Source organism: Hippopotamus amphibius, chromosome X (genome assembly GCF_030028045.1).
Source record: "Hippopotamus amphibius kiboko isolate mHipAmp2 chromosome X, mHipAmp2.hap2, whole genome shotgun sequence".
Lineage (NCBI taxonomy): Eukaryota > Metazoa > Chordata > Mammalia > Artiodactyla > Hippopotamidae > Hippopotamus > Hippopotamus amphibius.
The window spans coordinates 44,983,238-45,055,326 of NC_080203.1; the positions used below are offsets into that span (position 1 = coordinate 44,983,238).

The window sequence follows — 72,089 nt, forward strand, 5'->3', positions numbered from 1 at the left end:
TAACTTATGGCTGTGTGATCTGGACTAATTGCTTAATGCCTGTGTGCCTCAATGTGAGTATCTATAAAATGGGAATAATGATAGTACCTACATCTGCGGTGAAGATAAATGAGAAAATGCGAGTAAAGAGTTTGAGTGTCATCATCTTTGTAGTTACTGCAGGGTCCAGAGACCATTCATGATTTCCAACTAATGAATGCTTATTGAATTGAACTGAATTCTGCTCAGAGTTCCTCAAACAGTGGAGGGATTAAAAAAATAATGCTTTGGAGTGAGAGGGTTGTGTTAAAACTCTAGTCCAGCCCCTTCTTAGCTCCATCTGTGACCCCACTCCTCTCATCCCAGCACCCCTCTTGTCTTTTCTGCTCTGTAATACCACTTTAATAGCTATACCTACTCAGGTAGGTGCCTATGCTCCTTTATCTCTGGGCAGGAAAAGCCCCTCTGAGATTGCTAGCCATCCCCACTCTCCACATCTCCCCCTTACCATGCATGTGCCATTGGTCAGTGGCAGCCATTTTGTCTCACTTTCCTCCCAGTCCCCTGCCCTGACATGACTTCCGGTGCTCTTCCTCAAACATGGTTGCTAAGTTGTTAGAAATCATTGCTCTGACCAGCAAGTGCCTAGGTGATGTATTTTGTTATAGATGGTTTATCCATATTCCAGGCTTTGTAGCAACGTCAACCCAAATGCACAAACTCAGGTGTAAAACCTCAGTCCCAGTCGCCCTCCAGTCATCTCTATGACCTTAAATCAATGATTATCAGTGTGATATGGGGAAGACAAGAGTCAGAGTCATTTGGAAGAAACTGTTAAAATATAGATTCCCAGGTCCCACCTAGATCTGCTGGATCAGAATCCCTAGGCATGGAACCTGGGGATTTCACTCTTTTTTTAAGCAACTCTCAATTGCAAATCCACATGAGGATGGAAAGAAGGGTATTGAGAACATGGAGGATTGTATAGAAAAAGAGGGTGGTAGTGTCAAAGAAAAACTGCTCATCTCACTCTTTGTCACTTATTACTCTTCTGTTCCCCTCACCCATGAAGGGCAGACCCTAAGCTGGGGCAGAACTGTTGCTGGTTGTTCTGACTCTGCATCTAAAACTTACTGGGAAACCTGGTCTCATGTCCATGTTGTATATACACTTAGGACAATTTGACTAATCAGGGTATAGAAGTATGCTAAAAGGAATTAATGGTATGGCATGTTCCCCTTCCTAGGGTTATAAGCTTTTTAACAGGATTCTAGGAAATAAATCTTAAATGCAGGAATGACCTATGACAGAATTTCAACCCTGCAGCAGACTGGTGGAAAGGAGAGGGAGCTACTGAGAGGTGGAGACCCAGAGAGAGAAAATTAAGGAGAATTGCAGCAATTCTGCTGATATATTGTATTGGCAATTAACCCATAAAGGGACTCATTTTCTATGTTGCTCCCTGGAAACAACCCTCTTAGGGAATCACTGGGTGCTGCTGGGTAGCATTCTTGTTTAGCCTGAAACCGTGGCCTAAAGAGCATCTCATTCCTAGGAAGTGGGTGCCCCTGTAAAGTGCGCTGTGCGTATGATGGTACCTCCAGAAGTCCAGCTGGACCTTGGCAAGACCACAAGCCTTGGTTAGCAAATCCAATGGAAGTCGCTGGTGGCTGGCCAGATCTATTTGGTGGCCTTAGTGGTTCTCCCTTCTCTCATCTCTGTGGGTATTTTTAGGTCTAGTGTGATCAATTACAGCATTTGTATTGCAATGAATTTTTTAAATTCACATTTTAACTAGAAAAGCAATGGTAATAGGCTGCCATCCTTATGTGTTCAACAGGAATCTACAAAGCGCCTATCTGGTATGCAGTACTGTGATCTGTTCTATCTCTTTGCCCTAGCAGGTCCCTTTGCCAAGAATGCACGACTGCCTCCTAATCTTGTCTTTTAAGACAAAGCTTAAATTTCTCCTCCTCAGTCTTCCCAAGTCTTAAGTGACCCACTTGCCAGTAACTCTCCATCACATTACCTGATTTTATCTTCTTCATAGTGCTTTTGTGTACCTGAAATTATTATTTCCTTTTCCCTTCTCTCCCTCCTTCTTTTTCTCTCTCTCTCCCTTTCTCTCCCTCCCTCCCTTTCTCCTTTTCTCTCTCTCTCTTCCTCTCTCTTCCCTCACCACCCCCTAGAATGTAAGCTCCAGGAAAGAAAGCAGGTCTTGTCTGTCTCTCAGTTCAATATCCCCAGTGAGTAGGCACTCAAAAAATAATTGAGTACATGAGTGAGACACTTGGAAGATAAGAATCTTCAGCCAAGTCTTAAAGGGCATGACCATGGATCAGAAGGGAAACCAGCTTTCCAGGTGAGGAGACTAGGATAGAAGGATCAATGACCTGAGTTTGCTGGGGGTCAGAGGGGGATTAGAGGGGAGCAGCCAGCTCATGGCCCAGAGACCAGGTTAGGAAGCATTGAGTGCTGTCATTGGAGGAATGGGAGGGTATGGAGGGAACAGGAAGAGCAGGTAGGATGCAAAGCCACAGATGCTGGGGTGAGGATGTACATGATTTAAAGAGCAGTGAGAAAAAAAATCATTTGGTTATTTGAGTAGAAAGAAGTAATGAAAACAGAATTTAACAGAGTTTATCCTAAAAGAACAAACTAGAGCAAAATCCAGTCATGTTCTACAAGTGCACTTGTTCATCAAGTAAATCCTTGTGGGAAGAACAGCCTAGAATACCTCTCTCATGCTTCTCTTTTCCTTTCCATAAAACAGGAACTTAAGCAATATCATCAACAATAATGATACAATAACAATTCTATTGTCAGGCGCTAATCCATACAACAGTCTTATTAGATAAGTGCTACTATCATTAGCCTATTTTAGAGATCAAGAAATTGAGGTTTGGAAAGATTACATAATTAGCCCAAATTCAAACCTAGACCTGGTTCAGAGTTCTATTAACCACCATCTGTAATATGGAGGTTTCAAAGATAAAAATCCCATTTGTAAACTTACTGTGAAAAGATACCACCTTAAAAGAGGCAAAATAAGTTAGAATAGGAACTTTCTGGGCACCAAACCCTGAAACGAAAATGCTGTATTTGTACTCTGCTCTGACAGGAAGCAAATCTAAATGTATTGTGAAGTACGGTGTGTTCTAAATGTTTTATGAGGTACATCATAAATGTATTGTGATAGTGTTAAGAGCGAGGTCTTTAAGAATTTGAGAAACCTGAATCTGAATCACAGCTCAACTACTTCCTGGGGGTATGATCTTAAACAGGTTACTGAACTACTCTGAGCCTCAGCTGCCTCATCTATAAAATGAGGTTGATACTAGTACTGAGATCATAAAGATATAGTGACGATTAAGTAGACTAACACAGGTAACCTGTCACTGTAGAGGACAGAAGCACCGGCTTTAGAATCAAGGTTCAAACCTAGTCCAACAAGCTAGTAGCTGTGTGACCTTAGGTTGGATACTTTACCTTTGTGAGTACTGGTTTTCATATGTGTAAAATGGGAAAGATAATATCTGCAACTCATTCTATCAACAAATATGTATTAAATGCTTGTGGTACCAGGCACTCCACTCAGTTTGAGGGTAAAAAGATGAATAATCTTTATTTTTAAGGAACCTACAATTTTGTATTATGAGACACAACAAACATAAGAATAATGTATTATTATAAGGATTATGATACAGTAAGGGACCAAAGAAAGGAGTCTACAACTGTATGTGGAAGACTTAGGAAAGGCTTCACAGAGGAGGTGAGGAAGTTGTGAGAGCCAAATTATATATATTCTAGATTGTCAAATGAACACTGAGTGAAAGTAGGCTAGAATTGGAAAATGAGAAATAGAGATTTAATTTTTTATTGTAAAGTATAACACATACAGAAAAGTGTATAGGAAGTAAATGTACAGCTCCATGTATTGTCACAAAGTCACTACAAATGTGTAACCACCACCCAGGTTAAGAAATAGCACCTCACCCCACCCAGATGCACCCCCATGCCCTCTCTATATTACTACTTATTTCTTCTCCTCCAAAGGTCACCATCACTCTCACTTTCAACAGTGTCTGGATTGTTTTGTTCCATATTGTAACTGTAAGATTCACCCATACATTATATAGTATGCTACTGTCTAAAGATAGTACATTTAAATTTTTTCTACTCTCTTGTTAATAGAGATTTAGACTGCTTTCAATTAGGGTTGTTGCAAATAATGTGGCTCTGAATATTCTTGGTGCACATAGGCATGCATACCTGTTGTATATATACCTAGGGATAAAGTTGCTGTGTCAAAGGGCATGCATATGTTCAAACTTAGTAGATAATGCCAAGCTCTTTTCTAAAGTGGTTGCAACAAAATACACTTTCACAAGCAGTGTCTGGGAGTTCCTATTTCTCCATATCCTTCTCCAACACTTGGTATTGTCAGTCTTTTTAATTTCAGATATTTGGAGGAGTATGTAGTGGTTTCTCATTGTTTTAATTTGTATTTTCCTAATTAAAAATGAGGTTGAGCACCATTTCATAAGTTCATTGGCCATTTGGAGATGTTTTGTGAAGTACCTAATCAAGTCTCTTGCCCAGTTTCTAGTCTTTTTCCTGAATTGTCAATCTTGCCTTTTATCTTCTTTACTGTATTAGAGGTAGTCATTTTAAAGTCTGTGTCTGATAACTCCATTATATGGAGTACTTGGGAGCTTGTTTCTATTGTCTGTTGCTTTTCTTGGTTTTTGTTCACAATATTTTGTTCTCTTTTATACATAGTTATTTTTGAATGAGTGATGAACACCATATATGAACAATTGCAAAAGATAATTTGAGGCCTAGAATGAAATTGCCTTACCCAGAGAGCTTTCTTGCAAGTGGCTAGAGTCCCGAGCAATCTGGTATTATCTTAATCCAATTTCAAGGACTGAGACTATTGGAAGCTGGACTTTCGTTCCTGCAAGGGTTGGTCTATTTCTAGTTTCCCATTATTCCTAGTATGTAGGCTTTTGAAGTCCAACTAAAAGCTTTGGGCAGAGTTGCCAGGCCCTCCTCTCCTTGGTGAGCTCTGGACTGCAGCTTTTGTATCTCCTTGCCTCTCGAAGCTGTCAAAGTACTGCTTGGCTTCTCAGTCATTGAATAGGGTCTTCTGGAATCAACAGAGGCCTTATAGGAAAAGTTGCCCCAAATGTCAGACTCATCTCTCTGGCTTCTTGGCCCTCTGGATCTTGGCCTCCAAAATTCTTCATTACTTTGAAGCAATATGTGTGTGTGTGTGTGTGTGTGTGTGTGTGTATATGCATGCACGCACACACATGTACTTTTCACGGTTTCTCTTAATGGGAGGGGCGTCCATATTCCTAGTCCATCATTACCACAGTGGAAATCCTGCTTGAAACATTTATTTTAAAATATTACCTCACATAATCCTCACAATAACCCAAATTATTCTTTTAGCATCACATAGCTAAAAAGTGGGAGAGATAGCAATGGTAGCCTAGTCTCTCTGATTCCAAAGTATAAGTAATAGAACAAAGGGCAATGTGGCAGCTTGCACGGTACATGATTAGAGCTGGCTAATTAGTTTCATTCCATCTCTAACATTTAATGCTAATTCAAGTCTTATAGGAAAAGGAAAAGTCTCTCTGAGTTATACATTTAAGAAAGAAATATATCAAGATAAGAATGCCATATATATATATATCTCAGAAAAAAATAAGTTGAGGCAAGTGACTTCTACAAAATGAAGAATACATTTGTCCCCCCTTTCCATCCTCATTACCATTGCCTTAGTTGAGACTCTAATCATCTCTCATCTGGATCTCTCTCTGCAAGTTCTATTCTGCAAAAGAAGATAAGGATGATCAGACTTCCTATGGCATTAATAGGGTCACCAGCCTGCTTAAAAGCCTTCAAACTAGCTCTGGTAGTTCCCTTGATGCAACATCTCCCTACAACTACCCCTCATTTCCCTGCTCCCTTTCACAGTAAAGTGCTTCAAAACGGTTGTCTCTATACTGGCTGTCTTCATTTTACTTCATTCTTACTTCCCATTTTTTTCTTCTTATACCCATTTCATTCTAGCATCTTTTCTTGAACATTAAAAAAAACACTGCTTATGTTTTAGGTCGCCAATGACCTCCATGTTGCCAAATGCAATGGACAGTTTTCCTACCTCATCTTAGTCTCAGTAGCATTCCACACAGTTGTCAACAGCCTGTTTCCAGAAACAGTACACTAGCTCCTCTTCTGACTTTTCTTCTCCCCAGCAGCTAAATGTTGGTGTCTCAAGTCTTGGTCATAAGAAACACACCTCTCTATATATTCTCTTGTTAAATGAGTCGATCTAGGCCTAGCCTGAAATACTATCTGCTATCTCCCAAATTTACATCATCAATCAGACCATTTCTGAACTTTAGCCTCATTTATTTAACATTTTATTTGGTATTTCCACTTGGATACCTCAGATTCAACATGTCAAAACAAAATGTTGATTCTCACACTACTCAATCCCTCTCCCAGTTTTCCTCATCTCAGAAAATGTCATCTTTCCCTTTCTGCCACTATCATCCTAGTCCAAACTACCATCATTTCTTGCCTAGACTATACCAGTTGCTTCCTGACAGATATCCCTCCTTTTATCTTTGCCTTCCTATAATACAGTCTCCAGAGAGCAGCCAAAATAAACCTTTAAAAGCCTGAATCAGAACATAGAACTGCCCTTCTAAAATCCCCAATCCCTGCTTCTTCTATACATCCAAAGTGGTTATACGTAGTATGAAGAATAGAAACTATAAGCAGCCCTAGAATCATATGTATTTGTGCATATGTCTAACTCTTCCTAAAAGAAAACTAACATATAACTTCATAGGCTCCATAGTGCCTTTCATATTACCAAATACATACTAAGTCAGGGGTCTGCAAACTTTTTCTGTAAAGGGTGAGTTTTTAGATTTTGTAAGCAAGATAGCCTCTATCGTTTGACTACTTATCTCAGCCATTGTAACATGATAGCAGCCATGGACAAGAAATAAACTATTGGCTATGTTCCAATAAAACTTTATTTACAAACCAGGTAGCAGGCTGGCTTTGGCCCACGGGCCGTATTTTGCTGAGCCCTGTACTGTGTCCTGAGTCTCATGTTGACAACATCAAAGAAAAATGAATACTGTGGTAGCCATGAAGGTGCACCATTCAGAGACAGTCAGCTTCCAAGAATGCAATTATCCAACAGCTTCTATCTGCAGGTTCCTTTAGACCATGCTGTTTTTAAGCTGGGGCCATGTGCTTCTCGGGCAGCTCTCAGCCTATGACTGAGCATGGTAGTGGTACAAAAGTTTACCATTTCTGGCCAGCACAGGACAATCTTTGCACATGAGTAATCTTTGCAGAGTGCCCCATTCAGCTGGTTGAGATTTTTTAGAGCTGTGCTGCAATCTGAGGCTTTTCCTCCTCAATTCTCCTTTCTTCCCTCTCTGTTTTTACAGGTGTCAGACCTGCATCACAGTCTAAAGGCAAGTAATGTGATGGCAGCTTAGACCTCAGTGGTAGCGATGCTAGTGGTGAGAAGTGGTCAGATTCTGGACAGATTTTGCCAATAGAGACAACAGGGTTTGCTGATAACGTTTAGATTATGAATTAAAGAAAGGATTCAAGGATGATGTTAAAGATGATTCTATATAATGCAGCTTTGTTTTCTAGTTCATTCATTTCTGCTATTTTTATTATTACTTGCCTTCTATTCTCTTTAGTTTTATTTGGTTGTTCTGTCTCTGAATTCTTAACTTGAATACTTAATGAATTAATTTTAAGCCTTTCTTCTTTTTTAATATAAGCATTTAAGGCTGTAAATTTCTCATGAATAATATTTAGCTGCATACCATGAGTTTTGATGCATAGTATTCTGTTCCATTCAGTTGTAAGTATCCTTTAATTTCAGAATTTCTTCATGGACACATGAGTTGCTTAGAAGTGCATTTTCCAAGTTCCAAAAATATGAGTTTTTCCTAATCATCTTTTTTAAAATTTCTAATTTATATGCACTGAGGTCAGAGGAAGTAGTCTGAAGAAGATCTCTTTAAAAATTTGTTCAAATGAGTTGTAAGGCCTGAGATGTAGTGAAATTTCATAAAAATGCTGTGTCAGCTTGCTGAAAATTCTGTAATAATTTGGCATAGTGTTCTATATATTCCATTAGGTTAAGCTTGGTAATTGTGTTGTTCAAATCTGTATCCTTATTGAATTTTTATCTGCCTGGCATAAAAAATACAGAGAGAAAATTGTTCAAAACTCCCACTATGATGTGGATTTGTATCTCCTTGTAGTTCTTTAAATTTTGCCTTATATATTTTGAATCTATGTTATTAGGCATATTCAAGTTTAGAATTTCTGAATTCTTATGGTGACTTGAAACTTTCATCACTTTGTAACCATCTTTTATTTTGTTTGATTATAAATACAGCTATACCACCTTTCTTTTGATAGTATTTGCCTGATATATCTCTCCCCACTATCTGACCTTCAACCTTTATGGGTCCTCATGTCATAGACATGTCTCTTGTAAAGAACACTTGGCTTTTTTAAAATGAAAACCTAGTCATGTAATCATTTGACTTTTAGCATTAGTTTTAATTTGTTATGATTTTTTAAAATATAGCTGAATTTCTTTCAGCCATTTTGTACTTTCCATTTGTACTACTTTCTCTACGTTTTTTTTCTTGCCTTCTCAACTAACGTTTCTTTTTTCTTACTCCATTCTTTTTTCCCTTACAGATTTGTAAGTTATAGCCTCTGTTTTTATTTTTAGTTGTTATTCTTAAAATTCAAATTTAATTTATAGTCTATACAATGTCCTTGGAATATTTTGACTCTTATAATCTCCTGCTGAGTTAAATGCTAATTTTAAAACATTTTATTGAAATATACCTACAGAACATTGCACATTAGTGTACAGCTCACTGAATTTCTACAAACTGAACAGATTATTTAACTAACCAGAAGCTGTATCCAGAAATAGAACATTACCAGTACTCCGGAAGGCCCCCTCAGATACCATTCTAGTCATTACAGGCACCCCAGACCCACAAAGGCAGCCACTATCCTGGTTCTAGCAAAATAGATTAGTTTCACTTATATTTTTTATACCATACATATAGTATGTACTCCTTTGTATTTGGTTTATTTTGCTCAACATCATGTTTGTGAGATTCACTCATATTGTTGGGTGTAGTTATAGATCATTTATGATCAAGAGTGCATAGTATTTCATTGGGTAAATATACCCCCATTTATTTATTCATTCATCTGTTGGTCATTTGGGTGGTTTCCAGTTTGGGGATTGCTATAAATATTCCAGTATGTCTTTTTAGCAAACACATACCTTTCTATACGATATATATCTAAGAATGGAATTGCTGAGGATTAAGGTATGTATATGTTCAGCTGTAGTAAGATACTGCCAAATAATTTTACAAAGTTCTAGTTCCTCCACCCCCTCATCCGCACTTGGATATGTACTATTTTTAATCTGTTTCAGTTTTTGCTATTTTTAACCTTACAAAGTAGATATTATTATTTTATACTGTTAATATTTTAGATTTACCAATATGTTTTCCTTTTGGAGCCTCACCACTCCTTTTTTCCACTTTTTATTTTTTTAGTATAATTGACACACAGTGAAATGCACAGATGTTAAGTGTAATCATCCTTCCTTCTTGAATATCACACCTCTTTCTGGGATTATTTTTTTCTTTTTCCTGAAGCACATCATTTAGAAACTTATTTAGAGAGTCTGTTGATGGTAATCTCTGCTTTTGATTTCTAAAATGCCTTTATATTGCCCTCATACTTTTAAACTTTTAATTATTAAAGTATTCAAACATATTTAAAAACTGAGAGAAGAATATAATTAACTTCCTTGTACCTCCTGTCCAGCTCAACAATTATCCAATCATGCCAACTTTCTTTCATCTTTACCCCACATAATTTACCCCCACCTGGATTATTTTGAAGGAAATTCCAGGCATCTTATGAATTCATCCGTAAACATGTCAATATAAATCTCTAGAATATAATAAACTCTTTAAAATTAAAGATAACTACAATATCATTATCACACTAGGAAAAATTAATGATTATTCTTTAATATTTGAGATCATTGAATATCCAGTCAGTGTTACAGGTTCATGTTTCTCATGTCTCTTTTAATTGATAGGATTCCCCCTCCATCTTCTTGTTTTCCTTGAAATTTTCTGTTCAGGCAATTGGGTTGTTTGTTCTGTTGTGTTTCCCAGAGTATGGATTTTGCAAGTTGTATCCTTTTGGTTTCATCTGAGTTCATTCGAACTCAAACCAACTAGCTATGTACAATCCTGAACCAAAGAACACACATATAAACCAGGCCATCAGAATTTACACTTCTTCTAGAGGTATGCAAACAAGGATGGCATCATCTCCATCCAACGTGAAGTGCTAGGCACCCTCCATGTTTACTTACTATTCCTTTATAGTGTTTTACATGTATACCAAATGGTGACTTAAAACAACTAACAAAATTTAACAAAAAGATTAGATATCAGATAGAACTTTGCAGATAATTTACAATTACTAGACAATTTAATTCAAAAAGTAAGGAAGGGCTTCCTAGGTGGCGCAGTGGTTAAGAATCGGCCTGCCAATGCAGAGGTCACGGGTTCGATCCCAGCTCCAGGAAGATCCCACATGCCGTGAAGCAACTAAGCCCGTGTGCCAAAAAATAAATAAATAAATAAGGAAAACATCAACTACTTTAAGAAATGTATGTGCTAACATGGGGAAAGGTAGATGGAGAATTTGAAATTTTTAACTTAAAAACATATTTCTTTCAAAAATCAAGGAAAATGAGAACCTACTGTACAGCACAGGAAACTCTACTCTGTGCTCTGTGGTGACCTAAATGGGAAAGAAATCCAAAAAAGAGGGAATATATGTGTACGTATGGCTGATTCACTTTGCTGTACAGCAGAAACTGACACAGCAGTGTAAAGCAACTCTACTCCAATTTAAAAAAGTAAAATAAAAATATACAGTTGAGTAAAGACAAAAACAAATCAAGGAAAAGCTAGGTGTCAAACTCCTCTGCTAAAAATGATGGTATTTTAAATTATATAATAAAGTATTTACTTAATCTGAATTCTTTAGGGGAGGTCTTAAATGGTCATACTCTCAATGGAAATAAATCTTTTAATAGCTGTCTTATTTAGGTATAGTCCTCTGATGACAAGGCAATTTTCTGATTGCACATCACATTTTTATTGTACTGTGATCACAGATGAGTCACTAAGTAAAATGATTAATCACAAATCAATGTTGCTAGGCTCACTGAGTGACTATTCTTCCCTTGAAAGGCAGTTATGAACTCTAAATCTATAAGCTAATGAGTTTATTCTAGCTATAAACAGACACAAGAATCAGAGTATTCAGGAAATTTGTATGCAATAAACCTAAAATGATGACTACCTTAAAATAAATTTTGGCATAATTCTATCATACAGGGTATTGTGCAAATATATAAAATGAAATCAAATATATACAGATAAATTTTGGATAGTGGAATACTAAGAGAACTATGTTAATGCAATAAAATTTTAAAATAAGAGAATTTTAATACATCACCATGACATTAAAGAATCATAAATTATCTTCATTTCATCAGCCTATAAATGGCTGTACTTAATGTTGCAATGACCAGAACTTGTAACCTTAATAAGTAGCATTGTCATGGCCTAAGTCATGTTGAAAGGAACAGGGCTTTACAAAGAGACAAACAGTATTCATGCTTTCAATAAATATCCTCTTTCAAAAACAGGAGAAAATGAAGAACAACATTGTTTAGATTTTGTAAGTAACTCTATTTGATTTGAAATCTCCATTAATCACAGATTAACAAAGCTATTATTAATATTAAATTAGCAAAGTTCTTTGCACATGTGCAAGGAACCATGGGGATGTAAAAATGAAAATGAAGACTAGTGGGGAAGTCAAACCCTGCTAATTGTAAGGAAGAACGGCAAACAGGCTAAAGCTCCTTTAGATTACTTCCTTTCTAATTTCTTGGCATTAAAAAATAGCTTTCCTTTAATGAAATGCATCTTGGTTCCATCTTTTGTGAAACGCTGAAAACCAAAGCAAAATCATGTAAGCCATGTGAGGGCAGAGACTGTGTCTGCTTATTTACCACTTATCCCCTAGTGTTTAACACAGTGCCTAGCATATAGTAGGCATCTTATTGCTAAATACATAGATGAGGAAGCAGCAGCTCAGTTTTCCTTTGCAGAATAACAAGGATGCAACAGAGGTCATTTCATTGTATATTTAGTAAATAATGTATTAGTTATCTATTGTTGCATAATAAATTACCCCAAAATTTAGCAGCTTAAAACAACACACATTTATTATCTTACAGTTTCTGTGGGTCAGGAATCTGGACATGACTTAGGTGGGTGCTTGAGCTTAGGATCTCTCACAAGGCTGTAGTCATCTCAAGGCTCCGCTGGGAAGGATCTGCTTCCTAGCTCACGATTGTTGGCAGGATTCAGTTCCTCGTGGGCTGAACAGGTCTTGGTAGAATTACCAAGGCCTCAGTCCCTTGGTTCCTTGTCATGAAGGCCTCTTTGCTGAGCATGTCACAGCATGGCAGCTTGCTTCATCAGAGTGAGCAACCAAGAGGACAAGAGAGAGTACAAGCATGACGGAAGTCACAGTCTTTTGTAACGTAATCACAGAAGTGACATCCCATCCCTTTCACTGTATTCTGTCAGAAGCAAGTCACTAGGTCCAGCCCACATCTAAGGGAAGGGGATTACACAAAAGAGTGAATCACCATGATCTTTGGGGGCCACATCAGAAGGTGAATACTACAAATGCTGAGTAGAGTGCTTGATTTGAGTGTGGGGTAAATGAAGAAATGCTTAGACGATGAAGTAGTTTGGAATGAGGCCAACCGGGGAGGCTCTTGAGATGTCCTAAGTTGTCTGAACTTGGTTCTGATGCTTGCTACTCAAAATGTAGTTCATAGATGAGCAGCATTCATATCACCTAAATACTTGCTAGAAAGACAGAATCTTGGGCTCCTACCACAGACCCACTGAATCAGAGTCTGCCATTTTAACAAGATCCTATGTACATTAAAGTTTTTAAAATGCCGCTCTTGTTGCTGAGGAGAAAACAGCTTTTGTGAAAAGACTGAACACGGAGGGAAGAGGAGGAGAAATAAATCAAAGATGACTACATTTTTTTAAAATACAAGATCAGATTTGGTCTGATCATGGCATTAGATTTACAGAAGAATATGGTTGACCCTCAATATCAGTGGTTCCCATACTTAATTCTGCATTAGAATCACCTGAGGAGCTTTTAAAAAGCTCCTTGGAGAAATGCTGATTCTACAGCTGGAACATCATGTAGTGCCAAAAATAAAGTGCTCAAAATACAGAGCGATAGGGGTAGGTCAAAAAGACACTGGAGCCAACCTTTAAGAGTTCCCAATATCCAAAACTGGAAAAATTTGAGCAACAAAATAAATTACATAGTATTAGGTTATAACCCAAAGTATAAAATAAATATCCATGAATCCATACTGACATAAATGATTGAATAAATAAATAAATGGAGAGGCAAATCTCCAGGAGGTACAAATTTCCCCTCTCCCACTGAGTATGGGCTGGACTGAGAGACTTGCTTCCAAAGAACAGACTCTGAAAAGGGAAAAATAGTAGCTTTGCAATGGCTAATGCTAGCCAGGTGATCAAAGTCAGCATGACTAGTGTTAAAGTCATGTTGATAGTATGTACCCTTCAGGATGATGTGATGAGAATGGTACCTCACCTCTGTGGTAATCTTCCCCTAATCTCAAAAGCCCAGTTTAACCATGAGAAAAACTTCAGATAAACCCAAACTGAGGATGACATTCCACAAAATACCTGACCAATTCACTTCATATTTGTCAAAATCATGAAAAACAAGTGAAGACAGAAACTGTCATGGACTGGGGGAAGCTAAGGAGACATGATGATTAAATGCAATGAGAGATCCTGATCCTGGATTGGATTCTGGAATAGAAAAAGGACATTAGTGGAAAAACTAGTGAAATCAAATCATGAGTGAAGAAATAACTGAATAAATCTGTAATTTAGTTAATAGTAATGTACCAACGTTGATCTTTTAGTTTTGACAAATGTACCATAATTATGTAAGATGTTAACATTAGGGCACTGGGTAACAGGTATACAGGAATTCTCTGTGCTATCTTTACAACTTTTCAGTAAACCTAACATTATTCCAAAATAAAATGTTCATTACAAAATAATAGATGTCCAGGCCCTACTTCCTGAGATTCTGATTTAATTTGTCTGGGTGAGAGAGGTGGGGCAGGTGGTTAAGCACCATTATTTTCTAAAAATTCCCACGGTGATTCTGGTGTTCAGCCAGAGTGGAAGATCATTATACAAATAGTTTCAAACACAGGTGTGCATCAGAATCCTTAGTGAGGTGGGGTTGGGGCATGTTAAAACACAGATTCCTGGGCCCCCAATCCCTGAGTTTGTGATTTGATAGGTCTGGGGTAGAGCCTGAGAATCTGCACCTCTTAAAAGTTCTCAGGTAATGCTGATTTTGCTGGTGTGGGGTCCACCCTTTACCTACTGCTCTACACCAAAATCTTATGATGAATTCTCTCAAAACACTGTGAAAAGTAACGGCATGATACGAAGCAGTGTTATACAGTGCAAAGAGCACTAGTCTATAGCTCAAGAGACTTGGATTCTAATCCTTATCATCATTCAGCTATAGGACCTGGATGAAGCACTTCTCTCTTAGCCTCAAGTTTCTCATCTGCAAAATAGAGAGACTGGTTTAATGACTATTAAATCAAAAAATACAATACCTTTTCAACTTTTCAGATTACTGTCTAGTTCTGTTATCTCAGACTTGATAAACAATTCCGTGAAATCTAACCCAATATTTCTAAAACATTAGTGGAAGAGTTTTCTCTAGAATACATGCTATGATTATGAAGTAATGAAGACTATTTTAGTCAATAAGCCAGAGCTAATATATTCATATTAATAATATCCACATTTCATTTCAACACCAAACACCTAGTCCCACAATGATGTTGTCATTGCCCAAAATACTCTTGGAACTCTTTTAATATACATCAAGGCCAGTTTTTAGGCCACACGAGAAAGCCAGCCTTTTAAAAATCACACCTCATTGACCAAATGTAGCCAGCTTTCTTACCCACATGTAACCACTAGACAGCCGTCCAAATGACCCTTGGTTATTTCTAAAAACCAAAATTGCCCTAAAAGAACAGAATCTTAGTCATTAGTGGGAAAAAAACTCATTTGAGGACTTGATAAGAGATACACAGCCCTCCCCAGAAAAATACATCAGCATGCAAAAAAGTTTTGTAGACAATTTTAATCCCTAGACTCTCATTTAGAAAGTCCCAATCTGGGGAAATAAAGATTTACCACTACTACGAAAATCTAAATGTTCTGAAAAGAATCAGAAGGAATCCTTTGGAGGCAGCTTCTCTGAAGGAAACAAATGCACACTAGGAAGAGCACTGGGCTTGGGCTGTGAATAAGGCACCTCAAGATTTGGATTCTGATTTGGCTATGTCACTAACCAATTTGGAGCAAAGAAGTCACTTTCCTCTTAGTGTCAATTTCCTCATTTGCAAAATGGAGGAGGAAAAGGGACTGAGCTACATCAATGGTTCTCCATGTGTTCATTGGACCAGCATCAGCTTCACCTAGGAACTCTAAAAATGCCTACTGAATGAGTAACTCTGGGAGTGGGGACCGGCCACCTGTGTCTTAACAAGCCCTCCAGGGGGTTCTGATGTACACTCAAGTTTAAGAAGTACCAAGCTAAATGATCTCTAAAGTCTCTTCAAGCTCTCAAATTCTACAGTTTATTTGGAAAGTATAAACCTCAGTGAGTTAAAATACAAAACCAAAACCAATAGTCTCCGTCACATCTGTTAAAAAATATATTCTGAAATTAATTTCTAAGGGATTAAAAGCATAAGACTCTCTATTCTTACCTTATGTCCTCCACAGTACGCATGCATAACTTTTTACAAATACTAGGCATTCGTATCTTTACCATGTGGTTCAATCTGGCTGAAAAAGAAAATTCTTTGACCCAGAGGTAGGTGAGACAGAAAATACCTGGTTCGGGCTTTCTAGGTGGCGCAACGGTTAAGAATCTGCCTGTCAATGCAGGGGACACGGGTTCGAGCCCTGCTCCAGGAAGATCCCACAGCAGGTGGAGCAAGTAGGCCCGTGTGCCACAACTATTGAGCCTGCGCTTTAGAGTCCATGAGACACAACTATTGAGACCATGTGCTGCAACTACTGAAGCCCACGCGCCTAGAGCCTGTGCTCCGCAATGAGAGAAGCCACGGCAATGAGGAGGAGCCCACGCACCACAACGAAGAGTAGCCTCCACTCACTGCAACTAAAGAAAGCCCGTGCACAGCAACAAAAGACCCAACACAGCCAATAAAATAAATAAATAATTAAAAAAAAGAAAAAAAGAAAATACCTGGTTCAATTTATCTTGAACAGTTATTTCCCTCCCTTCTGCCTGCTATCCAGATTATTCCATGGCTTTATTAACAAAGTAGTAGGGAAAACAACTGGACTTTGTTTTTATCTAAAAGCAATACATATCTCATTTTCACTGAAAATGTGCTCACGACACACCATCAGGACTTATTAAGCAATAATAAAAATAATTATTCTACCTTAGTGCTAACAAAAGCAGAATGACTTTGAAATTAATAAGACTAATGGTTATGGTTTTGATTTCAAACAACTAAACCAGATATTTGATATTAAGGAATTATTTTTAATGAGATATATCATAGTTACATATAAGTATCCTTATCTTATAAAAACTTGGTACTATAATATTTAAAAATGAAGTGTCACCTGTGAGCTTTAGTATCATTGGGTATTGAGGTAAGGTGAGTGGGTGGGGAGGAAAAAGAAACAAGATTGGCCATGAGAGAAGAACTGATGTAGATATGGATATGTGGGGATTCATTTTACTGTCCTACTTGAAAATTTTTATAACACAAAGCAGTAAATATACCAATTCAATTATCTGCTGTTTTTGAGAAAAAAAAATTGATAGTGAGGGAGAGGGTAAAGATTGTCAGGCCTAAGTAACAGTGATTCTATTAAGGCTCCCACATCACAATAAAGAAACACTCTGAGGGGTGACTCTGAAATTTATACTTCTACTTATTTGTAAGTACAGTTTTTAAAAAATGGAATCTTTAAAAGTTTATGTCTCAGTATTGTCACCTAAACTTGATTTTGTGTCAGAGAAGGATAAACTCAGAGAAAGCTCCATGATAGCAATCTTTGCAACAATCAAAACAGGAACTGGCACCTAATTTTCACATTATTCAAACATTAAATCGTGTTCATAGTCAAATGAAATAGTCAATACTTGAGAAATTTCTCCATTAAACCACTGAGTTCACAACTTAGTGGCTTTAATGAAGTAGAAAACGAAATACAGCTCACTCTTCCTCTCACACCAATCACTTATAAATGATATCTGTGGGCAGCAGTTCTGAGTCACTGATTATTGTTTACTGGTAAAATGATGATAGTGGTCACTGCATAAAACATCAAATATCCAGATCAGTACTATCCAATAGAGCTTTCTGTGATGATGGAAATAGTCTGTATCCTGTACTTTCCAATATAGTAGCCTCTCACCATATGTGGCTACTGTGCACTTGAAGTGGTGCTAATGAGACCAAGGAACTCAACTTTAAGTTTAATTTAAATTCATTTAAATAGCTACATGTGGCTAGGGGCTACCATAATGAACAGCATATACAGCTCTAGACTACCTAAGAGAACGCGCACGCACACACACACACACACACACAGACACTTCACTTAATATCTAACTCACATTTATTAAAAATTGAAGATTACAGAAAAGCATGAATAATACTGGCTTTATTAAACAAGCTCAATTAACTTACCTTTGACTAACAAATCAAAGCATTTAATATCACAAAAGGAATTTTGAGCATGAGGTCGATTCCAACCTCTGAAATTAAAAACAAAAGAAAAGCAGCTAAGACATTTTCCGAAGGAGAGAGCAACCACAGACCTCCCTCTAGTGGCAAGAGATAAAGTTGCTGCTGAAAAGCTGAACTGCTTCTGTACCTATACATAAAACTGCTCACAGACATTTCTTTTATATAATTATAACTTAAAAAGACTCTAGAACAACATATAAGGAAAATATATCTGGTTTTCTGTAAACAATGTTAGACCTAATTTTCACTTACTGTGAATGCTTATCTCTCTAGAAATCTGATCTTTCCAGGAAAAAAAAAAACGATTTGCCAATGACATTTGGGAAATTGGGGCTTTCACAAAACAGAAGTTTATGGAGCCTTAACCAAACCGTGAGCAAAAGAAAAGAGAGATTCTTCTCTGTTGATAAATGTTCTGGGTTGGGACATGAAAAGGAGTAGAATCAGAAGTATAAAGTAGTAAGCAGCAGTGGGTTTGTAAAAATTCATGGTACATCAAAAGAGACAATTTAAAATATTACAAGAGTTCTTAATAACCAAAACACTTTTCGTTCTGATAATCAGTTTCAAAAGACAGCTCTGTCACATTGCCATTTTAATTACAACCATACATACTCATTTAGATTTAACTACTGAACTACTACTTTCAAGTACAAGAAGAAACTCAAAATAGAAATGACTTGTGTTACAGCTATAGTTTTTCCCTCACAGCTTCAGGAAAAACAGCTTTTATATACACTGTAGTAAGTACAGAATGTACAGAACACAGTTATATATACAAAAGTGCATTAATATAGTAATACATTTAGCAGAAATACAGGAAAAAAATCCTGGTTAACAATCTGATACATTACAGTATTTAAGACTACTTGAAGATTCTCCAAACCAGTCAACTTCCTACTTGCTTTGGTTATGATATTGATGCTACATAACTAACCTTTGAAACTAAAACAAAAAAATTGAAATTTTTAACCATCTGTGAAATGTTTTACATATACTTGTATTTATCCTTAATAGCTTTTGAAAACAGTTCTATAAAACTCCCAACACAAAGATTCAGAATGGATAATACCTATATCTAAATTAGAGTACTCAGAGAGGAAATTAAATTGATCCACTACAGGAACAGACATGGTCTGCTCCATTCCTAAAAGCCTCAGCTTGATAACCTAATCCCAAAGTCTCAACTTAAATCCAATTGGTCAGCTACTATTAAAGAGCACGCAGCTCCACAAGACAAGCCATGGCTTCAGGCCACTGTTCCTTAGAACAATTCAGAATAGGAAAGTGTTAACTTGTCATTTATACATATTAATTCTACAACTACCTTTATATAGTCAAAATGCATATGTATAATTAGAACAACTCTCCTCTTTTCTACCCCCATCCCTCACCACAAAAAAAGAACATAGATTTCCACAGGTTCCATTGACCACAAAGATGTAACAAAGAAATTCAACAATAAAAAGTATTACATATTGAAATCAGAGAAGACCAAATCAGTTCTTCCAAGTTCAGCATGAATATCAAATTAAAAATTAATTTACCATTATGTGATTTAGGTTAAAATATTAATAACCTTAGTTTAAAATATAATTGTGAAGGGGGGCTGAAAACAATTTTAATATTAGAAAAAACATGAAAATAAAATTTTAGTGAGTCAACTCAGCTATACCATGCAACTTCCGTACTTTTCTTTTTTTGTCTTTAAAAAGAGATTTTACCAAAGTATAGTTGATTTCTTACTCCTAATAGCCAGTTACTTAGGGGAATTTTCATAGTTCCTTCTAAGCCTTTTGGAATAAGTAAGTTATTTTCCAAAGAAATAAGAATTAAGCATTTCTAAGGAGCTATGTTCCAGATACTACACTGACAGAGATGCCTAAGTCTAAATATCTCTCAGATAACTCCCGCCACTTAGCATAATTTCATTGTAAAGATAAAACTTATCTTACTTTGTCAGACTTAAAATGAATCCAAAGTTACCACAGTACATGTGTATACAAATACTTATTTTCTACCTAATAGTCCTTTTAAGGATTAAATTTACCTATAAGTTTAGACATGTTGAATGTCAATGTAATCAACATCACTACTGTTATTTGAATGTAACTGGAAATTTTCCTATCAACCATGTCAAACTATAACTTTAAGTAACCCACTCCCAATTCAAAGCAAATATTTTTCTTCTAGATAGAAGTGATAAAAGGTAATTTGCTAAAGGGAAGAGGAGTGCTCAGCTATTACACAAACGAATACAAAGTATCCCTAAAGTTAACAGGAGAATCAACTTGCTATATAATCTCTGTTCTTGAAGTACTTTTGCCTTGAAAATTATCTTTCCAGGGTTATCTGGTTTTAAAAAGTATTCTTGGGAATTCCCTGGCGGTCCAGTCCTTAAGACTCCGGGCTTTCACTGCTGAGGGCCGGGGTTTAATCCCTGGTTGGGGAACTAAGATCCCACAAGCTGCGTGGAGCGGCCAAAAAATAAAATAAAAAATAAATAAAATAGAAAGTATTCTGGTTTATGACTTTTTTTCCAGGGGAAAAAATAAAACAATACATTAAGCTATACTTTAGTTGACTTCAATGTTCTGCTATGACCTAGCTGGGCCAAAAGCAAGTCATGCAAATGAAATGAGATCTGAAGGTTTTTGTTTTGTTATACACTCTATTATCACTGATTACGTAGTTCGATTTAATGCCTTTTCTTACTGATATCCAACAGGATAGGCATTTTATAAAACGAATTACAACAATTTAGATTACTTTTGAGTTTGGAAAAGCCTGATATTGACAAAACGTATAGCGTTCACCTTTAAGGCACATGAGGCTACACAGAGTAAGCCACAAACAAAAAATTATGCTAGAGAATCCTAGGAACAAGACTTCCATATTTGTCATGTACTAACATTTTGGCTTAAACATGGAGACATTTGATAAATTTCACAATTTTTAAAGCTCATCAGAATCTGGATACCTTTATATAGTAGTTTCTTGAAATTTTTCCTTCATAAGGCGTTTTAGCACTTTTAAGAGCTAAATAAAATGAGATGTCCACCCAATCCATACAGTCATCAAATTACAAGTCAGTTTCTGGGATTAATTCAGCAATATCTAGTTAACCCAAAGGACTAATGAAATGGACAAAATTGCCACCACACCTAACTAAAAATGAGACAAGTTTCAAGAAAATAAAAGTTATTTTACTCTAAGTTCTTCTTGGGACAGAATAAATTAGCCCTTTATACTCCACTACATATTACACTGCATTGCCTTATTTTAACTCAGTTGCAAAACAGTAGAAAAAGACATGCTATTTTGTTTAAACCTGACGTGATTTTATCTTAACAAGGCTTATTTTTAAAGGGAAAGACTTATTTGCTCCAATGTCAATTCTCTACAGATGAGAACTGACACTGGAGCAAATAAGTCTCACACTTTTATTAATTGGTTAGTTGGAGTTTATATTTAAAAAGAAAAAATACTGAGTTGGATTTGTTTTAAATGGAACTCAGAAAGAGACCAGACTGAATTTATTACTTATTCCAAGAAAGAAATAATTCAAATTTCAATTACCTACATGAGGCATTAAAACTGAAAAAAAGGATAGCACATTAACAAAGACGAGAATTTTTTGTCTTTTTCTGCTGTTTTTGTTTTGGAGGGGGTAGATAGAGGAAGACTGTAATCTCCCTCTTTGATCATAAGCAAACCCAAGTTTAATTTCTTTTCTTTCTTTCAATCACTTCCAAAACAAATTAATGATCTCTCTCTAATTTATGGTACCATAAAGACAGTGCATCCAGATTTACATAGAATTTCATGGTGCACTTTACTATAAACACCCAAACCTTTATAAACCTTAAAAATTGGCTTTGTGGCGCTTTGGTAAACTTGTTTAATAGTGATTTAAGTTAAATCTAGGGTAATAAGACGATGTGATTGTTGGGAGAGTAGAGGAATTGGTATTAGTAGGATTTTCTTTTACTGGTCACTGTCAAGTAATTTGTTTCCAAGTATTTAATAGATAAATGCTGCTCTATGGTCTCCAAAAGTGGCCTGTTTTCCTTGAAGAGTAGGTAAAGAGAACAGGCAATCATCCCCTGGAATTTTGCTTTTGCTAAGAGCAGGTAGAGAATTCAGCTATATTTGCTCTTCTCTCCATTTACTCTGCCTATATTTTAAAGGGAAAACACAACGAGGTGGACCCTTTCCATCTTCCTCAGAGTATTCTGGGATCCATCCCCAAGCTCTTTGGGCCCTCTAGGCTAGTTAGAAGCACTAAAGAGGGGGTAAGAGGAAAGTCAGAAGGACTACTCCAACTGATAACCACATACGCATATATACTTTTATTTTAGTAAAATTTTAAGGTATGAATTTAGTACTCTTCAAAATGTTACAACTATACCACAGACCTCAGCAAAGCTGCAATATATCATTCTTTCCTCTCAGTTTCAATACTTTAACCTTTGAGGGACCAAAATAAATCAAAATTTCAAAACACATGATTGTAAGCAAAGGTTAAGCCTTTATATCAACTGAGAATTAAGAATCTAAGTTGTTAATCTTTTAAACAGGTTACTTGATATGATAAAATGTAAAAAAAATGTAGGAATCTATCAACCTCTGACTCTAGTTTAAAAAAATATTGATTACAACTCCTCCTACAAAATCATGATTACCTCCCAAGTTTCCACAATAAAAAGAAAATTATGAAAGTCAGAAGTAGCTTGATTGTCAGTAGTATCAGTTTCCTTTTTCTTAACCGATGTGAATGTTTAAAGATGTGTGGAAAAATAAAAGGAATCACATTACTTCTAATGTTCATGATAGCAAACTCTCCATGAAAACATTTAAAGAGACTCCATGATTTCACATTTAAAATTAGTTCTATTAGTAGCCAAGAAGCTAAGTTGTTTTTTTTTTAATATCTCACTGCTCAGTGTATTTCTAGCGATTTATAGAGTTTAGCAGAACTGTAAGGGTTTTCTTTAGTTAATTTGAACAATAACCTGTTAACATGCCAAAAGCTGTTACACCAAATATTTAAAAATTAGAGCTGTGCTGAAAATAAAAAGACCTACATAAAGAACTTGATAAAGATTTTTTCCACCTTTAAGAGTTTCACAGCCTAAAATTTCAAAAAGCAGTGGAAAAGTAGAATTGGTTGTTTTGCTTAATTGATTTCTCCATTTGAATATTAATCAATATAGCATCAAGTCTAAAATTCAGCCACTAGTAACATTATTTTCTCAGTAGTCATCACTTGCAGAAAGTATTCTGAATTTACATAAAGTGAAAAATGAAAACAAACCTAACGAAAGATATCAGGGCCTGTTTTTACACCTTTGAGTTAATAATGAATGAAAACAGAACTAAACCTAATGAAGGCACTATTGTAAACAGCAATCCACACCCTACCCCCACGACCTGAAAAAAAGATGTCCACTAGGAATTGAGAATTATACTATGGCCCTTTAGAAAAACTAAACTAAGAAATCATAACATTAAGAAACTGGGGGCTTCCTAGGTGGCGCAGTGGTTAAGAATCCGCCTGCCAATGCAGAGGACATGGGTTCGATCCCTGCTCCAGGAAGATCCCACATGCCATGGAGCAACTAAGCCCGTATGCCAAAAAAAAAAAAAAAAAAAAAAAAAAAAAAAAAAAAAAAAAAAGAAACTGAATTATGATCTCTAAACATGTATACTAACATAATAAACTATTTGTCAGCAGTACCTTGAAATCTTCTAAACTGTAAAAGTACTAGTCTTTGAAAAAGCCCACTTAACCACCCTAAACAGCCAAAACATTTACTAAATCAGTGGTTCTTAAAACTAGAGTGTGTGGCAGAACAACCTGGCGCCTGTTAAAACACAATGCTAGACCCCACCCCCAGCATTTCTGATTGACTAGGTCTGGGGTGGGGCCCAAGAGTATGCATTTCTAATAACTTCTCAGATGATGCTGAAGCTGCTGGTCCGAGGACCACCTGCTGAGAACCACGGACCTAAATTATGAATGGTACATCAGCACAGCCCTAACCAAAAGTTTGGTCAAGATGCATGTAAACAAATAAGGATAGAATACTTTAACGCTTAGAAAGAATGCTAATAAATTCACCCCTATTACATCAAAACATCTACATCTGCTTCGTGGTCTTCCTCAGTCACTTTCAAGGACAGCACTTCTTCATTAAGGAAGAGCCCACTGAGCCTCTCCTTCCGAGCCTGCCTCTGCTCTTTCAGCTGCCTCTTGCGTAAGGCCTTCTGCTGTAACTTCCGCTGCTTGGATCGCTTCTGTCAAAATAAAAATTTCTAAATCAGTGAGGTTCAGTTCTGGCATATCTACCCCAAAGTATTTTATGTATCAAATTCTATATTTTCTGACTAGAGATGTTTAAATTCCTCTGCAGTACAATCCTGGTTTCAGTAAGTGAGCCATTAGATTAGACATGAAAACGATTCTTCAAGATTCTATTTCTATGGTATTTGACCAACGAATCTTCTTACAAGGAAGGGTTGAAACTGGATCATTTGACTAACTATGGATAATCAATCATTTCTAAGACTTTTTAATATCAAATTAAGGCACCCTGGTGTCAGTGCAAAGGAAACACGTAGTGAACAATACTGAATACAAATGTAGAGAACATTGTCAAAATCTCTGATACTTATGCTTTTAAGGCGCCTTTCATCCAAAAGCACTAGCAACTTTACAATGGCTGGGAAAGAACCATGTCTTTTTCGTATTAAGCAAATACCATCTTAAAAGCCCATTAGAAACCCAGTGGGTACTCTATTCCTTGTCACTGGTGAACTGATGCCAAAAAGGAATGACCACACATCCAGAGGAAACCCTTGGCAACCAACAAAGCTGGCTATGTTTCTGCTACTTCGGTATGAACCAGGAAAGGAATCACTGTGTATCCTTGTCACCACTGGGTTCCCAAAGAGTTATAGAGAAACCCTTATCATCCATAAGTTGGCTCCAGACTGTCGCCACTGCAAGGAACCAAACTCCCCTGCTAAGCATCACAGAACCATTCTATATACATTTAAACTTCTTAGTTTTTATGTGCCCAATAATATTATACAGAATGTTTTCAACTGTGAAAAAGAATAGACAGAAATTAGAGAAAGCATCATTACATTTTAAAAAGAGCTAAGAAGAAACATTCAAGATTAAAACATTAAGAAAACATTTAACACACACAAAAGACATACAGAACATTTTTAGGAGCTAATAGACAGCAACATCAGCAACATAGTGAGATCCGCTTAGTAATAAGTTGCAGTCAGCATTGCAATCTTGAGACTCACTCATTATTTCTATCAATTTATCGTACTTAAAACAGACACAGAAATGAGATAAAATTGAAGGTAATATGGCTGTGGGTCAAAACAGCATTTCAAAGCACTCAGCCTAGAGGGCTTTGTTCAATAGCGGAGAATCCTGATTGTTCAATTAAAACCAAAACCCACAGGCATCTATATAGCAAGATAATTTTAATTCTTCAAAAAATTTATATGAAGGAATACTAATGTTAATATTGAAAGGTAAAGTTTTGTATTGATTAGACATTTTACTTTTGAATCCCGAATCCGCTCTGCTGCACTTGCAGACAAGTTGCTGTCACTGTGTGCTCGACTCATGTTGGCACTGGAGTTTGAAGCAGAGTTTCCAACACTGGACCCACTGCTGCTTGCAGAACTGACCATGCTGGCACTGCTGCTGCTGGCACTGGCACTGGTACCGCTCACTCCACTGGTGCTTGCACAACTAAAGTTGCTTCTCTTCCAGGCCTCTCTTGCGGGCCGTAGGCGAGGACTATGCTCCTTGATATAGTTTCTGACCTTGGATAGACAGACAAAAACTGGTTAGTGTTGTTCCTCAACATTCTGCCCTCAAAATAATGGAGAAAAGGATATTGTACTTAAAATTGTCAAAAGTGCTACATATGTACATAGGTAGAATATAAAGACATAAGAAGTCTCTAAATGTAAAAACAAGTACCAGAAAAGTTGACAATGTTCAAAATTCTAGAATACATGTTATGAAATTGGATTTTTAAAAGCATATAAAATATAATCAGTAAATGGAAGGCTACTAGCCTCTAGAATTTAGGATTATAAGAAAATAACACACAGAAACAAAAACTAACAATAAAATAAAATAGATAAGATGGCATTTTTTTTAAAGGTTGCCACTTAAGATGATTTAAGTAAGCTGTTGATTATATCTAAGATTAGAGTGTCTCCTAGATCTTAGCTAGGGGCCCACAGTACCTGTCTTCAAATGCAAGGCATCAATTTATCATAATAATGAAAACGGGCTGGAATGTAGAAAATTATAGTATGTCTGTTGAGAGAAATACTGAAATGAGAGAAATTTTTGTAAATGATAAATGCAAAAAAATAAAAAAAAAACCAAAAGAACATAAGTATTCATTCAGCTATGCGCCAGAGAAAGAGAAGTAAAGCCTATATTTAGAAGATACCAGAAATGTGTATCTCAGAATAGCAGAAGGAAAATTCATTGCTTTACCCTAGCCAGGCTCAATTACTGCATAAGACTACTCAAATCCTCCAGCTCAGATGTTCACTCAAATACAGCTCTCAATAACCAGTATTTTGATTCTGTCAATTGGTCTTTTCTAAGCTGAAGTAGAATAAATCTATACCTTAACATAATCACCCCTTAAGTTGTGAAAATAAGTTTTAAACCTGTATAACTAGATCCACATGATCCCAGAAAGGTACAGCCAGGTGAGATGTACATAAAACCTCTTAAAACCACATGTTCTAATATTACATTTCACAGCAGTCATTTTGACCTTTTTTGACCTTATCTATGTATTTACATATGACCATTCAAGTATACATGTTATAAAACAATGGTATTTTCAATAGCTGTACAATCTGTATTTTCTTTACATACCTGCTTCAGTTTTTCATCTGTGAGACAGTTAAGTTCAATAATAAACTCACTGTCTGTAGGGGAGATTTGAGCAGAAGGATCAATTATTTTAATAATATCAAGTTGCTCCCGAAGACCCATCTCAGTACTGACTTTACGACTCAGATATTCAATATATTCCACCTATGATGAAAAATTATAAGATCAACACTAAAACCTCTGATCTTTTAGTGTGTAATTTATAATGCTTTAAATATCACAAGCACTTAATACTAATTTGTTCCCTGCAAAACAATGTTAGAACTCAGATTCATATTTACTAAACAATCCACATTTATCCAGTAGCTTTAAATAGGCAGTAAGTCAAGCTTCTCATATCTGATTTTTTTTTTTTTTTTGCCATGCCAGGTGGCATGTGGGATCTTAGTTCCGCAACCAGGGATCAAACCGCATCAACCCGCATGGAGTCTTAACCACTGGACCGCCAGGGAAGTCCCCCACATATACGCTTTAAAGAATGTCAAGATTGCTACCTGCTCATCATTTGTCATTGCACTCCAAGGAAGTTCATCTAAATTCCGATGCTTGTTTTTCTTTTTAGGAAGCAGGCAAGGTGAACTTGGAATACTGGGTATGACATCAGAAAGTACATCGCTCCCACTGGCAATGTCACTGCCCGGTAACTTTATAAAAATAAGGAGCAGATAGGGAAAGAAAAGTTAAAAAAAATTTTAAATGCCACATGTTTCATACTGATTAAAAATGATTTTAATAAAAGACTAATGACAAATACAGAATCAGAAGACATTAACTCTGATCCACTCCTATTTTAGACAAAGCAGCAACATCAACATACTCTCTGTATATACAGTCACATACATATTCAATGAGCGATATTTTGCAAAAGCTTAAAATCACAATCAAGGCTTCTTAAAATGCTAACTTTAGAGTCAATCATCATTAAGGTTTTAAATTCATAATGCAAATGTAGGCTGGGACCCACACAGCATAATGAATAAGGAGCACCAGTCTCCATCTCTGGAGACCTGAGTGATCTGCCACTACCTGGCTTTTTGCCAGACACTGTGCTAGACATACTGCCAATATAAAGACAAATAAATCATGGCCCTTGTCCTTATGTCTGTATTAATAACCTCAAGACAATTAAAATAATTTAAAATATGTAGTTAACATAAACAAAAATACTTTAAAGTTCAGAAGTATTATAAAAGAAAAATTATAAAAAATGGTAAGAGACAACATATAAACAAAGGAGAAAGAAAGCAAGCCTAGCACACAGAAAATCAAATCAGCAAAAATATGTGCTATAATTTTATACTGCCTATTAAAAACGAGTTAGAATAGATTTAATTTTTTTAAGCTCTTTATTGGAATATAATTGCTTTACACTCCTGTACCAGCTTTTGAGGTACACCAAAGTGAATCAGCTGTATTTATACATATATCCCCATCTCCTGCCTCCACCACTCCCTCCCGCTCTCCCTGTCCTGGCCCTCTAAGTCATCACCCATCATCGAGTTAAATCTCCCTTTGTTATACAGCAATTTCCCACTAGCTATCTATTTTACAGCTGGTAGTGTATATATGTCTATGCTACTCTCTCACTTCATCCCAGCTTCCCCTTGGCCCCCGCCCCCCCCAACCCCATGTCCTCCAGTCCATTCTCTGCATCTGCATCCTTATTCTTGCCCTGTCACTGGGCTCATCAGTACCTTTCTTTTTTTTTAGATTCCATATATACAAGTTAGCATACAGTATCTGTTTTTCTCTTTCTGGCTTACTTCACTCTCTATGACAGACTCTAGGTCTATCCACCTCATTACATATAGCTCCATTTCATTCCTTTTTATGGCTGAGTAATATTCCATTGTATATATATGCCACATCTTCTTTATCCATTCATTTGTTGATGGGCATTTAGGTTGCTTCCATGTCCTGGCTATTGTAAATAGTGCTGCAATGAACATTATGGTACATGTTTCTTTTTGGATTATGGTTTTCTTTGGGTATATGCCCAGTAGTGGGATTACTGGATCATATGGTAGTTCTAGTTTTGGTTTTTTAAGGAACCTCCAAACTGTTCTCCATAGTGGCTGTACTGACTTACATTCCCACCAACAGTGCAGGAGAGTTCCCTTTTCTCCACACCCTCTCCAACATTTATTGTTTCTAGATGTTTTGATGATGGCCATTCTGACTGGTGTGAGGTGATACCTCATTGTGGCTTTGACTTGCATTTCTCTAATGATTTGTGATGTTGAGCATCTTTTCATGTGTTTGTTGGCCATCTGTATGTCTTCTTTGGAGAAATGTCTATTTAGGTCTTCTGCCCATTTATGGATTGGGTTATTTGCCTTTTTGGTATTAAGCTGCATGAGCAGCTTGTATATTTTGGAGATTAATCCTTTGTCCGTTGCTTCATTGGCAAGTATTTTCTCCCATTCTGAGGGCTGTCTTCCTGTCATGTTTATGGTTTCTTTCACTGTGCAAAAGCTTTTAAGTTTCATGAGGTCCCATTTGTTTATTCTTGATTTTATTTCCATGATTCTAGGAGGTGGGTCAAAAAGGATCTTGCTTTGATGGATGTCATAGAGGGTTCTGCCTATGTTTTCCTCTAGGAGTTTTAGAGTGTCTGGCCTTACACTGAGGTCTTGAATCCATTTACAGTTTATTTCTATGCATGGTGTTAGGAAGTGTTCTAATTTCATTCTTTTACCTGTTGCTGTCCAATTTTCCCAGTGCCACTTATTGAAGAGGCTGTCTTTTTTCCATTGTATATTCTTGCCTCCTTTGTCAAAGATAAGGTGCCCATATGTGCTTGGGTTTACCTCTGAGTTCTCTATTCCGTTCCATTGATCTTCCTTTCTATTTTTGTGCCAGTACCATACTGTCTTGATCACTATGGCCTAGTAGTATAGTTTGAAGTCAGGAAGCCTAATTCCACCAATTCCATCTTTCCTTCTCAAGACTGCTTTGGCTATTCAGGGTCTTTCGCATTTCCATACAAATTGTAAGATTTCTTGTTCTAGTTCTGTGAAAAATGCCATTGGTAATTTGATAGGGATTGCGTTGAATCTCTAAATTGCTTTGGGTAGTACAGTCATTTTCACAATGTTGATTCTTCCAATCCAAGCACATGGTATGTCTCTCCATCTGTATCGTCTTTGATTTCTTTCATCAGTGTCTTATAGTCTTCTGCATACAGGTCTTTTGCCTCCTTAGGCAGGTTTATTCCTAGGTATTTTATTCTTTTTGTTGCAATGGTGAATGGGAGAGGTTCCTTAATTTCTCTTTCTGCTTTTTCATTGTTAGTGTATAGGAATGCAAGAGATTTCTGCGCATTCATTTTGTATCCTGCTACTTTACTAAATTCATCGATTAGTGCTAGCAGTTTTCTGGTAGAGTCTTTAGGGTTTTCTATGTATAATATCGTGTCATCTGCAAAGAGTGACAATTTTACCTCTTCTTTTCCAATTTGGATTCCTTTTATTTCATTTTCTTCTCTGACTGCTGTGGCTAAAACTTCCAAAACTACGTTGACTAATAATGGTGTGAGTGGACACCCTTGTCTTGTTCCTGCTCTTAAGAGGGAATTCTTTCAGTTTTTCACCATTTAGAACGATGCTGGCTTTTGGTTTCTCATATATGGCTTTTATGATTGTTGAGGTAATTTCCTTCTGTGCCCATTTTCTGGAGAGTTTTTATCATAAATGGATGTTGAATTTTGTCAAAAAGCTTTTTCTGCATCTATTGAGATGATCATATGGTTTTTATCCTTCAATTTGTTGATATGATGTATCACATTGATTGATTTGCGTATATTGAAGAATCCTTGCATTCCAGGGATAAACCCCACTTGATCATGGTGTATGATCTTTTTAATGTGCTGTTGGATTCTGTTAGCTAGTATTTTGTTGAGCATTTTTGCGTCTATGTTCATCAGTGATACTGGCCTGTAATTTTCTTTTTTTGTGACATCTTTGCCTGGTTTTGGTGTCAGGGTGATGGTGGCCTCATAGAATGAGTTTGGGAGTGTTCCTCCCTCTGCTGTATTTTGGAAGAGTTTGAGAAGGACAGGTATTAGCTCTTCTCTAAATGTTTGATAAAATTCACCTGTGAAGACATCTGGCCCTGGGCTTTTGTTTGTTGGGAGATTTTTAATCACAGTCTCAATTTCCGTACTTGTGATTGGTCTGTTCATATTTTCTATGTCTTCCTGGTTCAGTCTTGGAGATTGTACTTTTCTAAGAATTTATCCATTTCTATTAAAAACCAGTTAGAATAGATTTACTTTTTTAACAGCTTTTTTGAGCTATAACTGATAAAGAACTCTACATATTTCATATATACAATTTGATGACTTTGGACATATGCATAATACCCATGAAACCATAACCACAATCAAGGTAATAAACATATCCATCACCTCCAAAAATCAGAATGGATTTAATTTTAAATAAATGTGTTTAAGTCGTTCTTCAAAAACATAACATTTTTTCCTCTATAAGGAGTACATAACAATCTTCAAAAATAATGCTTTCACTTTTACAAAGTACAAAACAACACCTTTTTGTTGTTTTGGTTCTACAGATTTTGCTATTATATCTGAACTCTAAGTGATTACTAGCCTTTGGAAGGTACCAAAAGAGAAAAGCCATCGTATCCATGCTGATTATTGCAATCACATCTATTTTGCCTCCTGTTGTACCCACAGCACTGTAATAGGTACAGGGAGTCCAAAGGAGTGTAAGTCATGGTGCTTAACAAGAACTTTATATTCTACTTGGAAAGATAATGCAATATCACAAGCATATAATTAAACAACATAGCAAATAACAAATGCACATTTGAGATGACCAGTCATCAATGGAAATATCTACCAGCAAGTTGAAGCTATAAGATTAAAGCTTAGAGAACTACAAGGGGGTAGGCACTGGGGAGTTAACTGCATAGAAGAGATGAGTGAAGCCACAAAAAGGGGGTTAATCACTACGCAAGGTGACTGTGATGTTTAGAATGAAGTTATCTAAGTTAGCTATTACTCTTAAAAACCATGTTTTCACTTTGACAGTCACTGATGAATCCAAGCATATAAGTGACACCCAACAATCTGTATGACCTCCTTTAAAATCTCATTAACTAACACTGCTTGAATTGTTCACCCTTAACCCAAATGTTATCTAGTCAGTGTAATGAAAGAATGATTGCTGAACGCACACATGAAGACCATCTCTTTTTCAGCCTTTAATGTCAATAAAACATTTTGCTATTTTCCCTTTGAAGAACTTTAAATCACAGTACTTATGTTAAAGCTCTCCCTGCAGTTCCTAAAACAAAATGAGATACTCCTTATCAGATGAAAGGCCTCCCCTATTTCAAGCTCCTTTGATAAGTTAGGTAGAGAAAGGAACTCTCAATATATCTATACTCTCAAAACTTAAGAAAAAATTTCATCTAAATTTTTAGCCTATATCTACTAAGAGCCAGACTATATGTTAAGCATTTTAATTTGTGACTTTAATTCTGTTTTCATGTTTGTTGGAGGGTGGGTGGTAAAAACAGGCAATTAATGGTTCTTTGGCCATTTTTTTCTGGGGAGAGGTTAAAAGATCCCAAACAGAGTTCAAATCCCAGTCCCACTGCTCACTAGCCATGTAATCTTGTGGTGGTTAGTTCCCTTCTTCGAGCCTCAGAGTCTTCAGTAAGTTATGGTTAACTGTCATCCATCTCAAAGGACTGTTGAGAGATTTAAATGAGGCCACATGCCTGGCACATAGGTGATACTCAATAAATCAAAGTATGTCCCTTTTTCTATACCTTGCCATGGTTTTAGACCCTTTTAAGAAAAAGGAGCATAAATCTTAGAGAATACCTCGTGTTGCTAAAGTGGTTGGGTCAAGTTTCAGAAGGTAGTTTCTTGGAATGACAGCATGGGGAAAAGGAAAAGGAATTCAAGTAAGGTGAATAAGTTAATAAAACCATAGGTGGAAGAAAAAAAACACAGGATGAGGTTAAGGAGACCAATATAATTAAAACAGAATATCAGTGCTAGGCATTTGACAGTTTAACAAATGAACTAGAGCTGTTATATGAAGAAGTAGGCCAATAACATTTTTAAGTAGAGGAAGTAATGATGAAATTGGTGTTGAGGGAAGATGAGTTAAAAAGCAGTATGGGGACAAAATAGAGGAAAGACTGGAATTAGGAAGCTCTTGTAATCTGGGCCTGGACTAAGATAACCAAAAATGGAAAGAAAAATGGGAACAGATAGGGAAATCTGCAAATGAAATACAATTCATAAGACTATGTGATAACTCAGTGGATAAGGATAATAGTGAAATGACCATATATGAGACCAGAAGAAAACTGGCAACATTTCACGGTCATACAACACATCCTAGTTAACATACAATCCTTAAAGTCCTCATTTTTTATGGCAAGAGACCTGAAGCAATTTTATATAAATCTTCTAGTCCAACACCTCATTTTACAAATATGGGAAAAATGATATCCAGGGAGGTTCATACAGTTAGTGGCAGCATCCAAAGCAGGACACAAGTCCAGTGCTTTCAATTATGTCAGGCTGTCTTGCCCTGTAGGTAGTTGGGAATGAGAGAAGAATGCAATTTGGGATATGCAGAGTTTGCACTGATAATTAGAAAAGCAAGTACAAGTGTCCTTTGAAATGACAATAATCATTTTTCAATACACTATAAGACATGTCACAAAGCAGAGTCTTTTTTTCCCCCCCATGGAAATACTGTAATTGGAAGTTGCATTACTGATCAAGGACTCGGCATCAGATAATGGGTTAGCATTAAATAATACGGTCATTCAAGTGGAAATGTCAAGTAGTCAACTGGAGATATTGGATTAGAGCTGCAGATGTGCAGGAGAATTAATTGTATGGGCTCCTGTGTATTTATTAGACCAGCAATTTTCCATTTTATAACTGATAATATATTTCAGGATAAAAATGCTTAATAATTCTCATCTCATATTTTTCATGGACAACAATATTTGGTATATTTATATTAGAATCAGTAATTGTGACAAGTAAAGAGAATTAAATCAAGCCTCTGCCATATTTTCTGCAGTATGCAGCAAAATTTTATGAGTAAGCTCATTTCTGTAACAGCTGATATGCAATTTCAAATTGCACCTCTAGGTTTCAAGCATGACAGCTGAATTACTCACTCTTTAAATTTTCTATGCTTTCCTACTCAACAATAAAATAATTTCTCAAGCTCTAAGACTAGTCAAATATATCTTTAATAATAAAAGGACTGAAAGCAAAGAAAACTATCAGCAAGGCAAGATACTCTGATGCCACTTCAAATGCTAAAATGCTACTTCATTCTAAGGTTAATATCCTGCCTTATCAAGTAGTTAGTGTTTCTCTTCCCAGAGAATCTATAAATCATTTATATTTACTTTAGTAGTAACTGAAACATCTGTTTAAAGGAAAGATTTAAACAGATGCAGATTTTAATCACAACAGAGGTAATATGAATTTTTAAACTACTGTCAATGATTTTTAGCCTATATTAATCCTAACACATAATTTGTAATTATCTTCTGGGGTAATTTACTGTTTATCATTATGAGATTCTATAAAGACAAGAGAGCATTTTAAACCCTTCAGCATATTTAAACAGCAAATATCCATGGTAACAGAGTACCTACACTCTAATTTCGGAAGTGGGAAAACACATTACTAAGGCAGGCCTTATTTTTGTTTCAGTGTTGTCAGTCATGTGCATTAACGGTGAATGGTTTGGATAGTTTTCCACTCTACTCATAAAATGAGTGAAGAAGTCAGCAATTAAAATTAAAAAATGCCTGTCATTTTGCAACATTATGGATGATAAGACCTCTAAATAAGTCACACGAAATAAGCAGAAAAAAATTTTTATCAGAATTATCAGAATCCCATCTGCTTACACTTTGGTAAGAATCCTTGTAGTCTGATTTTAAATACAAAGTGTACACTTTAAAAAAATAAGGCACTGGGAAGTAGGGGAGGGAAGGAATGGGAGCTTGGGATTAGCTGATGCAACCTATTATATACAGGATGGATAAACAAGGTCCTACTGTATAGCAGTGGGAACTATATTCAATATGCTGTGACAAACCATGATGGAAAAGAATATGAGAAAGAATATATATATATATATATATATATATATATATATGTATGTATAACCAAGTCACTTTGCTGTACAGAAGAAATTAATACAACATTGTAAATCAACTATACTTCAATAAAATTTTTTAAAAATAAGGCACTAAAAAAATAAAAAAGTACCCACACAAAGATGCTCACTGCTGTGTTATCTACAATAGAAAAAAAAAAAAAAACTTCAACAGATGTAAATAGCAGAATGGTTTCGTAAGTTCTGGCATTTCTAGTACCAGAAATATTATGTAGTCATTAAATGAATAATTTAAAGATCATGAAAAAGTTTATATGTTAAATGAGAAAATTTTATTATAGTACCTTATCCAGAAGAAAAGGGAACACTGCTCAATTCATTCTATGAGGCTAAAGTGATACAAAGACATCACAAGAAAGGAAAACTACAGACCAATATCCCTTATGAATACTGATGCAAAAGTCCTCAACAAAATACTAGCACACCAAATCCAGCAGCAAATTAAAAGGAATATATACCATGACCAATTAGGACTAATCCCAGGAATGCAAGGGTGGGCCATCATCTAAAAATCAACGTAGTACATTATACTAATAGAATGAAGGGAAGAAACTGCATGATCATCTTAACAGATGCAGTAAAAGCATCTGACAAAATCTAACACCCTTTCAGATAAAAATACTGAACAAACTAGGAATAAAAGGGAAATGCCTCAATATGATAATAAAGGACATTTGTGAAAAAACTACAGCTAACATGCCCAAAGTTGAAAGACTGAAAGCTTCTCCTCTAAGATCAGGAAAAAAACAAGGATGTCTGCTTTTGCCACTTCTGTTCAGCACCGTACTGGAGATCTAGCCAGGGCAATTAAGCAAGAAAAAAAAAAAACACTATCCAGATTGGAAAGGAAGAAGGAAAACCATCTCTATTCACAGATGACATGATCTTAAATATAGAATACCTTAAAGAATCCACACAGAAAAAAAAAACTATTAAAGCTAATATATGAGTTCAGCAAAACTGCATAATACAAAGTCAGTATACGAAAACAACTATTTTTATACACTAGCAATGAATAATCCAAAAATACAATTAAGAAAACAATTTCATTTACAACTGTATCAAAAGAATAAAATGTTTAGGAATAAACTGAACCAAGGAACTATAAGACTCAAACACAGAAAACTATAAAACATCATTGAAAGAAATTAAAGAAGGCCTAAGTAAAGAAAGACATTCCAGCCCATGTTCATGGACTGGAATATGGAATAATACTATTAAGACAGCAACATTCCACAAACTGATCTACAGATTCAATGAAATCCCTATTAAAATTCCAACTTCCCTTTTTGCAGAAATGGACAACCTGATTCTAAACTTTGATAAAGAATAACAAAGTGAGAGAATTCACACTTAACTGATTTCAAACCTTATTATACAGCTAGAGTAATCAAAACATAAGGATAAGGATATTCTGGCATAAGGATAGATATCAGTATCAATGGAACAGAATCAAGAGCCCAGAACTAAACCTATATACATCTATTACCAATTCATTTCCACAAGCGTACCAAGACCATTAGATAAGGAAAAAATATAGTCTTTTCAACAAGTGGTGCTGGGACAATTGGATATCTACATGCAAAAGAATGAATTTGGAAGTCCTGCCTTATGCCATATACAAAAAGTAACTCAAAAGGATCAAAGACCTCAATGTAGGAACTAAAGCTCTAAAATTCTAAGAAGGAAACAGATGAAAAATCTGCATGACCTTGGATTAAGCAATGGTTTTTAAAATAGGACATCATAAGCACAGAACTCTAAGAAAAAATAAATTGGACTTCTTTAAAATTTAAACTTTTGTGTATTAAAGGGGACACTATATCAAGTGAACAGACACTATCAAGTGAAAAGACAACCCACAGAATGGGAAGTATTTTTGCAAATCATGTATATGATAAGGGCCTAGTAGCCATCACATATAAAGTAGTCTTACAATTCAACAATTAAAGACAACACAATTTAAAAATGGGCAAAGGATCTGAATGACATTTTCCCCAAAGAAGATATACAAATGGTCAATAAGACATGAAAAGATGCTCCTAATGACATCATTAGTCATTAGGAAAACGCAAATCAAAACCACGAGATACCACTTTACACACAGTAGGATGACTATAATAAAAAAGACAGACAATACCATGTTTTGGGAAGGATGTGGAGAAATTGGAACTTTCTTATATTGCTAGTGGGAATGTAAAATCGTACAGCCACTTTGGAAAACATTTTGGCAGTTCCCCAAAAAGTTAAATATAACGTTATCATATGACCCAACAACTTCCAGTGTATATCCAAGAGAATTAAAAATATACATCCATATATGGGACTTCGTAGGTGGTGCAGTGGTTAAGAATCCACCTGCCAATGCAGGGGATACGGGTTCGATCCCAGCTCCAGGAAGATCCCACATGCTGCAGAGCAACTAAGCCCATGCACCACCACTACTGAGCCTGTGCTCTGGAGCCTGTAAGCCACAACTATTGAGCCCGTGTGTCACAACTATTGAAGCCCATACACCTATATAGCCTGTGCTCCGCAACAAGAGAAGCCACCACGAGCCTGTGCACCACAATGAAGAGTAGGCCCCACTCACCGCAACTACAGAAAGCCCGTGAATAGCAACAAAGACCCAATGCAGCCAATAAATAATAAATTAAAAAAATACATCCATATAAAAACCTGTATGTGAATGTTCATAGCAGTATTATTCATAATAGCACCAAAGTGGAAACAATCTATCAGTTGATGAATGAATAAACAAAATGTGATGTATCCATAAAATGGAATATTCAGCCATAGAAAGGAATTGGTATATACTAAATAAAATGTTTGTCACCCTCCAAATCCATATCTTGAAGCCCTAATCCCCAATATGATGATATTTGGAGGTGTGGCTTTGGAAGGTAATTAGGTTTATATGAGGTCATGAGGGTGGAGCCCCTGTAATGGTATTGGTGACCTTATAAGACGACCAAGAGACCAGAGCTCTCTCTCTCTCCTCTATGTGAGGATACAGCAAAAGGCAGTCACCTGCAAACCAGGAAGAGGGTGCTCACCAGAAACTGTTCCTGATAGCATTCTGATCTTGGACTTTCAGGCTCTAGAACCGTGAGAAATAAGTGTTTGTTGTTTAAGCCACCTAGTCTATGGTACTTGTTATAGCAGCTCAAGCTGACTTAAGACAGGAAGGAAATACTGTTATGTGCTATAACATAAATGAACCTTGAAAACACTATGCTAAGTGAAAGACCTCAGACACAAAAGGTCACATATTATATGAGTACATTTATATTAAAGGTCCAGATAGGTAAATTCATAGAGAAAGCAGATTGTGGTTGCCAGGTGACAAGGGCAGGGGGAAATTAGGACTATCTACTAACAGGCATGGGTTTCTTCTGAAGTGATGGAAATGTCCTAGAATTAGATAGTGGTGATGGCTGCACAACACTGTGAATATATTAAAAATCTCTTAATTACATATGTTAGAATTATTAAAATGGTACATTTTATCTCAATTTTTTAAAAAAGTTAATAATTTTTATCCAAATCATGTTCACAACTATATATGAAATAGAAGCATTTCAAATAAAATAAAATATAAAAATAGAGGGGTTGTGGATTATTTTCTCCTCTTTAAAAAACCTCTTAATTTTCACAACAGCATTGTTTATAACAAGAAAAAACTGAAACCAATCTAAATATTCATTATTAGGGAACTGATTAAATTATGATGGAGTTATCAAAAAGAATGAGATATAGTACAGGTAGTTGAAAAAAGCAGAGGGCCAAACAGTGACTGAAGTATGATCCCATTTTTGTGTGGCTTTTTTTTTCTTTTTTGGTTGGGGAAGCCCCCGCCCCCAACCGTTTCTCCACTGAGCAGCATGTGGGATCTTAGTTCCCCGACCAGGGATCGAACCCATGCCCCCTACAGTGGAAGCACAGAGTCTTAACTGCTAGATCACCAGGGAAGTCCCTCTGTATGTCTTTTTAATGCTATGCAAGCATACTTGCATCTGAACAAGCTCTTAACAGTGGTAACCACAGCAGAGTGGGACTTGGAGACTTATTTTGAATTTTATGCCATTCGACATTATTTGATATTTTAATAAAAATTGTTTGAAATAAAATGTGTGATTCATCTTTTGGAAAACAACTTCAAGTATTCAGATGGCTTTCAAACATAGCAGATATTCAAGTATTTGTTGAATATAACAGCTGCTGCATGCAAGGAAAGCTTCTTCAAATGTTGCTGTCTTTTCTGATCAGAAAATGAATGTTGCAATAACATGATCTACATGTTCTGAAAGACTGTTTGGAAATGCTGCCTTATAATGAGTGCAATTTACCACAAAGCTATTTTATGTGGTATACATGCCACAGAAGAAAAAAAACATTGTTAGGTGAAAAACATTTCTATGTATGAAGAGAATACAAAATGAGAAATTATATTAAAAATGAAAAATTACGTATTATGTAGTGGTTTGTGATCTTAGATATTTAATGTGACTCTGATGTAAAGGTATTGTGCATATAAGGACATGAAGGCCATTTATTAGTAAATAGAAAATTTGCTTGGATTAATGCACAGAAAGGTACTGATGATATATAATAACAGGAACATTATACAAGTATTAAATTACATGAAAATGTACAAAAGGTATCCATAGCATGAGAAGCCTAAAAGGTACGTTAGCAAAAATAAAGGATACACATCTCTTCTAATTCTTAATGCTGTCAGAGAATCTCCAGGACTGAATAAACATTGGAGAAATTTACTTGGAGGTAGAGATGAAAATACTGAAACATATTCATACTTCTACTTATGGAGTAATGATGGCAATATAAGAAAAAAAAAACCTACCTGCCATTCAAATTCACTATCTGACCAATCCCAGTATGTGCTAATAGAAGAAGAGACATCACTGCAGACGCTCCCCTCAGGGAATAAATCAAAAGATGTGAAGTCCTGATCATCTAATAGGGAATAGCAATCATCCTGATCTCCAACAGAAACTGACGAGAACAGCTCCTCACTGCATTCTGAGCTGGCCACACTTGTTCCACAGGAAGTTAAGTTCCACCTTAAAAACAACACAAAAGAAATCATAACAGAAACTACAGAATCCACACAATTTTAAGATACAAATAGGATACAATTATTACATTTATGAGGAATATGATGACATTTTTAGATACAATAATGATATTGTGATTATTTTCAAAAGAGCTCTTATCTTTTAAAGATACAAACTAAAATATTTATGAATGAATATGTCTGGGATTTGTCTCAAAATTATAAGGGGGGACTGAGGAATGAGTAGGGGTATAGATAAAGCACAATGCCATATGTAATTGTTCAAGCGGCATGATGGGTATATGGGGTTCATTACACTATTCTATACTTTCACATCTGTCTGACTGGAGCCAGACTGAGTTCAAACTCTTGCACTGTCACTTGCCTGCTGTTTGATCTGAAGCAAAACAAATCCTCTCCAAGTCTGGGTCATCATCTTTAAAATGCAGTTAATATGAACATTATAGGAGAATGCATACAGAGCACTAAGCAGACATAAAATGTGCTCAATACATGGCAGCTATTATTATTAAACGAAGAGAGTAGCCAGTGCAGGGCAGAAAAAAGCACCAACAAAGTACACAGGTAGAAGCTCAAAGTGTTTCTTATATTTAAATAATTTCTACATATCAATGATAAATAGGATCATTGCAAAGATGCTAGAATAAGAAAGGAGTGATCAATAAGATTAAAATGACCAATAATTTCACTAACTAGCAATAACTGATCCATAACCTTTTGGTACTTTTTTCTACATGCATATATATATTTTTACAGAATCAGTATTGTGTGTGTATCTGTGTAGATAGATAGATATTAGTATCCTATGTTTATTCACTTAACATTATATACTGAACATTTACCCAACTATATTACTTGAAAACATTTTAATTAATGCCTATATAATAGTCCATTGATTAAATGTATCATAATTTATTTAAAATTACTCCTTCAATAATAGGTACTTAGGCTATTTCCAATTCTTTTTTTGGTATTACAAATAATACTGAGCTGAAACCTTTTTGTTTATAATTATTTATCCAAATATATAATCTCTCAAGAGAGACTACTTGAAAGGAAATTACTGAGTCAAAGAAAGTGAACATTTCTAATGATGATAGTATACTTAGCCAAGTACATTTCTGAAAGGCTGCACTAATTTACACTCCCCAAAACAGCCTATAAAAGTGCTCATTTCACCACAACCTTAACAGCACCGAAATTTTCATTTTTAAAAATTTTACCTAGCTGATAGGAGAAAAACATTTTTATATCAATTTTTACTTCTTTGATTACTGACAAGAACAAAATTTAAAATATTTATTAGCCATTTTGCTGCAGCATTTTACTAGGTGTTAATATTTTCCTTGTTGATTTTGTTAGACTTCTTTATATATTAAAATATTAACATTTTGTCTGTATTATTTATTGCAGGGTTGTATGTTTCATTTTTTGGTCTTGAAATCTACAAATCTGTTTTCTTTCATAAATTTCCACTAGCTTTATATTATTAACAAGATAATCTTCATTGCTTTGGCAGTAGCCTAGGGAAATTAATCCTTAAGACATGACTTAGTATATCCAATACTAATAAGGTACTGAAATAATGACTTCCTGAAGAAAAGCTTGTTAATTACCTATTATTAGGTTGTTTCTCATCCTTCATTAAATCCAGTTTTTTCTTGAACTGTGTATTCATTTTTTTTAACTTCCCCTCTTATTTTATATAGCTGATCTTAATTCCAAAGTTTTTGATTTACAAAATCTGGGCAACCTGACAATTTTATGGCACCTTTTCCTTTGTGCTAAAGGTACAGTATTTTAAAGCACTGAAACACACACACATACATACTCTAAACTATTATAGTTCAGTAATATAAAAGCAGATATCAACAAACTTTTATAAATAGGCAAAAACCTAAAATTCATCTAAGAATCCTAGAATACCTTGTAATATTACCTAGTTTTACCACATGCTTGCTAGGTAAGCAGTATCTTCATTTTTAAAAAATCAACACAGCTGGTAGAAATAACCAAATTGCCTCAGTCATGTAATAAGGCAATATAAAGCTGTGAATGGCAATTACAGGTTGTCCTTTCACACACTCAGTAAACATTTAGTCAGCATCTTCAATGTGCCAAGCACTGTGTCATGTACTAGGAAAAGCTGTTAGATAATTGTTTTTAATGAGAATTTCTTTTTAGCTTTGAAAATTTAGTAGAAATGTGTTTCCCTTCATGAGTAATAATGACTATTTAAAAAACTATGCCATATTTAATAATCTAATCAGTAGATCACTGACAAGGGAGTCAGGAATTTGCTTGGTTTTGTGCTCTTACCTTAGGGCAAAATCAGGATGTTCCTCAGTTTTCCAGATCTATAACTTTATAACAGATATTATAAGGTTCTGGGTATTCTTAGCAGCCTTAGCTCCTTGTTCTTTTCTTTTTTTAATTAACAGCAGCAAGGAAATTGGTCTCATACTTAATCATTTACAAAATAGGAAAACAGTACATTGAGTTTTTAAAAAATTCTATTATCTTCTAATACGCAAATATTATTTTAAGACAATGTAGATAAAAGCCAAGTGGGAAGTACTTTTTCATCCACTGCTGGTGGGAGTGTAAAATTGGCACAGCCATAATCTTTCTGAAAAGTAATTTGGTAGTGTATATATTAAAGAGCTTCAAAAAGGTTCATTCCTTTGGACTAAGAATCTATCCCTTTTCCCAAATAGAAATTTGGAAAAAAGATGTATATACAAACATGTCCAAACAATATTTTAATAGCCAAAAAAAGGAAAAACAAATGGCCCCAAAACATTTTTAAATGATATATCTATATCTGAATAACAGTGTTTTAAAAATCATTAAAAAATCATATTTTTAGGCTATGTATTGAAAAAGAAAATACAATATAAGTGCAAATAATCTGGTCACAAATTATATACATAGCCTGATCCTGATTTTTTAAATTATGTATGTATAAAGAAATAACACTAAAAGTAACAACAGGGAATTCCCTGGTGGTCCAGTGGTTGGGACTTGGTGCTTTCACTGTGGGGGCTGGGTTCGATGCCTGGTTGGGTAACTAAGATTCTGCAAGCTACGTGGCGCAGCCAAAACAAACAAGCAAGCAAACAAACAAACAATGGTAACAACATCAAAATGTTGACAGCTGTTATCTTTAGTGAAAAGGATCCTAAGAGGTCTTTACAGTTTTGTATATGCCCACAACTTTCTATAATGAGCTCAGTTTCAAATGTGTAATGCAAAAGCACTGTGTACGTGTGCTCAGCACTGAACTCTTCAAATTTACAAAGCCCTTATGTCTTATTCCACTAAGAGAAAACTATCTAACACTAAGATCCTAGCTATAACCATGGAGTTATTCACAAAGGAGACTCTCCATATCTTAAAAAGAAAAATGTTGAAAAGAATCCATGAAATGGGGTTTAACTCAATAACTAGGCTTGCTGCCCAAATTTTAATTAAAAAAAAAAAAGCCAAGAACATTTATCTGCAAGTCTTTTCAGCAAGAATACACAGATGAAGGGCTTTCAATGGTATTTTTCTAAAATGAAGAAAAGCATGTGCACTGTATACATTCTTCTGTAGCCCTTTCTCTCTCAGGTAGACCTAACCATTACCTCTCAAGATGAGAATCTAGCCAATGGCACTGTGGAATAAAATCCTACTGTCAAGTTGATGAAAGTCATTCCAAGTCCATGCCATTCATTGTCAGTTAACAGTCCCCTATCATCACTTGTATTCATCACTGACTCTCTGCCGGAATTCCCATACAGCCACCCTGACCCCTGCTACTCCTCTGGAGCCCAATGGGCCATCAAGGTCCCAAGTTAGAGCAGATGACACAACCCTTCTACTCTACTGATTCAAATTCCCAAATCTCTTCCCAGCCACCTCAATTGTCTTGGGATCCTTACCCATCCCTCCTACCCCCTCTACAGTCTGGGAAGTAAACAACATTCCATGACATTTTTAAGGCTAATTCTTCCATTTGGCCTTTTGAGTTAATCCCATCCCTCTCCTGTCATCCCATCTGCTCTTGTATTTTCAATTTCTCCCTTTCCTGTGGGCTGCTTCTAAGGAGCTAAAATATCTATTCTTGGAAAATAAAAACAAAACAAGGCAAAAAACAAATGAGGAAACCTTCACTTTTTTTTTTCAAATTACCACCACATCTCTCCTTCCTTTCCCTGCTAAATTTATTGAAAAGTTTCTTCTATTCTCTCAACCTTTGTAACCCACAGTTCCACTCCTATCACACTACTGGAATTTCTGTTCTGATTACTCCCAGATCTACATTTCTAGCCTGGGTAGTTCTCCAAAGCCTGATTCCCATTCTCAACTTGTCAAAACAAGTCCCCAAACCAAATTCCTCCTGCCTCTGTAATGGATCTCACTTCATGAAACATGGTTCTCCCACCTGTAACTCACAGCTCTTCTGCACCTCTAATTCTCTAACAAGACAGGAAAACTGTGGGTGGAACAAAAGACACATGGTAGTCTTGGGCTTTTTCTAGTTAATGGTGATTCAAAATGGGGCTCTGAAATCACAGAACTGAGTAACTGCTTTATACAATACGTAGTTCATTTTGTATCCTGCCAATAGGATATACAAAAGTGAGACACTGTCCTCCCACATGCTTTTCACAATTGTTCAATGTCAAAGTACTGATGTATTCCTGAAAGAGGAAGAGAATAACACAATAAGTAGTTCATATTAACATCCTTCATCTTGCAACTTGATTATAGGACTGACCAATATCATTATAATTTTTTCAATTTTCTAAATAATATCCTTTTTTGATGATAGTGGAAGTTACAGTGGACAAATGCTAAGAGAAAACCCACAATTACATCAGAAAAATCTGGTCCCCAAAACCAAAAAAAAAAAAAGCCTTAAAAACTATATATATATATTCCATATTGATAATTCAATTTAAAATAATTAAGCTTTTTGGCTCACTGAAATCTATTTTATTCTTCCCAAATTCTGGACAAACCCAACTTGTTCATAAAATCCTAAAATATACTCCTAGGAAAGTGAATTCTCAGGAAGCTGGTTATGTTCATGTAATTTATTTTCCACTGAACCCAGACCAGTGACACACCAATCTAAGTCACAGGTGACTCTAAACACAACGTTCAAACGTTCAAACTTAGGGATCATAAGTAATAGTGCTTTGACTCTCTTGGTTAATGAAGACTGCATAGATACCAGTACTGCATAGAGTCCAGTAAATGAGCAGACACAAAACTGTCATCATCATAAAGCCCTTATCAACAGCATTATTTAAACAGTCTCCACAGTTATGCCATCAGGTAACAAGGAAGAAGCAAAATAAAGGTCAATCAAGTATATACCCACAAACAAGCTTTCTATTTTCAATGAAACCTGTTTTATAATGATTAAACCCAAGGCACAATATCAATATTCAACTATTCAGATCTTTTTTTTGGATTGTTGCTTGAATTGGTGAATGATGTGCTGTGAAGAAAAAAACTGACCCATGCAACTACAAAATAAAAGAACCCTTTAAACTAAACTTTGCCCACATACATGATTTATCTGTTTGCTTCTTCCTGAAAAGAAATGACTGGAAGCACATGGTCCTCTCAAACGCCATCTTGAGGAGTGGGTAAGAAGGGAGAACATTCTAGAAGGAGCAAAGATTTAAAAAGCAAGGTAGCCTAGGGCAGAAACATCATCTGCTGTAAGAATTGCTAATTCTGCTTCCCCTAATCTCTGCTGAAGAGGGTACAGAGCAAGATACACTAGACCTCCTGCCACCATTCTAAACCTTGTGAAAAGCAGGGGGTGGGGGTGGGGGGTAAAAAAGCAGGCAATAACTAGAAAAAAATTAAAAATAGTGCTTGACTTGGGAAAACTGGGGCTGAAAAAGAACCTCCCCCTCTATCTTCACCACCTCATTCTGGAAAACAACCTTGACCTTACTAAGGTCTGTAAGACAAGGGGTAGAAAAACACAAGGAAAAAAATGGGGAGGAGGAGAAAGAACAGAACAAGCTGTAAGAAATGTATTATTCACCATGCTTCATTCCCCATTACCCCCACACGTTTTGGCAGCACTTACCCTCAGCCTCTGTCCCCACTCCCTTGCCCTCATCATCAGAGCAGGCTAATTCTGAAATCATTTAACTTTCCTGTGTATATGATTTATTCCAATGCTGCAAAACTTAAAATACTGAATATATGCACAAGTATTCTTTTATCTTATTTTCCAATGCAAACAATTCTAAGCTCACCTGATTTCATAAATATGTTACATTCATGCTATAGTCACATCATGGGTTTCTGTGAGTTAGTCTAAGAAACCATAACAACCATTTATAACCCTGTAGCCATTAGTTCTGTTCCAAGTTTCATCACTGGCTCCAAAGGAGTAATCCTGGCTCTGCCTGACTTGGTTTTATGAACTTGAACTCAGTCTTTTCTCTCTGGGCCTCAGTTTCCTCATTTTTGCATTGAGGATTTGGAACAGTTGTAACAAATTTACTACCACTTCCTTTTCAAATGTGTTATAGTTATGTTCTGTATGATTATTTAACTGTAACACCTTGTTTCCGGACTATAACTTTATCTTAGGTAAGAATCATATTTTATATATTCCTTGTACTTGGTAGAAGCTCAGTAACTCTGTAGATTGATTTAAGGGGTTGGGGCGGGGGAGCATGCAAAAGGAATTAGAATGTGGAAGGATTTGTTCGTGCTCATATTGTAAAGTACATCAGAAATCAGAACTAGACCCCTTAATTCAACTCCAGTATTTTCCAGAGCTGAATTCCTCTCTCCCTCCCCCCTTGTTCTCCACACACCCTCCCAGGCCTGTGTGTGTCTGTGTGTGTGTGTGTGTGTATACACATGTACATATAATATGCACCTATGTTATAGGTTGAGGCTATGTGTAAAACATCTTCAAATCCCTCACATTTGATATAACATAAATGTCTGCTGAGAGAATTCTCCAGAACACTCCATCTTCCAATAAAACCAGTTAAGGGATGCTTCCTCTGAATAAATTTGTATAAGCAAGGCCATCCTAAGCTTCGCTGCATCACTCCACTGGGGGAGCAAACCAAAGGATATGCTTCAGGAAGGAATCTTCCAGATTTAATCCTATACATTTTGGCAGGGCCTAAAGCGCTAGGGCAAAGAGTTCATAGAGGAAAGAAAGAAAAAAAGAGAGAGAGAATCCTCTGGTTTCCTAGAGCTTCACTAAAAAATGGGGGGTTGGGGTGGAAACAGGGCTGTGAGGTTAAAAATTGGGAAAAGGAAGATTCTAGCTTTTAAAGTGCCACCTTTCAAAAGATCGACTGATTTTGATTTTGAGCCATCCGAAATCCTCTCTACAGCGTACCGGAAATGGAAGGGGTTAAACTTTTGCGGGTGGATGGAAACTGGGAAGCATCTAAAAATCAAGGGTGGGGGTTTGGTATTCGCAGGGTACAGATGGGGCGGGAGGGGGAAGGGAAGAGTCGCTGGGTCAGAAGATGAATAGGGGGAAAGAGAGAGTAAAATGCCGGCCAAAAGGAAAATCGGAGGACAGGGGTGAAATAGGGAGGGAGAAAGGGAAGGAGCCCGGGAATAAGCGCCGGGCAGAGGAAGGTGGGGGAGGGGGCGACTGGAAGCGCAGACCCGAGGCGGAGGACCAGAATGGGGGGAACCCGGCGTTCTCCGGCTGGAGGCAGGGGTGTGGGCCACCTGCCCCTGCCCTCAGCGGAGGTTCGTACCTGTTGGTGTGGAAGCGGTGGAGCGGGTCCGTGCGATGGCAAGATGAGAGCTGGCAGCCGAAGTCGCTGATGTCCAGGCAGCCCGGCTCCTCGCTCGGGCAGGTGCCCACCCCGCGAGGGGGTCCCAGAAGCGGGAAGGGCTCCTCGGGGGTTAGAAACTTCTCGTACGAAGTGGTGGCTGACGCTTCGTCGGACATGGTTGCTGATGGCCTGGCTCGGGCTCCCTCTCCGGCCCCGGGCTGCTCCCGCGCCGGCCCCTGCCCCCACTCTAACCTGTCCACTGTCGCCGCCGCCGGGGTGTGCCTGCTGCAGCTCACTGGCAGGTTGCGCGCCGCGGCCCACCGCTGCCCAGGGAGTGCCGGGCGGCACGAAGGGGCTGCTCGAGGTCACAGGGGCCTGCTGGCCACCAGTCAGTGCCTCAGTGGCCTCTGCAGCCACCTCAGTCGTCGCCGCTGCTGCCCGGCCCAGCCCAGTCAGCGCAGCAGCGCCGCCGCCACCGCTACCCGGCCTGCCCACTGCGCTGGCCGCTCGCGACTGCAGCAGTCCGCCGGGCACCCGCAGGGAGGGGGAAGGGTGGCGGGAAGCAGCTTCCTGTGCCCCCTGCTGGCACGGAGGAGGAACTGAATCTTCGCTCTCCGCAGCCAGCGCCGCCGGCCCCGCCCCGCCCCGCCCCGCCCCGCCCCGCCCTCCACGCATCGAATCAGGGATTCCAGGCGCTGGAAGGGCCCAGCGCTTCAAGCCAGCCTCCTCCTCCGCTTTCTCACCCTCGGCTGATTACTAAGCAGCAAGCCGCAGCCCTGAGAAAAGGGACTTGGCCAAGGTCACAGTGCGGGTGCGTGAGAAAGAATCCGGAGGCCCTGGTTCCCAGCACACTCGATCACCCTGTCCCAATTCAACAAGTATTTATTGAGTTCCTGCAGTGTGTGTGCCCAGCACTGTGCAATGAACTGCGGGGGAAGTGGGCCAAGTAGGGAAAAATAGTCCCTGCTTCACCCTTGGTCACCTAACCCCAAGAACTCTGCGCAACAGCCACCAGGGTACTTAGAGTTGCTGGACACGTAGTGCTCTTTTGTACTCTGTGCTCTTGCTCGCATTATGCATTCTGCTTGGAATGCCCTGCCGTTTCTCCACTGCTAATCCTTAAAGCCCTAGCTCAAACGTTACCTCCTCTATGAAGCCTTCCCCGACTCCCAAATAAGACTTAGGTATACCTGTCATTGCTCCCATAGAAGATAGATTATGGCGTTAAACTCGTTCAACTTAAATCAACTTACTAGGTGTCACATGCTTTTCTTTCTTCCTACCTCTTTCTCTTTTCTCTGTTTTCTAGACAGTGGTTCCAGATCTTCGACGCATAAACTTTTAAAAAATAGTCGGAGGAAAACACAAATTGCCAATTACTTATTTTGCCAAAGAAAAAATTTAAAACTACCTACTGCTATTTTATAAAAGGAAGCCCATTTTAATATAAAATCATAAGGGCATAATCTGTCAATAAAAAACTAAATATATTTAGCTTTATGAAAAACATCGCAATGAACCTTGAGGGAAGCATAAAACTAAAGTAGGTGGAAAGGAGAGGAACTGTGAAAGAACGCAGGAGGAAGGGAAGGAAAAAGGGTTAGGAGAAGTGGGGAGTTGTCACAGGAGCCCCAGTCTTAAACTCGGTGCCTTCTCCTACCAGTGCAACTTATAATGAAAACAACTCCTCAACCACTCCTTAAAATTTATGTCTTGCTTCAGTTATTTGGTTACCCTACTGTTGAGTATGTCAGTCTTCTTTCACTTAATTTAGAGATCATAGAAGTGAAGGTGATGATGGTTTGACCTGTGCTCCCCAATGCACCCATTCTCAGCGGCCTGGGACTAGTGAGACAGAATGGCCCATAGCTTAGTCTCAACAAACAAGAGACTTGATTGTCCAAGTGAAGCAAGAGTCAAGTGCTACATTAAAGAGGAAAGTGATGGGAGAGGAGAGACCTCACAAGACACACAAACAAGCATGCTGAAGGTCAAGAGCATACACTGGCCAGTCAGTAGTATGTTCAGGTTTCTAAGGGCAGTCTTGTCTCAGCAAACATCATGTATCACATTAAATGAACATTACTTTTTATTTGTGCATAATTTGTAAATTTACTTTGGTATTAAATTTGTATAAGAGCTTTATGAACAGTAGAACTCATATTTAGTTTTGTTTATATTTAAGAAATAGTAGTATAAAAGAATTTACATAAATGATTGGGTCTGAGAGAATGTTTTTCTTTTGAGTTCCCCTGAATATATTTTTCAGCTGAGAAAGTTATGTAATGAGAGCAGTACATAGAGTAGGCGCACCATGTAATGTTTACTTAAATACATGGTAATTCTGCACTAATACATCTTTACGTGCTCTTAGCCACTAGGAGTTGATGACTGTTGTGAATCCTCCCTTCTTGCCCCACTTCAGTTTGCTTGGTTTGTCCCTTGTGTTGTACCTAGTCTGAATGTATTTACCCAATTTGTCCCTCCCTTCCATTAAAATGGAATGGAATAATTCTAATATGTATGTATTAGCTCCCTACCTTCTTTGAGGGTCTGGGCCTGGAAGGCAACCCTAGAGTGCTCTACCTTCCTAAGATGCATAACTTAGCACCCAGAGAGATGATGAATTGCAAGAGGGTTGTGAAGAGACTGAACAGGATTGGGAATTGCCAACCAATCTTTATCATTTTGATTACTATTGGATAGAAAATATTGAACTGGACCCAATGATCTATGATCTAACCTTTATAATTTTTTCATATGATTGATGGGTGCAAAGTATGAGTGTGTGTGTATCTACATCTATATCTACATCTACATCTAGATATATGAAGTAATATATACATTATATATATAATCAGCTCCCCAAATATCACCAACACAATCTGAAAAAGAAAGCTTGAGTATATTGCTTATCACAGCAAGGGAGAACGTCTGTTCCGCAAAGGCTTGGCAGTGTCTTAGAGGGAAAAGGTAAGGATAGAATTCATTAAAATAGAAGTTTGATTTAAAGTTGAGATTTCAGCATGGAAACTCGATTAGGATTGAGTAAGAATCATGATACAACAGTCTGAGAGTGGTGGAAGCAACAAGGCAAGAATTGAGGTAAGAAATGCAGAGAATCTTAGGGTGCAAACTTTGTTGATGCTTTCCATTGAAGAGTTGGTGGGTCTTTCGGGAAATTCATATGAAGGGTATGTGGTCTGTGTCTAGACTAATTTTTTTGCATGTGGATGTCCAGTTGTTCCAGCACCATTTGTTGACAAGAGTATCTTTTCTCCATTGTATTGCCTTTTACACCTTTGTCAAAGATTATTTTATGTGGATCCAAACTGGGACTCTCTGTGCTGTTCTGCTGATCTATTTGTCTATTTTTTTGCCAATACCACACTATTTTGATTACTGTAGCTTTTATAGTAGATTTTCAAATCAGGTAGTGTCAGTTCGCTGACTTTGTTCTTCTTCTTCAACATTGTGTTGGCTATTCTGGGTCTTTCGCCTTTCCATATAAACTTTAGAATCAGTTTGTTGATATCCACAAGATAATTTGTTGGTATTTTGATTGGGATTGCATTGAATCTAAAGATCAAGATATCAGAAAGAACTGACGTTTTGACAATATTGAGTCTTCCTGTCCATGAATGTGGACCATCTCTCCAATTATTTAGTTGATGTTTGATTTCTTTCATTAGAGTTTTAGTTTTCCTTATATAGATCTTATGTATATTTTGTTAGATTTACACCTAAGTATTTCATTTTGGGGGTGCTAATGTAAATAGTATTGTGTTTTTAATTTCAAATTCTATTTGTTCATTGCTGGTATATAGGAAAGTGACACTTTTGTATATTAACCTTGTATCCTGGGGAAGCTCTTGGGATGAGCAATCAAACCATTTGCTTGAGCAGGACAGTCCTGAAAATAAAGAGATGCTCATGAAGACAGAGGAATAGCAAAGTTATATTAATATAGACAGTAAAGAATAGTTTTGGTTCTCAGAGTCCAGGTTGAGTGTGGGGCGAGTTTGGGCTCTCAGTTTTTCCTTAAATATACAATTAATGTCTAAGTTGTGATCATTCTGGGTTTTCACTGTTGCTTGAGGTGTCACAATCATATGTCAAGTTTCTGTCTATGGTTGTTCCAGTCTCCAGGTTTCCCACAGTGGTTGTTTATAGCTCTGTATCAGGTTTTTCTGCTCTTTCTGCTATATAGCCATTTGCTCAATTGTTTGACAGAACAACAGCTGTGATGTAGATCATAAATCTGAAACTGCAAAACAAACAATACTAAATACTGAAAGGATTATGATCAGAGTTTGTATGATTGATTATGATCAGAATTTGTGGTACACTTCTCAGCCAGGAGCCAAGAGTGCCTATATTAAACCAAGGGAATAGATCCCATTCCCTGATCTGAAGAGTCTGCTAAACCAGTTATGAGGTCATTCTCCAAATTACCCAAATTCTGATTTCTTGGTTTACTTCCTGAATTTTTAGTACTATCAAAGATCTCAGAGAGGTCTGCAGGGATGTAAGCACAACATTCTACTGTTAAAGTAGTTCACATTCTCCCTCAAGAAGCCAGTCTTATATCTAAGACAGTTCAATTCTGAACCATGGCCTGCTCAATTTTATGAACTTCTGAGGCAAGAAGTTCTATCATCTTAGTGGCTGTATTAGTTTCCTAAGGCTGCTATAACAAATTGCCACAAATTCGGTGGCTTAAAATGACAGAAATTTATTCTTGCACAGTTCTGAAGGCTAGAAATCTGAAATCTGGCAGGACCACACTCACTCCGGAGGCCCTAGGGGTGAAGTGGTTCCTTGCTTCTTTCAGCTTCTTGTTGCTGCCCTGGCATTCATGGGCTTATAGCCTCATTTCTTCAACATCTGCCATCATCACACTGACTTCTTTGTGTGTCTGTCAAGTCTTCCTCTGCCTCGCTTTTTTTTTTTTTAGTTGTGGCTCACAGGCTCTAAAGCGCAGGCTCAGTAGTTGTGGCGCACGGGCTTAGTTGCTCCGTGGCATGTGGGATCTTCCTGGAGCAGGGATCGAACCCGTGTCCCCTGCTTTGGCAGGCAGATTCTCAACCACTGCGCCACCTAGGAAGCCCCCTCTGCCTCACTTTTATAAGGACACTTGTCTTTGGATTTAGAGGCCACCCAGATAAATCAGGATAAGGTCCCCTCTCAAAATCCTTAATTTTATCAATTTTTTTTGCTTACCATATATTCTAATATTCAAAGATTTCAGGGATTAGGAGGTGGAAATATCTTTCAGGGGGCTACCATTCAGCCCACTGCAGTGGCATTGTCTAAATCGCTTGATAGTCTCTGAACAACAGTATGTAGGATTTGCTCTACTTTCTGGGCCTTTTATAAAGCATGATATTAAGAGGACTGAGGAGAGGAAAAGGAAATCTAGAATTCCCCAAAAGTAGTTAGGGTTTCAGTTCTCTAATCAGATCCCTGCTCTCTTTCTTCCTTTATTGAATTTAATTGTCTTGCTTATCCTTTTTCCTAGAAGACAAACCAATGGGCTAAAATGTATGATATCAGAGACAGTCCCGACAGTAAGGCCAATTCCCAAAGTTTTAGACAAAATATCTATAAGGATAATGATTGAGCCTATTTTCATCACAGACAGAAATTGTCACATCTGATTTACAAAAAAAGAGATGAACATATTTTTTATAGAGGAAAAAATTATAAGATATATAATAATACAGAGATATAATGTACATTCTATACCATGAATATACCAAACATACAGGAAGAATATATATTGACAGAATATCAAGAATACCAACTAAAGAGATTCAGTAAATCTGGAGCAAGTACAAAAGAAACCCTATATTTAATGCAACTCCACAGGTTAAGTCTGATGTATATCCTCACTTAAAAACCACTGGCCTTGAAGATGCTAGATTCAAGTTAATAAGAAGTAAGGTTGTGGCCAAGAAACGGTTTAAAATAATAACTGAAATTATAACTGATAATGCTATACTGCTATTGCCTAATATTCTCAGGCAAAGAACCACCAGGACTCTGATAAATAGAAACATCATGGAGACCAAGGGGCTTGAGAAATCTCTAGGTACCTCCCATTTAGCATACAATTTCTGAAATTTTTATATTAATAACATTTTGACCATACAAATTTAATCTGGGGAAGGCCAAGCATCTCTTCTGATTAGACAACTCTTCCCATGTGTCTCATCAATAGTAACACTGAATAAACATAATAGTTTCTAGTACTTTTTTCTAAGGTGAAAGAACAAGTCTTTGATTGTTCAGAGGCCTTCTGGAAAATATCAAAGATAACTTTAGATACAAAATATATATTGAAAGTTATTTTATTTCATTTTACATTTAGGATTCAATCTTAGGAAGGAAGCAAAACCAAAAGTCAAGAGATTTGGATACTTAAAATAGGATAGTTGGTGAAAAGAAACAATATTTGGCTATTCATATGAAAGGAACAATAAATCATTTAAAAATAAACATAGAAGTAATATTACTATCAAGAACTTTAGCTTTGTCATAAGTGAGAAAGCGTTGCTTTCTTAAATAGTCAAGGACATGATAAAGTCAACACAAAGCCCAGAAAATTATTCTGGTAAAACATAAAATCTTTTTTATCTAGGCAGATTACATAGAATAACCCTGCATATTGTAGGTGAAGAAAATAAACAGTAAACAGTGTCCTGTACTATGCTAGGCCCTGGAAGTGCAAAATAAATGTGACATACTCTAATCTGTCTAATATTTTACAGTCTAGGTAAGGAAACAGATATGATTTTTTAAAAAGTGACAGAGATTGTTAGTTGTCTATGTAATCATACCCTTTCCCCCCATTCTTTCAAACTGATAAAACATGATTTTGTTGGGGGGTGGCTATGTACCCAAATGGGAAAAAATGTAATTTCTCAGTCTTCCTTTCAGATAGCAGTGCGCATGTGACTAAATATAGGTCAATGGAATGTAGGTGGAAGTTGTTGGATGGGGCTTCCTAGAAAGCTTCATAATTTTATCCATGTGTATTTCTGTGATTCGCTGGGGTGGGGGAGGAGGAGTGATGGTGCTTTTGAAGTTGCTAAGCTGGGAAGCCATTTTGCATTACCTTTTATTTTTAGCTCTTTATTCGAATATAATTGCTTTACACTGCATTACCTTTTTACTCACTCTTGCCTAGGACATGGGTGTGATGGCTGGAACTACAGCAACCATATTGTTACATTGAGGAAACTTTGAGTTAGGAAGGCAGAGCTTGAGCTTGGAAAACATAGCATAAAAATGAAAGGAGGGACTTCCCTGGTGGCGCAGTGGTTAAGAATCTACCATTCAATACAGGGGACACGGGTTCAATTCCTAGTCTGGGAAGATCCCACATACCATGGAGCAACAAAGCCTGTGCGCCACAGTTACTGAAGCCCATACACCCAGAACCTGTGCTCCTCAACAAGAGAAGCCACCATAATGAGAAATCCGTGCACCACAACAAAGAGTATCCCCTGCTCTCTACAACTAGAGAAAGCCCGTGTGCAGCAACAAAGACTGCATGCAGCCAATAAATAAATTAATTTTTTAAAAAAGTTGAAAGGAGCCACTAGAACAATATTACCCTGCCAAACTTTGGATTTCTTTTATGTGATAGAAAAATAATGGGTTTCTTAATGACAGGCAAACACAGTTGCTAACTGATACAACATAGAATTATAATATAGTGAGATGTAAGGTCTAAAAGAGGTATATGTTTAAAGACCTATGAGTGCACATTTAAGGAAAGGATGAATTCTGCCTAGGAAAAAGGAGACCGGGAAGGTCTTCACAGAGGGGGTGACATTTGGTCTGGGATTTTAGAATATGAGTATCTGTCAACTAGGCCAGGAAAGATGGGCATTTTGGATCAAGCAGTGACACTGAAATTCCACATCATTTTTTTGGTGAAACTGGTGAATGTTGAAAGGTGAATGAAGGACTTAGGAAATGTTTTTTTAATAGAAATTGATGATGTGATATTAATCATATACAATCATGGAAACCTTAAGGATTGATGGCCAGAAAATTTTTGAGAAATACCAACAGAGGGTACTACTATAATAAAATTTACATATCTGCCATCATATAATTTTCTTATTATTTCTGAAAAGGAAATAAGATATATTACTCCACTGTGTAATTCTATCCATTCCAATGTTTTAGTACTTTAAAATTTTTAATGAGTAGTTCACCATTCTTTAGTTGCTCTTACCAAGACTTCATTTAACCATTACTACAGATAAGTTCGGAATGTCATCTCTCCTCTTCAGTACAACTGTGTTAAGCAAGTGAAAATAGTATTCTCTCCTATGCTGTATTGAAAATCTTATACAGAACTAAAATACTACATAAGACCTATAAATATTGAGATTTATTTGACTAATGTAGAAAGGGCTTTTCAGAAACAACCGATATTTCTCAGATCAGTATAAATTTTTAAATAATGATATTTTCTTCTTATGAAATAAGAAATGTTTATTTCAGTTACCAAATCAAAACAACCACGTAAAAGAGCCTCCATAATCTGATTTTTTTTGAGGGAGGATATGATCAATATATTTTGCTAAATAACAAATAAAAAGGAATTGAAGTGATAAATAATAACATATACAAATAAATACATGTAAATAAATAAAAATAATGAAAAAGGGAATTAATGATGAGAGGTCACATTAAAAGGAATATATTTAAATATACACAGAAATAAGTTTTCAGATATGTTTAGATCTTAATTTAGATAGAAGTTAATTGAGAGGATAATCCCAGTGAAAAGAATTGCCTTGGCTCTTTTAAGCCAGAAGAGTAGATTTAGTTAACTGTTTTGGTATGGGTGGCTCTACAAAGAATATATAATAGGATTTATGTGTTGGAGGAAAAAAACCGAATTTGATGCTAGAAGTTAAGGATTTTGTATGTCTGCAAATGTAAATTTAAAAATCTGGTCATTTTCAACCTGAACACTTTTTCAACCTGCTGTCAACCAATATCATACACTTCTACAATATTATGATCAAGGTTTATAATAAAGACCCCAGTATGTCTTCTGAATCATAGCAGAATTATTAAATTAGGATACATTTTTATTATTTGCAAACTGGTAATCTGGTCTGTTTTTTAACACTTCTAGATAAATCAGAGTATCCTTATCAGGTATCCAACCTTGGCCTTGTTCTTTGGCCATCTTCAGTAACAGTTTACAGTTAACAGAAATGAAACAACCAACAACTGATAAATTTAAGATTCATGCTATTAGAGCCAGCAAATCTATCACAAAATAATTATAATCTAACCAAATATTTAAGAAATGTCACATAGCTTTTTCTAATAATTATAAGATTTTTTTCATATTCTGCAGTGAAAAAGAACTACAATGAAGCATGAATGAATTTATTTTCATTTCTAATTTGAGAGAATGTGGTCTGTTAATGTCAGCAAGACAAGAGATGTTAGGAATAGGCTGGGCCTTATTTTCATTTGTTAGGTCATATGTCCAAGTTTAATTTGAGGGTCCCTATCTAGTTGCATCTTAACACACCCCTGGCTTCCCCAGGGATGGTTATGACAGTTCTGCCTACAAAGGGGGGCCTTGCTTGTTTAGTCCTCTGATAAACATGAGATAAAAATGAGTTTCAGGAAAGGAAACCCTCCTACACTGCTGGTGGGAATGTAAATTGGTGCAGCAGCTAGGGAGAACAGTATAGAGGTTCCTCAAAAAACTAAAAATAGAGTTGCCATATGATCCAGCAATCCCACTCCTGGGTATATATCCAGAGGAAACTCTAATTTGAAAAGATACATGCACCCCAATGTTCATATCAGTACTGCTTACAATAACCAAGACATGGAAGCAACCTAAATGTCCATTGACAGATGAATGGATAAAGATGTGGTGTATATATATATACAATGGAATACTACTCAGCCATAAAAAAGAATGAAATAATGCCATTTGCAGCAACATGGATGGAACTAGAGATTATCATACTAAGTGAAGTAAGTCAGAGGAAGACACATATCATATGATATGACTTGTATGTGGAATTGAAAAAAAATGATACAAATGAACTTATTTATAAAGTAGAGACAGACTCAAAGACAGAGAAAACAAACTTATGGTTACCAAAGGGGAAAGGGAGTGGGGAAGGATAAATTAGGAATTTGGGATTAGCAGATACAAATTATTATATATAAAATGGATAAAAAACAAAGTCTTATTGTATAGCACAGGGAACTATATTCAATATCCTATAAGCCATAATGGAAAAAGAATATGAAAAAGAATATATATCTGTATACCTATATAGATATACATATATATATACACACACACATCTGAATCACTTGGCTGTGTACGAGAATCTAGTACAACATTGTAAATCAACTATACTTCAACTAAAAAAAAAGAATGAGTCTTAGGGAGGGTTGCCTGAAGCAGAGCCTGAGGTTGAGGTGTGGGCGAGGTGGTTCTTCATGTGATTTATTGAGGGAGTGCTCCCAAGTGCAGGAGAATGAGGGAAGCAGGATACCGCAGAGGGGAAAAACTTAAGCCAGCTGGAGACCAGCTTTAGCCTGACCCCACAAGGATTGCTGGGGTAGGTTTTGCACCACAGAATTGGTCTACCTGAAGGCAAGGTGGCTGGCGTTATGTACTCTCATCATCAGTCAGTCATTGACTGCAGGTTGCAGGGGTGTATGGGGAGTGAGAGTCTGAAGCTCTTATTCTGCAGAGTGCAATTATCCAGAAAAGGAAGCAGCTGTAGTTACATGCTAACACCCACAGCTGCTGGCGGATGGGTCCATCTGCCTTGTAAAGGGGGCCTGAACTGGTCACCACACTACAGTATAGAAACACTGTCGTATGTGTATTAGGACCCCAGATCAGCCCTTAAGAAACATATAACTGAAAAATACCACAGAAAGCACTGCAGGACCTGAACACAAACTACATATGATACTGTTTCTAAAATTATAAGAACAACCGGGATGAGATGCTGGGAACACATTTCCCTTTCTAACATTGGGTTTAGGAATATCCTCTCCCCTTACCTACTCTCTTTGCTAAGCAATAACAGCTGGTGGTGGCTTCTGTGATCAGGGCAAGATGCCCAGCAGTGAAAGAACCGGGTTGGTTAGGAGAATTTAAGACAGATGAAATCTCTGGAATGGGGACGTGGGGTTTAGGTGAAAGGAGCTGTAAGGACAGGGTCTCTTGCTTGTGTCTGAGACCTGCACCCAACCTCTCTGCTTTGTTTATTTCTACTGGCCCTAGAGACACCCTTGTATGCTTGTTTTCCCTCTGTCGACACTTTTGCTTTGCACCAGGAAAGATTTCCTGGCCTCTGAAACTGCACTTCTCTCAGCTTCACCCTTATGCTGACATTTTCCAAGTTTGACACTAGAAATAATGGGGGAAATTAAGTTAAAAGCTTTCTCATGCTATCTCTCTCCGTTTTCTTTTTAAACTTAGCTACTTAAAAAAATTTATTGGAGTATAGTTGACCCACAATGTTGTGCTACTGTGATGGCCTATTTGGGAGAAGAATCTAAACTTAGCCACTTTAAGTAGAAAACCAAGGCCAGACATGTGTGCTATTGTTGGGTGTTGTGAAGAAAAAAAGGCAAGTTGATTCTTCTGCAATTCAAGCCCAGAGGCTTTCCTGGGTGTGCAGGGTAATGAGTTCTGAAGTGCCAAAAGGGAGTAAAGAAGGTCAGGGAGCTACAAAAGTGTTACAGGGGTGGGGACAAAGCAGTACTTGGTTTCCCTTCAGCAAACTTGGGGACTTACCTTCTCCTTCCCCAGCACTAGTATTTCTCCTGAAAAAAAACATTGTGGACTGCCTGAGAATAAGTTGGGAGGTGGGAGTGGGTAGTGTGGAGCAAGAATAACAAGACCCTGGGTACTGCAGGCTCCGAGGGAAAAGAGGGGATTCCTTTTTTGTTTTTATCTGGGAAAGAGGAGATTTCCCTGGTGCTCTTGGGCTGAGGTAGAAATACCTGATTCTATCTGCTGCTAATGTGGAAATTATGACCACTTTAGCTGGAGTCAGAATAGTGTATTAGTCTCTTGGTGCTGTCCTAAAACAAGCAAAATCTTTTATAATATCCAAGCTTTAGAGACTGATGGGCTGAGCCGGGGGTCCTGCACCTTTTATCTGTGGTGGCCTTAGGCAGTATGGGCAGTAATGCAGCCTGTGTGGCACAGTGGGGCACGACAATTGAGCTGGCTATGACTTGCTATTTTAGTCATCTTTGCTGCCAGCCTTCAAGGGAGAGATCCTTGCTTTATAGTCTGCTGTCCCCACCTGCCTCTGAAGAGAACCTAGCCTTCCTGACCTGCATGGATATTGAGGCAACTCTTAGGGAAAAGATGAGCACTCGAAAAGAATTTATTGCTTTTTTCTCAGTGATACTTGAGAAGGGCCAAGACACATCTGAATTTAAGTCTTGGCTCTATTTGTTACTAGCTCTGTGACTGTGGGCAAGTTATTGAGTTATCGGCTATCTCACGGGCCTGAATTTTCTTAGCTGCTTAGAAAACACAAAGAGGAGGGGAGAGAAGGATAATACAACTACCACCAATTATCATGAGGATTAAACAACAACAAAAATGCGTGTAAAGCACTTAACATAGTACCTGGTCCATAGAGGCTCAAATGTTAACCATGATTACCATTTACTATTTATCAGCTAGAAGGGCTTAGCTGAGAAGACATATCCCTCACCGTCAATAATTATAATTTCTATTTCAATACACCTCAACTCTGTGCTAGGCAATGTTCTAGGTGCTGCTTGCATGTGACTTTTAAAATTCTCACTACAACTCTAGAGGTAGATCCTACTATTATACCCATTCCACAGATGAGGAATCCAAGGAATAGCGTGCTTAAATCCCTTGCCCAAGGTTCTACGGTTGGATAGTGGTAGAGAGGAGAGTCAAACCCAGAGAGTCAGGTTTACAAAATCTGTGCCCTTAACCATTGAGGTATACGGTTAAATAGTCAGACAAGAACCAAAAGGAGATGGGGAATGGCGGGTAGAAAAGGCACAAGTTCAAGGTGAACAGTCAAAAACAGCAGATTTAGAGTTTCGGTTGGTCCAGAAGCTTAAAGGCATCATTATAAATTGTCAGTTTAATAAGAAAGTTAAGCTCCTATTTAAAAATGAGTTGGTAAGCTTACAAGTCGAGTTACAAACAAGTTGAGAAAATGTTCAGTAGATAACTATAACTAAGGCACAGGCCCGGTCTTTTATGTCTTTTACAAGATAAGTGTCTGGGATCCCAACCAAGCAATCTGCGTACCAGGAGGCGTCGATGGGCGTGAAGGGGTTAATGCCGGAGTCTGGGGGTGGAGCGAGTGGAGGCGAAGAGGATTGTGGGAGCTCCGTTGTACGTCTCCCCAGGGTGCCTGGGAAATATCCTGTGCGCGTCTCTATGATGACCGACCCTAAGTAAGGGCTACCGGTAGGCTGGGTCTGGCCACTGCCGGCGCAGCTGCTCTCCGAGGCCGGAAGGCAGGGGCCGGAAGGGCGGACGAGGCGGAGGTTCCTAGCACTTGTTTTGGGCTGAAGGCGTAGGCACGTCCGGCCTCCAGCCACGCTGGGACAGGGGAACGTAAGTGAGAGGGGGTGAGGAGTAGGGGGAACAGACAGAGTGACGGACCCGGCGGCGAGAATTGATGGCGTGAGTGTCGGAAGGGGGCGTGTAACTATGTCATGTAGGTGATGAGATGTGTGAATCTTGTGGGTAGTGTTTGGGGATGGGAGAGGTGGCGAACAGATGAATGGAGGGTCAAGTCAGCAGGGTGAAAACGTGTTGTTGGCGGGGCACCAACACATATGAATCGTACCTATACAGGATGATTTTATTGGAGTGATTTTATTGGGCCCCTGGTTTCAGATTCTGCTTTTGATGGGTTGACTCCCTTTAACAAATTACCAAGTACTTGCTTTGTGCTGGGTACCGCACTAGAAGCTCTGTGTGAGGAAAGGAATTAGCCTTTATCCTAGACATTTGCAGCCTGTCAGTTACTATATGCATTTGGAGACAGTCAATTACAATACAAGAAGATAGAGATACACCAAGTGTTTTGAAAACCTACTGGGTGCCACAAACTCTTCTGAGAGTGCCATCTGGGGTGATCTTTGATGTGGTCATTTGACATATATTTTAAAGGTTAAATAAGCAGGGCAAAATTATGTGCAGTTTTCTCCAAGCATGTTCCCTCCCTGTTTAGCTCAGGTGCAGCTAAACAGTCCTGGAGGACTGAGTAGCACTTAAGGCCCATACTCGTTTATTCATGGTGAGAGCATTTGTCCATCACAGTGGCACTTCCAGGACCCCTGCTGGAGAGTCACACTTACCTGAGAGCAAGGCCTCCCCCTGCACGCATAGCCTGCAAGCTCTGAGTAGGCCCAGAATGCAGAACTCAAGGCTCTCTGGTCTAAGCACTTGAAACATTTCTGTGCCAGCTGTTTGGTTTTCTAGCAAACTCAGTTCGTAGCAGGGAATTATGAATTTACCTGGAATCCTAAGCAATCTTTTTAAAACGTTTGAATCATCAAACCTGCTGCTTTGTTTACCAGAGAAACAGCAGTATAGCAGACAGTCCAAGTCAGTGGTTCTCAAACTTTCCTGCGCATCAGAATCAGCTGGCGGGCTTGTTAAAACAGATTGCTGGATTCCACCAGAGTTGCTGATTCAGTGGGTCTGGGGTAGGTCCCCCAATTTACATTTCTAACAAGTTCCAAGGAGATGCTGATACTGCTGGTTCTGGGACCACACTTGGAGAAGTACTGGTCTAAACTGAGATTAGTAAACCAGAAAGGACATCTCTAGGGGAGACTAGGCGCACTCCTAAAGGTTAGACAACTCTGAATTAAGTCATAGTAGATATGAAATAAAACAGATGTGTTTTTGTTGTTCATTTGTATGTTTTGAATGGGTTAGCAAAGATGAATCTTCCTTAACTAAACAAAGTAGGGTTTGCATCAACTTTTTTCTTCATTTGGGGGTTCAGAGTTCCTTCAATTGTTTAAAAAACAAAGTAGTTATTTTCTTTTCAGATCCCTTTTTGAGTTATATTGAAGTAGCTAGTTATTTACAGAACTCGCACCCCCCCACTTGTATCATCACCCCCCCCAAAAATGAGGTGTTATAACTTCTGGTAATAAATTATGTTTGAAGTTAAAAAATGAAAAGACAGTTGGGACAATCGAATCAACGCAGAAAAATTGGTATAAGGAGCCAGAATTGAGATGATGTGATAAGTAGTTTTATTTATTTTTTCACCCTCAATGAAACCCCTCCCTCTTCAGAAGAAATAATCAGTTTATTCACTCTAGAGCACAGAGGGAACCAGAAATCTTACTGTGCCAGAGATTAACTTGAAACCTTCCTTTAGGGATTGACCTGAACAGCCTACTGAAGGGTGGCAGTCCCCAGTTCTACCTACCTTCCAAACCCTCCCATGAGCCTGAAAAAGGCCAGGACAGATTTTCAGAAATGTCACTCATTCTAGACCTATTAATGTTGGATCCTAAATCTCTCCACAGGCCAGTTACAAAATAAACAACCCCCCAAAACCAAACGTGCAGACACACACAAAACACACCAAAAAGTCCAAATAAACTGGCCTAGGTCTATTGTGAGCCTTTTCAGGAGCCAGCAAGATGACCAGTGCCCTGGATTTTTCAGAAATCTAAGGGTCTGTCATATCCACATTGCAAGGGAGTCAGCAGGACACTGTAGGAGAGGAAAAAGTTTTCCTCGACTCTCTTAGGGTCCCTGGCTGGGTCTGAAGATTAAACTGACAAAGACAGATTAATGAGAGAGAAGCATACAAGTGTATTTCATATAAGTTTTATGTGACATGGGAGTCATCATAGGGAAATGAAGACCCAGTGAAACAGAGCTGAGTATTTTATGCTAGGTGTGACCAAGAGTGGGAAGTCATGGAAAAATATGACAAATTAAGGAGTGTGAGGGAAGTGTAGTAAACTGGAGGAGACTTAATGAGGCCTGTTAGTATTTTTCTCAGCATCCCTTTGTATTTGGAGATAAAGATTCTCCTTTTCTCTGGATACAGGGAGGGAACCTCTCACATGAGGGTTTTATGACCTGTTTCAGGGGAGAAGAGGGGCGAGAGGTAAAGTGACTTTGTTTCTGCCATGTACTCAAACTCCTTCAGCTTTAAAATATTCAGTATGCCACAGTGCCATATTTTGGGGGTAGTGTGTTCTGAACCTCATCAGCAATCACACACTTGACCCTTGAATATCAATTAAATTTCCTGTATGGTTGGTGAGCCTCTCAGTTACACTCGTGCACTGACTCCTCCCCTTCTCGCTAGTCCTCATCTCTGCCTAATTTGCACTTAGTCTTACAGACAGTATAATTTTCTATGAAATGTGAGGAAATAAAAAGGAATAAAACAAGCCTGTTAGTTTGAACTACGTATCACTGTGTCCTAAGTGATTCCTGAGTAGGAATGATTTAATTTTGTTGCTTGAACACTCAATACCTTATGGACCCTGAGAGCAGACAGATGGATGATGAAGAGAACTTGGGGCCATGTGTATCAGAGCAGCAAACACATGATTACTCCAGAATTCAGATTCAGACAGGATTGTTTCCAATACAGATTTCCTGCTTGTTACAGCTGATTCCGTAAACAACTTTAAATCAGTATGTATCTCTAACCTGAAGTGGAGTGGGGTTTGAGGTCTGGCACTTAACCACAGGGCTGTGGATGCCATTGTTTTGTTTGGAATGGTTTTTCTGAGGATGAGAGTTCTTACATCGAGTGAGTGAGAACTATAAAGTAGAGGGGAGAAGGGTAATTATCATAATTGATGTCATGTTGTTTCTTTGCAGAATAAGATTAGAGAAAATGAAGAGCTCACTAGGAGGAAGAGGAGGCAGAAATATATTTTAGAATCTGGAATCTGTAACTGATGAGCCAGTTGCTGGGTGTATGACTTATAGCTTTTCCCACAGTAGAGGCCTAAGCACCCATGTGCCTCCAGCCTGGTTGCCCTTAGGTCCTGTTGGGGATAGGGTAGCTATTGCCCCTGTTTACCATAATAACTTTTCTGCACTTGATAAGGTGATGAAAAAACCCTGATAATCTAATCTCATAAAAATAAATATTTTTAAACTATGGGAGCATTTTAATAGCTTCTGGAGATCCAAGGAATTCATATAATTGTCTTCCAAAACTGCATGTAAAAGAGCCAAATCCAAAGTCTTACTTTAAGCTGGAGTTCAGGAGATCAAAAATGGCCTTGCCAGAAATGTGTTTTCTAATTTCAAGGTCCTTAGAGGAGTTGCCAGTGCCCTGCAGCCAAAGACCACCAGGAACTCACCTGTGGTTGAACAAGTCGGGTTGATTACTTAGCAAGTCAAGGGAGAATGCACACCACGGGGAACTGATGGAACGTCTCAGAGGGTGTTAGAAAGGACTTATTCTAGTATTTGGGCTTGTATTAGGTGATTTTGGGGAGGATTTAAAGAAGCAAGGCTTCACTCTGAATTGGATTCTGTTAGGAAGTAACAGACCGTACATAGGGGTAATTCCATGATTGGGTATCTTAATGAATCTTATCTAGGAGGTTAGACTAGAAGGAGGCTAATTGGTAAAGTAGCAGCTATTAGCCAGGATAGGAGGATGTCTGGTCATTTTGTGGTTTGGTCAAAGTTCATGTTTTGTCTCTTTTCAGACATAATTATGCAGTAGTCTTGCTTTTGCCACAGAGTGGCCTTGTCTGATGTTGATGATCTGTGAAATTGGTTACGCTCATCAGGAGAACACCAAGGCCTAGCTGTGAGGGCCGGGACAGCTGCCATATGTCAGTGGCTGCTCCTCATAGTGATCAGTGCCAGGTCCAGCAGCCTGTAGGAGACCAAATTCCCTTTCTGCCAGGAACCATATATAGCAGAGAAATGGTTAGATGTGTTGAACAGGAAAGATTGAGGGCTGGGTGTGGATGAAAGCATCAGGTTACCCTCTCACAGAACTTAGGAGCCTCAGTGAGAAATAGCAGTCTCCTGAGGTTGTTTTCCTTTAAAAAATCATCAGAGTATATACTTAAGTGAGATAAGCAGATGGGAGAATATAGCAGATTGTATTTTTCAAAGATGGCCGGAACAGTATCTCTCATCCCATGCTGTCTTCTATAATGCGACCTTGCTACCGTTCCATTGAGAAGTAGGGTTGACCTCCTCTCTGCTTTGAATCTAGGCAGACTTTGATTGTCTAAGTCAATATATTCTATTGAATATATTGAGAAATGAGACTGTGACTTCTGAGGCTAGTCCATAAGAGGCAGTGTGGCTTGTGCCTTATCTGCAGGGACATTGACCTTTAGAGTCCTGAGCTGCTAGGTAAGAAGTCTGACTACCCTAAGGCTGCCATGCTTTGAGAAAGCCCAAGCCCATGGTGAGGCCACCTACAGGTCCTCTGGTCAGCAGTCCCGGCTGATAGCAAACATCAACCAGGAGACCTGTGAACGAAGACACCTCTAGATGATTAAAGCCCCCTTCTGTTGAGTCTTCCCAGCTGAGTCTCCAGACATCATGGAGTAGAAGCAAGACATCCCTGCTGTACCCTGAGTTCCTGAACAGAATCTGAGGACAAAATAAAATGATTGTTTTGCACCACTGAGTTTTGGATTGGTTTAGCACAAAGCAATAGTAACGCAAACAGAAGTAGAAATGTTGGTTAATATAAAAGGAATGAAGTGAAAGGAGAAAGGAAGGCAAGTAATTGTAAGAGGGAAAACAGGCTAGTGACAAAACATTTCGCTGTTTGATTCCAGGGTGGACGGAAGAGGACAGAAGAGGGAAGTGTGGGAAGGGGAGTTATCAGTACACTAAATGAAACTCCTGTAAATAATTGCACCTCCTTTTGAAATAAGATCTGGAACTATTTAGTTATTTCTTTAATTGAACATCTCAATTAAACCTAAGAAGTATGTGGGTTATTTTTTCCTAAGGAAACAAGTAGTGACATTCATTAACAGTACTTAGTAACCAGAGGGTGAGGGACGATGCTCTCCTCTATATCATTGTATTAGGTTGGAGGAAATCACAATGTTATTTCCAATGACATGTATAGACGTTTTATTCGTTTAATCTGGCAGAATATGGTTCACTTTTAAAGCCTCCATGTGTGTCTATATTTTACACACACAAATAGCGCTTGCTGGGTAAGTCATTCAATCTGTAAGTTAGAATAGAAATTCTAGTACTGTTATGGGAATTGTGTAACTGGTGAGCACTCAAAGATATTGGTTATAAATGTTGAGTACAACCACCAACTGACCTCATGGTTATGCACCAAGTACAGACTGTCTCAGTCTCTTCTTTCCTTGTAAAATTTCATGTGAATTTGGTGTTTGGCTCTTTCAATGTGTTCCAGCCACACTGAACTCCCATACTGGAACCTTGATCATCCCTCCCTTACTGCTGGTTCTTCTTTTCCCCTCTACATTCTTCCTTGAAAAGTATTCCTGTCTGTTCACACATACCCCAATCTTTTCCAACACTCAAGGCACAAAGTCAGTGAGTGACACTTGTTTGGAAACCTAGATCTTGTGTTCTCCTCTTCATCACCTTTCCTTGTTTTTCTTTTCTGCCACCTCCAGTTTTGCATTATAGTTATCTGGGTGTGTGTCTGGCCTTCCTACTAGTCTGTGAGCCCCTGGAAAATAGAATCTGTATTAGATTGATTTGGGGGTTCTCCACAGCTCCAAGATGGATGCTTTTTTCATCTTCAGGATCTGTAGAGAGGACACCTGAGCCTGGAGATGCTAACGAAGATCATACATCTAATCAGTGGCAGAGCTAGGGCCAGAACCCAGGTCTCCTAATTCACAGCTTGATGTTCTCCACTAGATGAAGGACAAGATGAGGAAAGGGAGAGAGGAAAAGCAGGAGGAAGTAGTATGCCTCATGAGTGCAAACCTTTGTTATCTGTTTCATTCACTGCTGCATCCCCAGTGCCTAGAACAATGCCTGGCACATAGTAGGCACTCAGTAAATATTTACTGAAATAATAAGTGATTGGGGTGAATAGGCATTCACATACAGGGATAACAGTGACCTTAGAGAACATGGGTATTGTTTACTTATCACAAGTTCTCATCTCATGCATTGCCTTGATGAATGAAAGGAGAAATACAAAGCCAGAAAACCCCAGCTTTTCCTGTGCTGTATTTTCCCACCGCTCTCTTGTACCATTTGTCTTTCCCTGGTAGCAATTCTGAGGACTGTGAGACAGCTCCCACTGAACTCTTAAATTAATGTTCTGATAAAAGAAAAATATGATATGCTGGGCACAAAATGTCACTTTATGTAAAAACTTTCTTGGGAAAGTTAGTATTTCTTTAAAAAAAAAAAGCAGAGCTCATTACTAATGGCTGCCTTTTATTGGCCTTGCTGGGGGCATCACAATGGGACAATGTGGCTAGGGTCTAGGTTTGCCCAAGAGGTCCTGCTCTCTCAGTAGAGCTGACCCCAGGTAATGAAGGCCATAGGTGTGGCTGAAAAACAAGAAATAGGATGGATAAAACAACATACCTTTTAGCTCCCTGTACTTACTGGCCTGTGGTCATTATCCTGGTAACTCCTACCTCAAATCTCACTAAGGAAAATCCCCTGCCCTCCCTTCTCAATCTGAATTCTTCCTCCTTTGGCTTAGTGATCTTTTGTTTCCTTGCCTTTGCTTATTGGGCTCTGAAAAAAGGTCTTTTCCTTAGCTCTACTCAGGTCTGTCTTCCTGATTCCCACCCCCAGGGCCAAAGTGATTTTGAACACATTTATATAGGAAAAATATCTCCTTGTCTGTGATACCTGAAGGTACTTGAAGGTACAAAGATTTAGAATCTGGGGCGGAGGGAGTAGGAGTAGGAGTAGGAAAGGCACTTTGGCCTCAGTCTAGTCCTAAGCAACATGGTTTATAAGAACCCCTCCAATCTGAGGAGTTAAGCGGGCTTGCCCAGATGAAGAGCACAGACTCCGGAGGAAGACTGCCTGTGTTGCAGTTTTCATTCCACACCCTATAGGCTTTGATGACTCTGGGAAAGTTATTCAGCCTCTCTGTGACGTAGTTTTCTTGTCTGTAAAATAGAGGGTTGTTAGTGGTATTTGCAGAGTTAGTATAAGTGAAGCACTTAGGATGGTGCCTGGTAAACAATAAGTGCTGTTTTTTTTTTATATTAGAATATAGTTGATTTACAATGTTGTGTTAGTTTCAGGTGTACAACAAAGTGATTCAGTTATACGTATACATATATGCGTTCTTTTTCAGATTCTTTTCCCATATTGGTTATTACAGAATATTGAGTATAGTTCCCTGTGCTATACAGTAGGTCCTTGTTGATTATCTATTTTATATATAGTAGTGTGTATATGTTAATCCCAAACTCCTAATTTATCCCTCCCCCACCTTTCCCCTTTGGTAACCATAAGTTTGTTTTCAAAGTCTGTCAGTCTGTTTCCGTTTTGTTTTGGGTTTTTTGTTTAGTTGGTTGGTTGGTTGGTTTTGGCCGCACCACGCTGAGGCATGCAGGGTCTTAATTCCCCAACCAGGGATCGGACCTGTGCCCCCTGCGGTGGAAGTGCGGAGTCCTAACCACTGGATCGCCGGAGAATTCCCCTGTTTCTGTTTTGTAAATAAGTTCATTTGTATCATATTTTAGATTCCATATATAAGTGATATCATATATTTGCCTTTCTCTGTCTGACTTCACTGTCTGTTAATCTCTAGATTCATCTGTGTTTAACCAGTAAGTGCTGTTTAAATGTTATGTGTTATATCTGTCACTATTATTATTATTAAAATTATTGAAACAGACCCTTGTGTGTATGTATCATCAGAAGCCTAAGGGGAGACAATGAGTGGCACCCCACATATGTAATAAATAGGTGTTAGAGAAGCCAAACATGCTGAACAGACCCAAAGAATTAGGGAATTGTATCTAAGAGAGTGTTTTCAGGAGTTTTATTTTGGCTGTTTTAATCTTTTAATAAAACAAATCTCAGTTACAAGCTATTGCTTGTGCTTTTGGAGTCATATCTAAGACACAATTGCCTAATCTAAGATTGGGAAGATTGACATCTATGTTTTCCTCTAGTTTTATATTTTTTTTCTAGTTTTATATTTTAATCTCTTACATTTAGGTCTTTGATCAATTTGGAGTTACTTTTTGCATATAACATGAAGTAGGAGTCCAACTTCATTCTTTTGCATGTTAATATCTAGTTGTTCCAGCACCATTTGTTGAAAAAACTCTTTCTTATTGAATGGTCTTGGCACCCTTGTTGAAAATAAAGGACTGAGTTTATTTCTGGACTCTCAGTTCTATTCCACTGATATGTATGTTTATCCTCCACCAGTACCAGTCTTAATTACTATATATAGCTTTGGGGTAACTTTTGAAATCATGAACTGTGAGTCCTCTTACTTTCTTCTTTTTTTTTTTTTCAGGATTGTTTTGGCTGTTCTGGATCCTTTGAATTTTCATGTGATTTTAGGATCATCTCATCCATTTCTGCAAGATAGCTAGGATTTTGATAGAGATTGCATTGAATCTGCAGAAGAATTTATGGAGTATTGCCATATTAACAATATTAAGTCTTCTGAACCACGGGCACAGGATTCTTCATATTTATTTCAACATCATTTTGTAGTTATCAGTATACAAGTCTTGCACTTCTTTTGTTAAATTGGTTCCTAGGTAATTTTTATGCTATTATAAATAGAATTGTTTTATTAACTTCCTGTTTGGAGTGTTCATTGCTAGTGTACATAAATGCAGTTGATTTTCGTATGTTGACCTACAACGTTGCTGATTTTATTAGTTATAATAGTATTTTTGTGATTCCTTTGGATTTTATATGTAAAAGATCATGCCACCTACAAATACTTCTCCCTTCAACATGGGTGCTTTTTATATCTTTTTCTCTTTTCATTGCCCTGGCTAGAACCTCCAGCACAATGTGGAATAGAAGTGGCAAGAATGGAAATCCTTGTCTTGTTTCTGGTCTTATGATGTGTCTAGGTATGAATTCCTTTGAGTTTATCTTGGAATTTGCTGAGCTTCACGGATGTATAGATTAATGTTTTTTATCAGATTTGGAGAATCTCAGGCATATTTTCTTCAAATATACTTTCTGTGCATTTCTCTTTCTCCTCTCCTTTTGGAGCTCGTTATGTGTATGTTGGTATGCTCATAGGCCTCTGAAGCTCTATGCATTTTTCTCTTCCTCAGTCTGCCCAATCTCAATTGACCAGCCTTCAATTTTGATGATCCTTTTTTCTGTCAGCTCAAATCTGCTGTTCAGCCCCTCCAGTAAATATATTATTTATTGTACTTTTCAACTTCAGAATTCTTATTTGGCTGTTTTTAATAATTTCTGTCTCTTTATTGATATTCTCTATATGGTGAAACATCATTTTCATACTTTGTCTTTACACATGGTTTGATTTAATTAGTTCTTTCAACATATTTGTAATAGGTTATATGAAGCCTTTGTCTAGTAAGTCTAATGTCTCTGCTTCCTCAGGGACAGTTTCTATTGACTGATTTTTTTCCCCTGTATTTGGGTCTTTCTTTCTTTCTCTTTTCTTTTTCTTTCTTTCCTTTCTTTCTTTCTTTCTTTCTTTCTTTCTTTCTTTCTTTCTTTCTTTCTTTCTTTCTTTCTTTCTTTTTCTTTCTTTCCTTTCTTTCTTTCTTTCTTTCTTTCTTTCTTTCTTTCTTTCTTTCTTTCTTTCTTTCTTTCTTTCTTTCTTTCTTTCTTTCTTTCCTCCCTCCCTCCCTCCCTCCCTCCCTCCCTTCCTTCCTTCCTTCCTTCTTTCGTTTCTTTCTTTCTTTCTTTCTTTCTTTCTTTCTTTCTTTCTTTCTTTCTTTCTTTCTT

General features: G+C 37.6%; 1 protein-coding gene across 1 annotated transcript; it reads right to left on the minus strand.

Moving 5' to 3' along the window:
- Positions 1-17,959: 17,959 nt before the first annotated feature.
- FAM199X (family with sequence similarity 199, X-linked) lies at positions 17,960-48,655 on the minus strand. The gene is made up of 6 exons (XM_057718937.1): positions 48,113-48,655; positions 40,122-40,341; positions 27,554-27,703; positions 27,042-27,203; positions 25,691-25,957; positions 17,960-24,400 (listed from the first exon to the last, which is right to left on the minus strand). Exons 1-6 carry the CDS (start codon positions 48,307-48,309, stop codon positions 24,230-24,232), a joined length of 1,167 nt encoding a protein of 388 aa, XP_057574920.1. The 5' UTR covers positions 48,310-48,655; the 3' UTR covers positions 17,960-24,229.
- Positions 48,656-72,089: the final 23,434 nt, after the last annotated feature.

What these genes read in the sequence shown, in the direction of transcription:
- FAM199X (XM_057718937.1), bottom strand. Translation starts at nt 48,309, where the DNA reads ATGTCCGACGAAGCGTCAGCCACCACTTCGTACGAGAAGTTTCTAACC. An exon ending in ATAGTGAATTTGAATGGCAG is followed by an intron (nt 27,704 to 40,121) that starts GTAGGTTTTTTT and finishes ATTTTTATAAAG; the next exon opens with TTACCGGGCAGTGACATTGC. An exon ending in CAATGACAAATGATGAGCAG is followed by an intron (nt 27,204 to 27,553) that starts GTAGCAATCTTG and finishes TTTTCATCATAG; the next exon opens with GTGGAATATATTGAATATCT.